Source organism: Primulina eburnea, unplaced genomic scaffold (assembly GCF_022965805.1).
Source record: "Primulina eburnea isolate SZY01 unplaced genomic scaffold, ASM2296580v1 ctg739_ERROPOS11973397, whole genome shotgun sequence".
In the NCBI taxonomy this organism is placed as follows: Eukaryota; Viridiplantae; Streptophyta; class Magnoliopsida; order Lamiales; family Gesneriaceae; genus Primulina; species Primulina eburnea.
This window is the reverse complement of record NW_027331510.1, coordinates 1,118,253-1,182,664: the sequence shown is the minus strand read 5'-3', so window position 1 is coordinate 1,182,664 and position 64,412 is coordinate 1,118,253. Positions and strand designations below refer to the sequence as shown.

General features: G+C 38.2%; 4 protein-coding genes, 1 long non-coding RNA gene and 1 pseudogene across 7 annotated transcripts; 2 read left to right on the top strand and 4 right to left on the bottom strand.

Moving 5' to 3' along the window:
- The first annotated feature begins 15,531 nt into the window (after nucleotides 1-15,531).
- On the top strand, nucleotides 15,532-17,844 carry LOC140822194 (dof zinc finger protein DOF5.7-like; annotated as a pseudogene).
- A 17,774-nt stretch (nucleotides 17,845-35,618) lies between these two features.
- On the bottom strand, nucleotides 35,619-38,290 carry LOC140821924 (uncharacterized). Its single transcript, XR_012115862.1, has 2 exons — nucleotides 38,030-38,290; nucleotides 35,619-35,814 (listed from the first exon to the last, which is right to left on the bottom strand). It is a non-coding gene; the product is annotated as an uncharacterized lncRNA (long non-coding RNA).
- Nucleotides 38,291-39,250: 960 nt separating this feature from the next.
- Nucleotides 39,251-44,019, top strand: LOC140822242 (uncharacterized). Of its 2 annotated transcripts, XM_073182982.1 has the most exons (9): nucleotides 39,251-39,355; nucleotides 40,679-40,809; nucleotides 41,025-41,750; nucleotides 41,827-41,997; nucleotides 42,085-42,145; nucleotides 42,227-42,646; nucleotides 42,722-43,158; nucleotides 43,246-43,703; nucleotides 43,779-44,019. In XM_073182982.1, exons 2-9 carry the CDS (start codon nucleotides 40,789-40,791, stop codon nucleotides 43,918-43,920), a joined length of 2,436 nt encoding a protein of 811 aa, XP_073039083.1. In that variant the 5' UTR covers nucleotides 39,251-39,355; nucleotides 40,679-40,788; the 3' UTR covers nucleotides 43,921-44,019. The 2 variants fall into 2 exon arrangements, with proteins under 2 accessions (XP_073039083.1, XP_073039082.1); XM_073182981.1 differs by having other exon boundaries at nucleotides 42,085-42,646.
- Nucleotides 44,020-50,014: 5,995 nt separating this feature from the next.
- On the bottom strand, nucleotides 50,015-54,498 carry LOC140822259 (AP2-like ethylene-responsive transcription factor AIL7). 2 transcript variants are annotated; one of them, XM_073183005.1, is made up of 11 exons: nucleotides 54,364-54,498; nucleotides 54,112-54,173; nucleotides 53,744-53,964; nucleotides 52,886-53,375; nucleotides 52,685-52,767; nucleotides 51,620-51,628; nucleotides 51,432-51,520; nucleotides 51,271-51,344; nucleotides 51,118-51,168; nucleotides 50,952-51,028; nucleotides 50,015-50,708 (listed from the first exon to the last, which is right to left on the bottom strand). In XM_073183005.1, exons 3-11 carry the CDS (start codon nucleotides 53,868-53,870, stop codon nucleotides 50,272-50,274), a joined length of 1,437 nt encoding a protein of 478 aa, XP_073039106.1. In that variant the 5' UTR covers nucleotides 53,871-53,964; nucleotides 54,112-54,173; nucleotides 54,364-54,498; the 3' UTR covers nucleotides 50,015-50,271. The 2 variants fall into 2 exon arrangements, with proteins under 2 accessions (XP_073039106.1, XP_073039107.1); XM_073183006.1 differs by having other exon boundaries at nucleotides 50,961-51,028.
- A 2,271-nt stretch (nucleotides 54,499-56,769) lies between these two features.
- On the bottom strand, nucleotides 56,770-60,466 carry LOC140822200 (kinase-interacting protein 1-like). The gene is made up of 2 exons (XM_073182937.1): nucleotides 60,064-60,466; nucleotides 56,770-59,500 (listed from the first exon to the last, which is right to left on the bottom strand). The coding sequence occupies exons 1-2, from the start codon at nucleotides 60,155-60,157 to the stop codon at nucleotides 56,865-56,867; spliced, it is 2,730 nt and encodes a 909-aa protein (XP_073039038.1). The 5' UTR covers nucleotides 60,158-60,466; the 3' UTR covers nucleotides 56,770-56,864.
- A 1,003-nt stretch (nucleotides 60,467-61,469) lies between these two features.
- On the bottom strand, nucleotides 61,470-64,362 carry LOC140821783 (uncharacterized). The gene is made up of 2 exons (XM_073182386.1): nucleotides 63,012-64,362; nucleotides 61,470-62,080 (listed from the first exon to the last, which is right to left on the bottom strand). The coding sequence occupies exons 1-2, from the start codon at nucleotides 63,514-63,516 to the stop codon at nucleotides 62,025-62,027; spliced, it is 561 nt and encodes a 186-aa protein (XP_073038487.1). The 5' UTR covers nucleotides 63,517-64,362; the 3' UTR covers nucleotides 61,470-62,024.
- Between the last annotated feature and the right edge of the window lie 50 nt (nucleotides 64,363-64,412).

Below are 64,412 nucleotides of genomic sequence, written 5' to 3'. Positions count from 1 at the left end.
AGATACGGCTCAACATGATATGCAATATGCATCATAACTCGTGACATAATAGCATGCATCATATGACATATAACAATGCAGCAAATACTCATGCAACACATATATGAATGTATACTCAACCAGGATATCTCGGATAGTACTTTCGTACCTCTATCACAGCAAGCCTAGCCTTACGCAACACCGCTAATCAGGTCTAGCACAAGCCTACGCATCAAAAGCATACTCAATCAATACTACCATGCTCGACTAGCAAAACCAGTACTCCCTAGTACTACCAAAGGTTTAGGGTTTACCTTCGTCCGTCGACAGCCCTTTGATGTCGATTGCCTTGAAACTCAGGCGCCGCTACGCTACTACTCCTGGCAGCTCTTGGCTATCGCTCGACCAACAACTAACCCTAGAAACCTTCCAAATCCTCTCAACTATGAGGCAAAATCATGAATTGGCAAGTCACAAATGAGAAATCCGAGCACTATTTATAGACCATGTTCGGATCCTCCGAACAACACTTCGGAACGTCCGAACGCTACGTGTCCAATGGCTCTTGACAGCTCATGATCGGATCCTCCGATCATACACTTCGGACCGTCCGAACATGCATGGAAAATGACGTGTCGATCAACACTTGACACCTATGATCGGATTCACCGAACTACACTTCGGATCGTCCGAACTCTTCGGTGCTTCCGAACCCTCTTCGGTCCGTCCGATCATGACCATAGCCAAAATTACACCTTAAACCTTCTTAATCACCATTACTCCGTTAATTACTCAATTTGGAATTCGGGCTACTACATTCTCCCCCCCTTAAAAGATTTCGTCCTCGAAATCAGGCTTAGAGAATGAACAAAACGAAATAACAACATCATTAATACATCTCAATTGTTGTTGAATACAACTGATACTATGATTACAACTGAAAACACAAACTTATACAAAGCACAACTCAAAAGAGCTCTGGATGCTCCGAACGCATACGACTCTCTAACTCCCAAGTGGCTTCTTCAGTGCCTCGACGCTGCCACTGCACTAAGACAAGAGGAATGATCTTATTCCGCAACATCTTATCTTTGCGATCTAGAATCTGAACTGGTCGCTCCACGTAAGACAAATCCGTATCAAGTTGAACTTCAGATGGATGTAAGATGTGCGACTCATCTGCTACATAACGTCTCAACAAGGATACGTGGAACACATCATGAATACTTGATAGGTACGGCGGCAACGCAAGTCTATAAGCTAAATCTCCCACACATTCCAGTATCTCGAATGGACCAATAAATCTCGGAGACAGCTTACCCTTGAGACCAAATCTCAAAATCCTGCGAAAAGGCGAAACTCGGAGAAACACCTTCTCACCTGGCTGAAAATGAAGAGGTCGACGCTTTGTGTTCGCATAACTAGCCTGTCGATCCTGAGCAGTCTTAATCCGCTTCTTGATTACTGCAACCTTATCTATAGCCTGCTGGACTAACTCCGGTCCCTCTACCTGTCGTTCCCCGACTTCATCCCAGAATAATGGAGTACGACAACGTCGCCCGTACAACGCCTCAAATGGTGCCATACCAATACTACGATGATAGCAGTTGTTGTACGCGAACTCAAACAAAGGCAAATGATCCTGCCAAGCGGGTCCGAAATCCATAACACAGGCTCGCAACATATCCTCAAGCGTACGGATAGTCCTCTCTGATTGACCGTCAGTCTCCGGATGATAAGCAGTACTCAGACTCAGTGTAGTACCCAAAGCTGACTGGAAACTACCCCAAAACCGTGAGGTAAAACGAGGATCTCTGTCACTAACAATACTGACAGGCACTCCATGCAAACGTACAATCTCATGAATGTACAATCGAGCCATACGATCGAAAGTGAAATCACGATTATACGGCAGAAAATGAGCAGACTTGGTGAGTCGATCCACCACTACCCAGATAGCATCGCTGTTCCTCGAAGATAATGGCAAGTGAGTAATGAAATCCATCGTAATATGCTCCCACTTCCATTCTGGAATAGGTAAGTTCAACAACAATCCTCCCGGTCGACGGTGCTCTGCCTTAACCTGCTGGCAAACTAGACACTTGGAGACAAACTGATACACGCTGCGCTTCATCCCTTTCCACCAAAACCGCATCCTCAAGTCTCTATACATCTTGTTGCTTCCTGGATGAACACTTAACTTGCTTCGATGCGCCTGAGACAATATCTCGTCCCTCAAAGTGTCATCCTCTGGTACTACAACCCGATTAGATAAGCACAGAAGACCATTGGACTGATAATGGAAATTGCTATCACCACCAACTAACCGAGCTAATCTCTGAGTCTTGAGATCAGACATCTGAGCTTCTCGAATCCGAGTGAACAAATTGGGCTCAGATAAAATGGTAGCAACACGAATGCTCTCCATACCTTTCCGATGCTTGAAGTTAAACCCCAACGAGCAACTATCCTGGATGGCACTAGTCATAGCACAAGTCTGAAGTGCAGAGGCTCTCACCTTGCGACTAAGCGCATCAGCTGTGAGATTCACAGAACCTGGATGGTACTTGATCTCGCAATCATAATCCTTCAGCAAATCCATCCAACGACGTTGCCTCATGTTCAACTCAGCCTGAGTGAACAGATATTTCAGACTCTTATGATCAGTAAAGATTTCAAAATGAACACCGTACAAATAATGACGCCAAATCTTCAGCGCAAACACAATAGCTGCCAATTCCAGATCATGAGTGGGATACTTCTCCTCGTGAGATTTCAGCTGTCTGGAAGCATAAGCAATCACATGACCGTTTTGCGTCAACACACACCCTAAGCCTTGAGTGGAGGCATCGGTGTAAACACTGAAACCATCAGATCCTGACGGTAACGCCAAAACAGGTGCAGAAGTCAGAAGTCGACGAAGCTCTCTGAAACTATCTTCGCACTCGGATGACCACTCAAATGGAACATCCCTCCGAGTAAGTTGCGTCAATGGTCTGGCTATCTGAGAGAAATTCACGATGAAGCGACGATAATACCCTGCCAGACCTAGAAAACTACGGATCTCAGCCACCGTCGTCGGACGTGACCAATTCAGCACTGCTTCAATCTTGCTGGGATCCACAGAAACTCCTTCCTTGGAAATCACATGACCAAGGAATACCACACGATCAATCCAGAACTCGCACTTACTCAGCTTAGCATACAATTGCTTCTCGCGAAGAATCTGCAACACAATCCTCAAGTGTTGGGCATGCTCTTCCACACTGTGGGAATAGATCAAGATATCGTCAATGAAAACCACCACAAACTGATCCAGAAAATCTCGGAAGACTCGGTTCATCAGATCCATGAACACCGCTGGCGCATTCGTCAATCCGAATGGCATAACTAGAAACTCGTAATGCCCATAACGAGTACGAAATGCAGTCTTGGAAATATCATCATCTCTGACTCTCATCTGATGATAACCCGATCGCAAGTCGATCTTGGAGTAAACAGAAGTACCCTGAAGCTGATCGAACAAGTCATCAATACGGGGTAAAGGGTACTTGTTTTTGATCGTCACCCGATTCAGCTGGCGATAATCAATGCACAACCGCATCGATCCATCCTTCTTCTTGACAAACAAGACTGGAGCTCCCCAAGGCGAAACACTCGGGCGAATATAACCCTTATCAAGAAGATCCTGCAATTGCTGCTTCAGCTCTCTCAACTCTGACGGAGCAAGACGATAGGGGGCACGAGAAATCGGTGCAGTCCCTGGCATTAAATCTATGCCAAATTCCACCTCTCTAACCGGAGGAAAACCAGGAATCTCATCTGGGAAAACATCAGGAAATTCACAAACCACTGGAATATCCTCTAGACCAACACTACCTTTGGATGAATCAATCGCATAGATGAGGTAGCCTTCCCCGCCCGACTCTAAAGCACGACAGGCTTTCAGAGCAGATACCACTGGCATCGGAGGTCGCGCTCCCTCACCATAGAAAAACCAACTAGAGCTTTCAGTCGTACGAAACTGAACAAGCTTCTGGTAACAATCCACAGTAGCTCGGTAGGTAGTCAATAAGTCTATACCCAAGATACAATCAAAATCTTCCATCTCTAGGATCATAAGATTCGCAGTCAACTCGTTACCCTCAAAATCTAAGGGACAACCCATCACTAGACGCTTCGCTAACACCGAATGACCCATCGGGGTAGAAACAGAAATAATGACGTCTAGAGAAACATAGGGTAACCTATGACGCTTAACAAATCGTGCAGAAATGAAGGAATGAGAGGCTCCTGTATCAATAAGAACAAAAGCAGGAATACCGCATAAATGAAAAGTACCTGCTATGACTCTCTCCGTCTCATCTGCAGCCTGATCCTGGTTCAGCGCAAAAACCTGACCTTGGGCACGAGGTCGAAGATTCGAACTACCCACTGCCTGACCCTGCCTCCTCTGCTGAACAGTCGTCTGAGATCCAGAACTGGATCCTGCTCCACCTCGCAACTGAGGACAATTCTTCTTAATATGCCCCATCTCTCCGCACTGATAACAAGCTCCTGCGGCTACTCGGCATTGCTCCGATGGATGGTTCTTCCCACAATGCGCACAAGACTCCTTCTTCTTACCAAAGCGGAAAACACCACTAGATCGAGATCCAGATCCAGAAGAAGATGAACCAGATTTCTTGAATGACTGAGATCGAGGCCTCAAAGTACTCGGAGGTCTAGAAGAAGAAAGAATAGCCCTACCACGCTGGAGACTGATCTCTGCTTGGCGACACCGGTTCACTAACCCATCATAAGAAGTAGGATTATCACAGACAGTGACTCGATCAAAGATCTCCTGATTAAGGCCCTGGAGGAAATGATCATACTTGGCCTCAGAACTGCCACTGATATGAGGAGCGAAGGGTAACAACTCAAAGAATTTCTGCTGATACTCATCAACAGACATACTCCCCTGCTTAAGGTTCAGGAGCTCAATCGTCTTGGCCTGGCGAAGGGCTGGAGGAAAGTACAGCTGCATGAACGCTGCACGGAAATCGACCCAAGTCGCTCTACCCTGCGACTGAACTATCGGCGCAGAAGTCGATCGCCACCACCTGCGAGCACGGCCCTCGAGAAGAAAACTAAGGGTCTCCATCTTCTGCTCGTCGGTGCACTGGAATGCGCGGAAACAACTCTCCATGCGCTCTAACCAATCCTCCGCATCATCGGGAGTCTCACCGCCAACTAAAGGCTTAGGCCCCATCTGCATGAAACGATGCATATCGAAACGCCTAGGACCATCCCGACGATGACGATGCTCACGATGACGTCTATGATCGTCCTGGTCACCCCATCGACCTACACTCCCCTGACTACTCCCGTCATCAAAATGGTCAGCCATCGCTACAAGATAGAATAGGGAAAATGGTAAAATGGTCAACGGAAATCCCAAAACAGAATCTATATCCCAAAATCATACGCATGCTCTGATACCATAAATGTAGTGACCCGTTCCAGAATCACCTACTAATCAAAAACTAAGCATGCAATTAACCTAATTAATTATAATCAGAGATAACAGCGGAAAGCGGAAATATGGCCAACAACAATAGTTATACAACCCAATCGAAATCGAAGTCTAGACTAACTCAAAATGAAATATCCAGTACAACCATATCGAATCAAATGGAAAACACTGAAAACTAAACCAACCAGCTACTCAACGTCCTCCTCCTGCTCCTCCTGAGCCATCCAACCTGAGGCCTGCCCCGTGGGAATGGGGTGTCCAAGAATAAACAAAACCGAGGACGTGAGCGATAAGAACGCCCAGTACAAAAGTATGAGTATACAAACCTATATGAAATGCACATGCTATGATATGATACCAGGGTAGTCAAGAAACAGGAATCACAAAGGATCTCAAAATGCTCAGTCTAGAGGCGCCAAGTGGATAGTGCCGCGCGGTCCAACCTCTGGGTCACTGCATCCACTACAAGACAGACGTGGACCTAAAATGTCCCGGACTACCGAAGCCCTCCCGACCCGTCGGCCACTGTGTACTCTCGGTGTCCATGCGTCCACAAGACAGGGCTGAGCGGCCCCAAGATATAGCTTATCTCGAAAGAGATACAGCTCAACAGTAAAGGCTATCTCGAAGGAGATACGGCTCAACATGATATGCAATATGCATCATAACTCGTGACATAATAGCATGCATCATATGACATATAACAATGCAGCAAATACTCATGCAACACATATATGAATGTATACTCAACCAGGATATCTCGGATAGTACTTTCGTACCTCTATCACAGCAAGCCTAGCCTTACGCAACACCGCTAATCAGGTCTAGCACAAGCCTACGCATCAAAAGCATACTCAATCAATACTACCATGCTCGACTAGCAAAACCAGTACTCCCTAGTACTACCAAAGGTTTAGGGTTTACCTTCGTCCGTCGACAGCCCTTTGATGTCGATTGCCTTGAAACTCAGGCGCCGCTACGCTACTACTCCTGGCAGCTCTTGGCTATCGCTCGACCAACAACTAACCCTAGAAACCTTCCAAATCCTCTCAACTATGAGGCAAAATCATGAATTGGCAAGTCACAAATGAGAAATCCGAGCACTATTTATAGACCATGTTCGGATCCTCCGAACAACACTTCGGAACGTCCGAACGCTACGTGTCCAATGGCTCTTGACAGCTCATGATCGGATCCTCCGATCATACACTTCGGACCGTCCGAACATGCATGGAAAATGACGTGTCGATCAACACTTGACACCTATGATCGGATTCACCGAACTACACTTCGGATCGTCCGAACTCTTCGGTGCTTCCGAACCCTCTTCGGTCCGTCCGATCATGACCATAGCCAAAATTACACCTTAAACCTTCTTAATCACCATTACTCCGTTAATTACTCAATTTGGAATTCGGGCTACTACAAACAATGACTTTAAGTTAATTTTAAGAGATGTTTTGTTTGTACCTGTTTGGTGTAAAACATTGTTTCCATTTCTATTGTGATAAAAATGGATATTCTTGTTTATTTAGCAAAGGTGTTTGCAACATTTACAAGAATGAATGTTTAATTGGTACTTGAGAACTTGAAAACGATCTCTATAACTTAAAAGTAAAAGATATTCTACTAAATGTCCATTCAAAGGCAGATACCATATGAGATATGGATGGGTAAGCCTCCCAAATATTATTATCTTAGAATATGGGGAGCCCTGCTTATGTGAAGCAGGTAAGTGGGAGATAAATTGGATTGTTGATCCATTTTATGTTACTTTGTGGGATATCCAAGGAATTAAGTTGGATATCATTTCTATCATCCCCAAGAAACAAAAGTGTTTGTTTCTAGGAATGCAACCTTTTTGGAAAGGGATTTTCTATTGGATAGAAAAAGGCAGATGATAGAACTCGAAGAGGTTCGAGAGAAACCCACAATTATAGAACCCACACCCGATGAGCCAAGAGAGGAGATACAAGCTCCTAGCAGATACGAGAAAGTCTCGAGACCACCTATGAGGTATGGTCAGCTTCTTGAAGAAGGCCATGATGAGCCTAACCATGGATGTGATCCATGGACCTTCAAGGAAGCGTTATCTGATGCCAATTCATCCAAGTGACTTGAAGAAATGGAATCTGAGTTGAATTCCATGCATACGAACCAAGTGTAGGATCTTGTGGATCCACCTGTGGGAACTGTTCCTACAGGGACTTGGGGAGGATGGGAAGGTGTTGACCTTCAAGGCGCGATTGGTGGCAAAAGGATGTACTCAAAGACAAGGAGTTGACTTTGAGGAAACCTTTTCCCAATCGCAATGTTCAAGTCCATAAGGATTTTATTAGCCATAGCTGCATAGTATGACTATGAGATATGGCAGATGGATGTCAAGACAAACTTTCTTAAATGAGGATTTTAAGAAAGTTATTTACATGTCTAAACCTGAAGGGTTTACATCTATCGGAAGTGAGCATATGGTATGTAAACTTCAGAGATCTATTTATGATCTAAAGCAGGCATCAAGGAGTTGGAACCTCAGATTCGACAGTACAATCAAATAGTTTGATTTACTAAGAATCCTGAGGAACCCTATGTATAAGAAGGTCAGTGGGAGTGTTGTGACATTCCTGGTGCTTTATGTTGATGACATTCTACTCATTGGGAATGATGTAGGAATGTTGCAATCAACTAAGATAAGGTTAGCGAGTAAGTTCTCGATGCAGGACTTGGGTGAAGCATCTTTTGTATTGGGATACAGATCTATTGAGATAGATCGAGAAGATTGCTTGGTCTCACCCAGTCCACATACATTGATACCATCGTGAAGCCGTTCTCGATGGATGAGTCCAAGGGAGGACACCTACCAATGTGTCATGGCGTGTCCCTATCCAAGTCTGTCTCCCAAGACTGATGCAGAGATAGTGGCGATGACACGCATTCCGTATGCTTCGGCAATTGGTAGCATCATGTATGGGATGATATCTACACGTCTTGACGTGGCTTTCGCACTAAGTATAGTGAGTAGATATCAATAGAACCCTGGTCTTCCACACCTGAAAGTTGTGAAAGACATCCTCAAGGAGTTGAGAAGGACCAATAAATTGTTCTTGGTCTATGGGGTGGAGAACTAAAATTGGAAGGCTATACCGACTCTAGCTTCCAAAGCGATATCGATGACTCGGAGTCAACCTCTAGGTTTGTATTCATGCTCTATGGTGCTGCTGTCTCTTGGAAGAGTTCCAAGCAAGACAATATTACGGATTCCAGCACAGAGGCCGAATACATTGCTGCATCAGATGCAGCAAGGGAGGCTGTTTGGATAAGGAATTTCGTCTAAGAGTTGGACGTCATTCCTAATGGAGTTGCTCCTATCCCGGTGTTGTGTGACAACACGGGAGCTATAGCTCAAGCAAAGGAGCCAAGGTCTCATCAGAAATCCAAACTCGTATTGAGAAAGTACCACATCCTCGGAGAGATTGTGGAAAGAAGAGTAGTGTCTATTGATAAAGTCGGCTCCGCAGATTATGTTGTTGATCCACTAATTAGGCCTTTACCTGGACCATTATTCGACAAGCATCGCGAATCAATGGGTTTTTAGCATATGGGTAGTTGGCTCTAGTGCAAGTGGGAGATTGTTAGAGTAGGTGCCCGTCGAGCCAAGTGTTGGCCGAGTGTTCACAATGAAACTCTATGTATAAGCAATCTTTATTTTAATAATATTTGAAATTATTATTTTGGCGAATCTTTATCTGTATACCCATGCTAGCTGCATAGATAAAGCCCTTGAATATACAAATAGTAGAAAGAATATGAGATGCTCATATGATGAGTATCATGAAACTCATATTTGTAATACTGTATATTCTAAACGGTTCCTAGTCGATTCAGCCGCCACTAAAAAGGATATAGGCCGCTCGAGTTAGAGACTAGTATCTGCGATGTGAGTACCATGTTTCATTGGTAGGGGACATTGTGATGTCCGAACATGCAGATAGGTGCTCCTGGTAGAGTGCACTGAACAACCCTCCATAAAAGGACTTTCCAAGTGGTTCTCACTTATCGAGTGGAAAAATCCTGGTTTATGGTTGTACAGAATTAGTCCTTATGACCCGGGACAACATTGAGACTCTATGTGCTAGAATTACACTTTGACTTGTTTACCGACTCTCATGGGGTCATCAGGTGGCAAGGTTGGGTGTTCTGTCGAAACACATAGGAGTCGATGCATTGTAGTCGGGGATTCACCGCTTACCTTCGGGTATGGATATCCTATGTGTTATCATGTGTATGTAGATCGAAATCTCTGGCCAGAGTATGGTTATAATTATGAAAGGTGTTTCATAGATTGCACCATCGATGCAACTACGACATGACACATAGTATCGATTCATTGACAACTCTCGATAAACCAATGGTTGTCGAATCGATCGGGATATATGAGTTGAAGGGACCGTACTGTACGCTAACCATAATTGAATGGTTCTTGCAGGCACTATCATGTGATACCTAGGAAATCACGTAAGCGATGCTGCTAGGCATTTAACGTGATTGGTTGGGTACTATCAGACTTGAGTTCTGACGTTCTTACTATCAAGGAGTTGATAAGTAAGAATGGAGCAATTGGGGTATGCTCGAATAAGGACATGTTTAGTCCGAATCACATGGAGATGTGAACCCACGGCTAGTTGTATCAATGAACCATTGAGGGCCACACAAGTACTAGCTTTGTAAATCCCGATGAGAAGTAAAAATAGTTCAATGTGTTGAACGGCTTATAAAGGAGTTTATAAGCGTAGGGAAAATTAGAAGTATGACTTCTATAAAGGAGAAAATAGTTCAATGTGTTGAACGACTTATAAATGAGTTTATAAGTGCAAAGAAAAATAGAAGTATGACTTCTATGAGAGAAATGTAAATTTTGATTTATGGAAGTGTTCCTAAATTAAAATTTGGCCAAGAGAATAATGTATTTGAAAATTGTGATTTTCATAAACATTATAATGGACTAAATTAAATTAATTCAAGTGTTGAATTAATCAAACACTAGTGGGCCTTGTAGAGCCCAAATGATTAAATTAATTCAAGTGTTGGATTAATTAAATAATATTGAGTCTTGTAGAGCTCAATTAAAATAATTATTTAACTAGTGGGACTTGGGTAAATTCAAGTAATGTTTAATTAGTCTCAAATATGTTTGAGATAATTAAATTTAGTCCAAATTTTTTAATTTGATTAAAAACTATATTGTATGCATGCATGGGAGGTGAAGGGTTGGAGATTACTTTTGAATAAAAAATTGCATGGCATGCAACTTTTTCACTTTTGCTTTTTGCAACACCAAGACATGCAATTAACTCATTCTCCTCCCTCCTCCAAGCTAGATGGCCGAAACTAGCATCCAAAATTCTCTCCATTTTTCTCTTCTTTTGTGTTCTTCAATTTGTTGGAGAAAACACAACACTTCTCTTTGAAAAATCCTCAAATATTTCTAGTGCAATATTTGAGGGGATCTACCTAGTTGGTGGTGGGCCTAATTTGAAGGAAAGATTCAAGGATTTGGAGGAGGAGCTTGTAGATTCATCTTCCATTCAAGAGCTTTGTTGTTCAACAACAAAGTTGGAGCCACAATCAACTTTTTAAAGTTGATAGGTATACTTTCTTACACCCTATGAATGTCATTTTGTGTTTTTATTGTATTTGTTGCACAATGTATGGGGTGGCCGAAAGCTAAAAATTTTAGATTTCAAACTTCCGTTGCGCTTTCGGCCACCGTAACCGGTCCGCTTTCAGTCTTATTTTCATGTTCCGATTAATCCTTTCATAATCATATCAAATTATATATCAATAATTATAGATTACTAGGATTAAATTTCCGGGCATTACAATTATTGTAATCTAAAGTGCTAAGGAACCTAAAGTTCAAGGACCTACAGCTCTGATACCACCTGTTGTGGGGACCCGGACGCTAATCCAGTTCTTAATCGTGCTTAGGACTAATTAATCAATTAGTATAAACAGGGTCTAAATTTTTTTTTTTAAATGCAAAGCGGAAACGTAATGTAATTAAATTCAAGTTACATATTAAACATAACATACAATTATTGTATGATCTACAATAATCCAACTAGGTTCAACTACAAGTCAGTGCTGAATCCTAAGTTGCTTCAAAGCCCGGATCTCCACGCTATCTAGTCCAGCCTCGTTCTCTTCTTGACCCTGATCCTAGCCCACCTGTTGCCATGCACACATACAAACAAGACAACAGCCGGATAACTCCGGTGAGATATAAATATCCCAGTATAAATCATGTATACATACTATCATATAAACAATATAAAAGCATATATCAAAATTCATATCATATATCAAAATCATGATATAAATAATAACAAGAATAAATCATATTCTAAACATGTACCCTATTCAGGAACATAATCAATATCAAGAATAATTCCTATTCTAAACCTGTACCAATATCAGGAACAGCAAGGAATATGAACCATATTCAGGAACATAACCAACATCAATAAATATAAATCAATATAATTGTCACTCAGACTTGTGACTCCACGTTTTAGACTAGACTCAGTCCTAGCCTAGGGATCCCGGTTCCCAGACATTGGCATTCCATATCGACCAACAATAATAGAAAAGACTCCAGTTCTATCCACGTCGATATAGCATCGATAACCAGTAATAGAACAATCTCTGTTTCTATCCACATCAGTATAGTATCGATCACCAGTAATAGAAGGAACTCCAATTCTATCCACATCGATATAACATCGATCAACAGTAATAGAAGAAGTTATGATTCTATCCACATCGATACAGTACTGATCACCAGTAATAGAAGGAGCTATAATTTTATCCACATCGATAGCCAATTATCCAGTGACAGACTATGGCACTTCCGCCAATACAATATCTCATGACATCGTGCAATGTGTCTGTGGTGATCCCACCACTATCAGACACTTCTGTCATAAGACTATTCGTCTAATACCTGTTATCTATAATTCAAGAGAACAAGTATATCAATCAACTCAATGCAAATATCAATGCAATAAGTAAAGTATGTGATTTAGGGAAACTCGAGTCAAACCTCACTCGAGTTGTGCAATCCCAACTCAACATTAATTTATACCTTTATCTTCTCGCTCAGAAGAAGAAGAAGAATTCCCGACTCTATCTCGGTCCATTCTCAATCTGGTAATAACAATACCGAACAGATATAATATCAATAAACAACTCAATTCAATACATGTTCTGATCAATGCTGAAATCAACACATAATCTGATCAATCTCAAGTCAAGACACAATCTAATCCATATCGACGATATCACGATATAATCGAAATCACTACTGAATCTGATCAATATCAATCAACTGATGTTTCGACGGTATAACAATACAGTCTCGATAACCCCGTCAATTCAAACATCACAGATATAATACCAGAATTCGTAATCAGTATCGATACCAGTCGTAATCTCAATAACAATACATATCTGATATAAAATCTCAGTCAAATCGACTCCAAAAATCATAACAATTACATAATCAATCTGTTCTTCAATCTGACTTCGATTCTATGATGTCTAACATGACAAGAGCATCATATATGAATCCTATTCAATTCTGACAACATCATAATTTCAAAGCATATCAAAACGTAGCAAAACTTACGTCCAGTTGTAGCCTACGTTGATAGGAACTCGGTACTGTACTCAGATTCAAAATCTGACGGACGGATTTCTCACAAAAGGCGTAAGGATTTTCTGGAGAATTTCTCGTGCTTCCTTTCTCGTTTCTCTTCTTTCTTACAATTCATGATTCACATTTGTATGTATATATGTATATATATATACATCTCACGCCTGTATACAAACGTGGCTTCTTTACGTTTTGCATGACTCGCGCTCGGGCGGTAAGAAACTACCGCTCGAGCGCGGCAGTTTCTGTCCAAGATTTTCAACTTGCACCCTTGGCGCTCGGGCGGTAATATTCTACCGCTCGGGCGCCACATCTTCTGCTCGAGACACATTTCTGTTGAACATTGGCGCTCGGGCGCCACACTCTCTGCCCAACTTCCTCGAATTTCACATGTAGTCTTATTTTCATGTTCCGATTAATCCTTTCATAATCATATCAAATTATATATCAATAATTATAGATTACTAGGATTAAATTTCCGGGCATTACAATTATTGTACTATATATATGTCTTTTTTCTATTTATATTCAGGTGGGGTTTGTACCCTCTACACATTTCTCGATCAATGCATGCAATGCGTTTTCCATGGATAAAATAGATACCTGAATTGTAATAAAAAAAAATAGATACCTGAATAGTTAACTTGTACAGTATTCAATTAATAAATACTAATATACAGACAATTCCATCTGTCACACACATGCCATGATTTATATATATATATAAACTTTGAAATTATTATAATAGAAAAAAATAAATTTTGAATTTAAAAAAAGGAAATATTTATTTATACATAAATATTAGTTGGGTACATGGAAAAGAAGAGACAAAGGTGCAGTATCCTGTCGACTCGAGGCTATCACTGAGCTCGGTAGCAGTTCCCCAACTAATCCGTTTTCCTATCTGTTTATTTATTACCTTTACTTTTCCCTCAACTTTTTATTTACCTTGCATGAATTATCAGTACTACTGTTAGTCCCAGGTTCCGATTTACACATCACATACATCAAATTATTTGGTCCAATTTGTATTAACAACGTACGTAACCCCGGCCTGCAGATCTTGTAAAATTTCAGTGGTACGATGATCTTGTGATATAATATTTTTGTGTTGCGTGAAACGTCTAGATATTATATTCAAATCATCATTTCTTCTATTTTGAATGATATTATCATTTAAAATTTCAATATTATAGATATATAATTTAATTATAGCTTTAACTAAGAAATGAGGAAAAAAAACTATATATAATGTTAGTCTTATATATTTGTTTATCTTGGTCACATATATTAGATGTCAAATTTTATAGTATTCGTCTGTCATATTCGTCTTTTTACAATTTAAATACTTTGAACCGTTGATATGATATGTGCATATAGTTATACATCAACCCTATCGATAAAAAAAATACAAAAAAATTGAAAGATATATGACTAAGATTGATTTTTTTTTTTAAAAAAAGTGAAAACCACAAAAAGATTATATGATCCAAAATTGCAGCTTTACCCTATAAATGTTGGCATGCACTAAGAATTATAAGACGATAGAGGGTTATATAGTTGATTTTTTTTTTTTTAAAAAAAAGGATATTACACATAATATAATTGTGGCATCCGGAACAAAGTGTAGAAAACTATTGGGCCACAATCACATGCACATTAAATTCTACCCAATCTTTCCATGGTTCTCATACATGTGTACATGCATGCATGATCGAAAGAAAGCCTCCAACGAATTATTTACATGGCATCGTGGTCCTAATTTTTTTCGGTCGCCCTCTTTTATTCTCCTAAAACAAAAATTTCTTCGTTTTATTATTTTTTATTCATTTTTCAAGTACACGTGTGGATCGATCTCTATTCTACCTGACCCCCATTAGATATTAATCTGATGTACGTCTTTCTTTTTTATAAGAACCCTCCTTTCCATACCCTCATATTTCTCTGTGTATGGCTTGTATGTATATATCACTTTCTGGTAAGAATGTTCGCACACTTGAAATCAACTTATTCATTCCAAGAACAGAGATCTAACCTGCATAAACACATCTCATATAGTTTTCTGTTGATTCTTGAACCTTGATGAAGACCACAAGAAACCGTGATTTATTTATGTTCCTTATCTTTCAACTCCATGCATGAAATCAATTATATATGAATTCATCACTATCTTTTCCTCCGAACTAGGAAACCGTTCAAAACCAAGCATTTGGATCATGAATTCACAACTCATTTTCTATGTTTCTTCACATGTTTGTTTAGTATAAGTTCAGATTATTATATTCACCTTCCTTTGTGTAGGGTTTTAGTTCACAAGTCTTACATCATGTCAGCTGATAACAAATCACTACCTGCCGGAAAGGATGAGTGCCAGGGCTCCAGCTGCCGGAGAAACAGTACTGTCGCATGCAGGGGGGAGTCAGGATTCAAAATTACATGGGGCTGGTTCCGTCCATGTTGTATTTAATAAAATAAATAATTAACTAAAAATTTAAAATATGAAAACATAGAACAAGAGTATTTAATATTTAATACATTCAAAAATAAAGAGCTAAAACACTAGTAAAGTTGTGCTTTGCGATTCTTCTTAGAATGAAATTCGTAAATTATTAAAACATTATCAATTTTTTCAATCAAATCTCGTTTGATATAGAATATCATAGAATCTCCGAAAAACTCTTGTTAGGAAAAGTTATTTTAACAAGTTTCATTGCTAAAAAATCCCTACAAATTCAATAAATTCGGATTTATATTTTCTATAGCATCTAAACATTCAAATAATAAATAATCAACACTAAAAATCGAAAATCCCCAATATAAAATCTGGAAATTCGAAATAATGCTCAAATAAATTCCAAAAAATTATCAATACCATCAATCGGCTCAAATATAGTATCTACAATCAACAATTTAATATATATCTATTAGAAGAATTCAAAAAAACCAAATACCAATATTTTGTAACACTAAAATATGAAATTAATTTTAAATACGAAATCTAACTAAGAAAAAAATGAACGAGCTGTAGAAAGTCTAACAATAAGATTTCTTCATGGTTTTCGGTGAAACGGCAACCGATGGACGACGGTCGATTTGAAGACGACAAAAAAACTTCGAAAATTTGGTATTAAAAGAAAGTTTATGTCGTGGGCTTTCCGAATCTACAATCGATTTTAAAACCGACGACCGATGATGAAGTTATGACCATTTAAAGTAATGAAAATTGTGATAGTTTGAGATAAAAGAATATATATGACGACGCAGCAAATAAGTGAAAGAGTGGGTCTCATGTGAGATCGTCTCACGGATCTAAATCTGTGAGACGGGTCAACCCTATCCATATTCACAATATAAAGTAATACACTTAGCATAAAAAGTAATACTTTTTCATTGATGACCCAAATAAGAGATCTGTCTCACAAATATGACCCGTGAGACCGTCTCACACAAATTTTTGTGTAAATGAAAAGAGAGATAAAAAAACATATAAGGCTTTGGGACCAATCAAATTTTTTTAAAAAATAAAACATATTTATTCTTTAAAAAAAAAAAACTAAGTGGGGCTAGAGCCCAACCCAGCCCCTTACATAGCTCCGCCCCTGGTCGCATGGTCTCAAGAACCGGCTCTCAAGTGGCCGAGATGCGATTCAGCCAACACTAAATTTTGCTACTACAACAACTACAACCTTACACAGCCTAGGCATTTCTGCAAGACATGTAGAAGGTACTGGACTAAAGGAGGGGCCCTTCGCAGAGTCCCGATCGCAGGTGGCAGCCGGAAAAGCAAGAAAATGAAGTATTCTCCAAGGGTTCCGGGGGATTCAAATGGACCATCCGTTATTGTTGGGCTGAAGTTATATCAGAACATTTCACCGGCGCCCATGGGTTTCAGCTCGGAAGGTTGAATTTACCTAGGCTCCACTCGACAGATGCCAGTCTTTTCAACCAGTTCTCATCTTTTGAACACATATCAAGCACTTCTGATGCAATTTCTTCAAGCCATTTTCTTAATCTCAACCCTTCAGCAAGTTCAAATTATCCTGTACTTAGATTCAACAGCGCTACTGATCCAAGGTTTCAAGAAATGGGATCTTTGAACATTAGCAGCAGCAATCTTCTGTCTTCAATTGAATCAATGAGTTGTATAAACCAAGACCTTCACTGGAAGTTGCAGCAGCAGAGATTGAACATGCCGTTCACCGAAGACAATCAGAAAAAGAACAGCACAGCACTCCAATTGGCTTCGAATTTGGAAGTGCCTATGAGTGTTCAGAGACCACAGCCCATTTTGTTCCAAAATATATATGGATAGTTCAAAGCAAGAATCTTATGGAATTGGACGTTCAAGAAAAGAAGGCGACTTATCAACTGAATGGTTATTTGATAATTATTATGCAAGGGTGGCTCCAACTCTAGCAGAAGGTAGAAGCAATGGAAATAATCAGGAGAGTACAAGTCATTCTTGGAGTGGAATTCAAGCATTGAGATCTGATTTGACTCGGTACAGTACATTGCCCTAATTAATCGAGATCATGAATCAAAAGGGATGAATAGATCTTGTTGAGGCCAGTGTACTACTTGTCGAATAATTAGCTTTCATCTAGCTCTGTAGGGAATTGGTAGGTTTGATTGATGTTCCGTGTCTTTTAAATTAATCTAATCCATTTTTATTTATTTGCATTTCGATTTGTAACTCTATATATAGCTAGAATCTCAGGTGGGTTTAATTTGTTGGATGCTACGGGCACGAGAGTTGTGTTCTTAAATATTGGGGATTGATAGATCATGAGGACAAGATCGAGTTATATTTATGTAATAAGACAAACGAGTTGATATAAAATAATTAGTAGCTCGTAAACCAATAATCTTCGGAGTAGTCCAACTTTAGAACCCGATGTATAAATACTAGAGTACTCCGTTTCAAAATATTATAAATACTAGAGTACTCCGTTTCAAAATATAAATTCGCCCTTTTTTCCATTGCATTGCTCACCGTTGATCTTGCTTCTTGCTTCCATAATTTTGGACCGTCATTATTTAAGGATATCTTAGATGAGCTTCCTGAACTATGTGTCAGAGGTGAGGTAACCAATATGTCAGAATTTAAGGAAGGCTGTGACACAGTATAGACCACTCTATGTAGGCCTGATTCTCAACCCACTTTAATTAATGGGCAACTTGGGATTCAGTACCCAATTTTTAACAACTTTGGTTTTGATACCTCATTCCCCAAAATACCCCTCAAGCCTTTATTTAAATAATTGATTTTCTTTTCAATTAATGGCCCATCATGCTTCCGTAAAATAAATTAAATTTTATACCTTTTTGACCGGAGTGTCACCGGGTTATATCCACCGTATTTTACGAACTGCTCCACACAGTCCAACCACACGATCGCAACCGATGGTTACTGACGTAGATTCCTTCAGCAGCACTTGGCACAACCTTAATTCATTTCCTACCTTAAGGTGTACAGTATAAGATAAAATTTTGAAAATAATACATGAGAGGGGCTAAGAGCAAAGATTTCTTTTATTCAAACACAAACATTTGTTTATTACATAGTAATCTCCTGTAGAGGAGGAGAAACTTGTTTAGCTACTAATAGTAGCTAAACTTACAACACTCATAAACTTGAAAGAAAATATTACAAATGGTTTGGAAGAAAAATGAAGAGGTTGATCGATGCCTTCATCTTCCTTCTGCCTCTTTATTTATAGAAGGCTTCTTCGGATTTGAAACTCGGACTTCAAATCTTTGATAAGCCTTTACAGCTTGCATATGGACCCTGCGGTGGTTGAGTGGTCCTTTTAAGATGGTCCCTCCATCTTTCTTGATTTGTCTTCTTCTAGATTATTAATCTAGAAACAGTCATTTCTTGCAATTTTATCTGTCTGCATAAATAGTTTATATGCACTTGGATCAGATCAGCTTGTATTTCTTTTCCTGTTTCTTCGAGCTTCTTATGATATTCTTTGAAATTTTTCAGCTCTTTTCTTGTTCCCTTAATCCTTTTCCTGGAAACTCTGAGATATGCAAAATACATTTTGTTTCCAAGTTTGGTTTAAGTCTGGTGTGAGTTACTGGTTCCCATTTGGTCTTATTTATAGATTTATTTGGTTCCAGTTTCTCGTCTTTTTATTAGATTTTCCTTATCTTTAAAGATAAGGCATCCAATGTCCTTTGTCCTTTTCCACCGATTATTGGTGGTCCTTTTCTTTTTCCACCGATTATTGGTGGTCCTTTGAATTCCACTCACATGGTTTTTCACATGGTGGTCCTTCTTTTCTTGGTGGGATGCTCACATGTTCCTTTTAACTTTGTCGAGGAATCTTTGGCTTTCGGTTTCCTCGAGGAAAACGTGAATGTGGTCCATCCCCACTTGTACTAGTATCGGTAAAGTGTTTCCGATCAGATCTCGGCTTGAATCCTTTACCGAATTCCGGTTCCTTCTGGTTTTGGCATTATGGACTGATGTTTTCAGACCATCTTCCTACATGTGCCATATTACAGAATTTCCGACGAGTTTCTTTACTAGCCGGAAGCTTGCTGTTCCACAAAAGATTTCTCTTTTTCTCGAATAAATCTTCTGCAAAACTTGTTGTTTTTCCTGTCATGGTATTTAACAGGAATGATCCGTTCACTGAATGATTATAAAATTTGAACGGAAACTTGACTTTGTCCATCTCAGTGAGACAGACCCATAGACCCCAGGCTCTTCTGGTAGACATATCATCTTCAGAAATTGAAGCAACCAGGGGTGTTTCTTCTGTTGGAGGATCCTTGATAAATTTTTGAACATTAGTATCCGGCCTCCTTAGCTTGATGAAATGAAAGGCTTCATGAGAACCCTTTCCTGCTGGTTCTGGTGCTGCACTAAAGAAGTATAGCTCCAAAACATCTCCTCTGGACAAATAATCATTGTTTGCCCAAGTGTCGTGAACAGCTTCCTGTATCCATTTTGGTAGACCTGATATTTCCGGAAAGCTGGGTGATGTCGTATAAACTGAGGCAAGAGCCCCGAATTCATACCATGCCTTGACCTCCTTTGGATATGAATTTTGTTTCATCCATACCCTTGGATATTTTCCTGAAACATCAACCCTATTGGTAGCTGGGTTAATGCCAATTCTTGTTTTTAATTTCTCCCAATTCTGCTGATAGACCTGAAATGGAGAAATTGTTGATTCGTTAATACCAACCTTAGATTTGCCTTTGTCAATACGAGGCCTAAGGTTGATCTCTCCCTCTTCAATCCCCGAGGTGAATGGTTGACTTGATGACTCAAGATAAGGATCAGGTGTAGTGACCCGTTCCAGAATCACCTACTAATCAGAACTTAAGCATGCAAAATTAACATTTAAAACTGAATCAGGTAAACAGCGGAAAAACAGTAATACAACCCAATCGAATCTGTAAGTACAAAATACTTAAACAACCAGATCGAACTAAATTCCAAGAACAAATACCAACAACTACAGATCAACCTCTGCCAGCTCCCTGTCCGCTCCCTCCTGGACCGTCCAACCTGAGACCTGCCCCATCGAATAGGGTGTCCAAAACAGAGATAAACCGAGGACATGAGCATAAAACGCTCAGCACCGAAAGCATGAGTATACAAGACTATGACATGCATGTATGCAAAATGTACTGGATACCAGGATCTGGGTATAACGAAATACTGCTCAGGTAAATGACGTCAAGGTATGTAGCACTCTGCGCCGTCGCACCAGGAGGTGGCTCCCATACCGAAATAAACCTGTGGATATACCGGTGACCTGACCACCGTCGGCCAACGGGGTCCAACCATCCACAATAAACGAGGGCTGAGCACCCTCTCAACAGGCTATCTCAAAGATAATCAGGCTCAACATGATTATGCAAATGCCGCATAATAAACCATGCATCATATGACAGATAATAATGCAACATATAAACATGCAACACATAGTAAAGCATACTCAATCCTGCTATCTCGGATAGTACTTTCGTACCTCAAACCAGTAGATCCTAGAAATCAGCCCTAGAATCAAGCCTGCGTCCATAGTCAGCCCACTGATGCCGCTAGCTCCAAACTAGAGCACAGCTCCACTACAAAACCAGTAGCTCCCCGCTAGTGCCTAAACCTCGGGAAAAGACTAGAAACCCATCAGAAACGACTAAAACGCTCTGGAACACTCGGAATTGGCGAGTAAAAAGTGAAGCCTCGCGCCTCTATTTATAGACAACGATCGGTAGATCCGATCCACTTCGGAAGATCCGATCCGGCACACTTCGGATGATCCGAACTCTGTTCGGACGATCCGAACCCTGCATGTCTTCCACGTGTCCAGCCACCTGTCTTCGGACGATCCGAACCCTGATCGGACGATCCGAACCTTGCATGTCTTCCACGTGTCCAGCCACCTGTCTTCGGACGATCCGAACCCTGATCGGACGATCCGAACCCTCTTCAGACGATCCGAACCCGGTTCGGTCCTTCCGATCCCACCGAAATATAATTAATCCAATAATTAACTCAAATTAGGCATCGAGATACTACATTCTCCCCCTCTAAAAAGGATTTCGTCCGCGAAATAGAGTCTGAAGAATGACAATTCTGAACAACAATACATTCAACTTAAGAATGAATTACAACTGAAAGCACAACTGAAATTACAATCATAACTGAAAATACTACAACTAGAACAACTCTGGATGCTCTGACCGCATGCGACTCTCTAGTTCCCAAGTAGCTTCTTCAGTACCTCGGCGCTGCCACTGCACTAAGACAAGAGGAATAGTCTTATTCCGCAGTACCTTATCCTTCCGGTCTAAGATCGAAACCGGTCTTTCTACAAAAGACAAATCCGGATTCAGCTGAACTTCTGTCGGATGCAAAACATGAGACTCATCCGCTACGTATCGTCTTAACAAGGACACATGAAACACATCGTGAACACTAGACAGATACGGTGGCAAAGCTAATCTGTAGGCCAAATCTCCCACACATTCTAAGATCTCAAAAGGACTAATGAATCTCGGAGATAGCTTACCCTTGAGTCCAAATCTCAGAATCCTCCGAAAAGGCGATACCTTGAGAAACACTTTCTCGCCTGCATCAAAATGAAGAGGTCTGCGCTTGGTGCTCGCATAACTCGCTTGTCGATCCTGAGCAGTCTTAATCCGCTGTTTGATCACAAGAACTTTGTCCATGGCCTGCTGAATCAATTCTGGACCCTCGACCTGTCGTTCTCCGACTTCCTCCCAGAACAGAGGAGTACGACAACGTCGACCATACAATGCTTCAAACGGAGACATACCAATACTCCTATGAAAACTGTTGTTGTATGCAAACTCTATCAGTGGCAGATGATCCTGCCAAGCTGGCCCGAAATCCATCACACAAGATCTCAACATATCCTCAAGAGTACGAATAGTCCTCTCTGACTGACCGTCAGTCTCTGGGTGATATGCAGTACTCAAACTCAAGGTAGTGCCCAAAGCTTGCTGAAAGCTGCCCCAAAATCTAGATGTAAATCGAGGATCTCTGTCACTAATGATACTCACGGGCACACCATGAAACCGTACAATCTCCTGAATGTACAACCGTGCCATCCGATCGAAAGTGAAATCTCTGTTATACGGAAGAAAATGGGCAGACTTAGTAAGCCGATCCACTACCACCCAGATAGCATCTCTATTCCCCACAGACATAGGCAAGTGAGTCACGAAGTCCATCGTGATATGCTCTCACTTCCACTCCGGAATAGGAAGATTCTGCAACAAACCTCCAGGTCGTCGATACTCAGCCTTCACCTGCTGACAGACTAGGCACTTGGAGACATACTGATAAACATTACGTTTCATACCTTTCCACCAAAATCGAGTCCTCAAATCCTTATACATCTTGTTGCTCCCCGGATGAACACTCAACTTGCTACGATGAGCCTGGGACAAAATCTCCTCCCTCAAAGTGTCATCTTCCGGTACAACAACACGACCAGATAAGCACAAAAGACCCTCGGACTGATAGTGGAATCCAGAAGTATTATCTCCATCAGCCAACCGAGCTAATTTCTGAACCTTAGAATCAGACATCTGAGCATCTCTAATCCGAGAATACAAAACTGGCTCGGACAAAATAGTAGCTATACGGATACTCTCTGTTCCCTTCCGATGCTTACAATTGAATCCCATCGAACAGAAATCCTGAATAATCCCAGATACAGCACAAGTCTGAAGAGCAGACAATCTCACCTTGCGACTAAGAGCATCGGCCGTGAGATTCGCAGATCCTGGATGATACTTGATCTCACAATCGTAATCCTTGAGTAGATCCATCCAACGACGCTGACGCATGTTCAACTCAGCCTGAGTGAACAGATACTTCAAACTCTTATGATCAGTGAAAATCTCAAATCGCTCACCATACAGATAATGGCGTCAGATTTTCAAAGCAAAAATGATCGCTGCTAATTCCAGATCATGAACAGGATAGTTTTCCTCATGAGACTTCAACTGTCTCGACGCATAAGCAATCACATGCTCATTCTGCATCAAAACACACCCTAGTCCCTGTAAAGAGGCATCGGTGTAAACACTGAAACCACCAGATCCAGACGGTAAAGCCAGAACAGGCGCAGATGTCAAACGTCTGCAAAGTTCCAAGAAACTCTCTTCGCACTCTGATGTCCACTCAAATGAAACATCTTTCCGAGTGAGCTGAGTGAGTGGCTTAGCAATCTGAGAGAAGTTGACAATGAAACGACGATAATACCCAGCCAATCCCAGAAAACTGCGGATCTCGGCTACTGTCGTCGGACGCGACCAGTTCAATACCGCTTCCACCTTGCTCGGGTCAACTGAAACTCCCTTGCTAGAAATGACATGACCAAGGAATACAACCCAGTCAATCCAAAACTCACATTTACTCAACTTCGCATAAAGCTGATTCTCGCGAAGTGTCTGTAAAATAATCCTTAAGTGTTGTGCGTGTTCTTGCTGATCATGCGAATAGATTAAGATATCATCTATAAACACCACAACAAACTTATCCAAGAATTCCCGAAAAACCCGATTCATCAGATCCATAAAAACTGCTGGTGCATTCGTCACCCCAAAAGGCATAACCAGAAACTCATAATGCCCATACCGGGTCCTGAATGCAGTCTTCGATATATCTCCCTGATGAACTTGAAGCTGATGATAACCAGACCTTAAATCAATCTTGGAATACACAGAGGTACCTTGCAGTTGATCAAATAAATCATCAATCCGTGGCAACGGATACTTATTCTTTATCGTAGCACGATTCAACTGCCGATAATCTATGCAGAGCCGCATAGAACCATCCTTCTTTTTGACAAAAAGAACTGGTGCTCCCCACGGGGACACACTGGGTCGAATATACCCCTTGTCAAGAAGATCCTGCAACTGCTGTTTCAATTCTTGCATCTCCGATGGAGCTAAACGATAAGGAGCTCTAGAGATTGGTGCCGTGCCTGGCACTAAATCAATGCCGAAATCCACTTCCCGAACGGGAGGAAAACCAGGAATCTCCTCGGGAAAAACATCCGGAAAATCGCAAACCACTGGAATGTCACTGATACCGACACTATCTGCGGACGAATCAATAGCATAGATAAGGTAGCCTTCCCCGCCCGACTCTAAAGCACGACAGGCTTTCAGAGCAGAAACCACGGGCATCGGGGGTCGCGCTCCCTCTCCATAGAAAAACCAATTGTCGCCCTCAACTGGACGAAACTGCACAAACTTCTGATAACAGTCCACAGTAGCTCTAAACACAGTCAGCACATCTATTCCCAGAATGCAATCAAAATCCTCCATCGCAAGAATCATCAAATTAGCAGTTAAAACATTACCCTCAAACTCTAGAGGACAACCCAAAACTAGACGTTTAGCTAACACCGAATGACCCATCGGTGTGGAAACAGATACCACAACGCCCAAAGAAGTGAAGGGTAATGCATGACGCTTAGCAAATCTCGCAGATATGAATGAATGTGATGCACCAGTATCAATGAGAACGTAAGCAGGTAATCCACATAATAAAAAAGCACCTGCGATAACTCTCTCGTTCTCCTCAGCAGCCTGATCCTGGTTAAGAGCAAAGACCCGCCCTTGAGTACGCGGTCGGAGGTTAGAATCCTGAGTAGACTGTCCTTGCTGTGGCATCTGATGAACTGAAGCCTGAGAACCAGATCCTGATCCTCCGCCCGTCTGTGGACAATCTCTCTTCATGTGGCCCAACTCACCGCACTTGTAACAAGCACCCGCAACCTTGCGACAACGTTCCGTCGGATGATCCTTCCCGCAATGCTGACACGGGCCCTTCTTCTTCCCAAAATGGTGAACTCCTCTAGATCCAGAGGAAGAAGAAGTAGATCCAGCTTTCTTGAATGCTTGGGCGCGGGGACCCAAAGAACTAGTAGGACGAGCAGACTGCATGGCTCGACCTCTCAGCAAACTGCCCTCAGCCTGGCGACAACGATTCACAAGGCCCTCATACGATGTCGGATCATCGCAGACAACAACCCGATCATAAATCTCCTGATTGAGGCCCTGAATAAAATGGTTATACTTGGCACTAGCATTGTCACTGACATGTGGAACATACGGAAGCAACTCAAAGAACTTCTGCTGATACTCATCAACAGACAAACTTCCCTGCTTCAGATTGATCAACTCAATCGCCTTGGTCTGCAAAAGAGCTGGCGGAAAGTAAAGCAGCATGAAAGCGGCTCGGAAATCGGCCCAAAGAACTCGACCCTGTCGCTGAACTATCGGTGCAGAGGTAGACCTCCACCACTTACGCGCACCACCCTCCAGCAAGAAATCAAGAGTATCAATCTGCTGCTCCGCCGAGCACTGAAAAGTCTTGAAGCAGCTCTCCATCCTCTCGAGCCAGTTCTCTGCAACATCCGGAGTCTCACCGCCCGAAAGAGGTTTAGGCCCCATCTGCAAGAACCGATGCATACTAAAACTCCGAGGCTCATCACGACGGTGTTGACGACGTTCTCGATGCTCTCGACGACGATCCCGATCGTCGCGGTCTCCCCAGCGTCCAATGCTGCCATGACTACTAGCATCGTCGTCAAAACCAGACATCTCTTAGCTACAAAAGTTACCAGAGATCAAACCCAAAAGAACAGTTCTAAATCCCAAAATCTTAATGCATGCTCTGATACCATAAATGTAGTGACCCGTTCCAGAATCACCTACTAATCAGAACTTAAGCATGCAAAATTAACATTTAAAACTGAATCAGGTAAACAGCGGAAAAACAGTAATACAACCCAATCGAATCTGTAAGTACAAAATACTTAAACAACCAGATCGAACTAAATTCCAAGAACAAATACCAACAACTACAGATCAACCTCTGCCAGCTCCCTGTCCGCTCCCTCCTGGAGCGTCCAACCTGAGACCTGCCCCATCGAATAGGGTGTCCAAAACAGAGATAAACCGAGGACGTGAGCATAAAACGCTCAGCACCGAAAGCATGAGTATACAAGACTATGACATGCATGTATGCAAAATGTACTGGATACCAGGATCTGGGTATAACGAAATACTGCTCAGGTAAATGACGTCAAGGTATGTAGCACTCTGCGCCGTCGCACCAGGAGGTGGCTCTCATACCGAAATAAACCTGTGGATATACCGGTGACCTGACCACCGTCGGCCAACGGGGTCCAACCATCCACAATAAACGAGGGCTGAGCACCCTCTCAACAGGCTATCTCAAAGATAATCAGGCTCAACATGATTATGCAAATGCCGCATAATAAACCATGCATCATATGACAGATAATAATGCAACATATAAACATGCAACACATAGTAAAGCATACTCAATCCTGCTATCTCGGATAGTACTTTCGTACCTCAAACCAGTAGATCCTAGAAATCAGCCCTAGAATCAAGCCTGCGTCCGTAGTCAGCCCACTGATGCTGCTAGCTCCAAACTAGAGCACAGCTCCGCTACAAAACCAGTAGCTCCCCGCTAGTGCCTAAACCTCGGGAAAAGACTAGAAACCCATCAGAAACGACTAAAACGCTCTGGAACACTCGGAATTGGCGAGTAAAAAGTGAAGCCTCGCGCCTCTATTTATAGACAACGATCGGTAGATCCGATCCACTTCGGAAGATCCGATCCGACACACTTCGGATGATCCGAACTCTGTTCGGACGATCCGAACCCTGCATGTCTTCCACGTGTCCAGCCACCTGTCTTCGGACGATCCGAACCCTGATCGGACGATCCGAACCTTGCATGTCTTCCACGTGTCCAGCCACCTGTCTTCGGACGATCCGAACCCTGATCGGACGATCCGAACCCTCTTCAGACGATCCGAACCCGGTTCGGTCCTTCCGATCCCACCGAAATATAATTAATCCAATAATTAACTCAAATTAGGCATCGGGATACTACATCAGGAGTCTCAATTTTTGTTTCAGCCGACTCATCTGGTGATGATCCCGACTTAACACTTGTGCAAGGGGTATTTGAATCCCCCGCTACATGTATAGAGTCCTGTACTCGAAAACTCTCCATTTGGGAAACCAATGGCTTCTCAATGCCTTGGAGGATAGGCCTTTGCATTACAGACCATAACTGAGTATATGCCTGTAAACAACCTGTAATTCGATCAGAGACAATTCTCTTATAAGCTTGTTGTAGCCTTCCCGCAACTTCTGCGTTAATGGCCAACTTGTTAAACTCGGTTTGAAGCATTTCAAGGTGTTCCCTCAAATGCCTCTGCATCTTGATAATAGCATCAATGTCAATGCTGTCCATCTCTTGTTAAAAATCTGCAAGAATATTTTCATGAGATTTAATTATCACAATATCAAAAATATAATTCTGACATAGTACTTGCCACCGTAATAATCTAGCCTTCTCAGGTTTAGACTCAATTCTATTCCTTAAAAAAGCTTTAACTTGTGTGTTATCAACTTTCAAAGTGAATTTCTTCGCAAGTAGAAATAATGGCCATTTTTCAAAAGCCCTCTTTACTGCATAAAATTCCTTTTCGTTGATATGCCATCTTATGGCTTCTGCATCTGAGAATAACCCACTACAATATCTGCATGGTTGTTCTCCTTCTGAGGTGAGCTTCGTAAGAACTGCTGCCCACCAATGATCACTAGCATCAGTATATAATACCAGATCATCTTCATCTTGCGGAATAGCCATTTTCGGAAGATTCTTGCAAACCTCCTTTAAATGGATAAGTCCTTTTGTGTGTTCGTCTGTCCATATAAATCTAGCATCTTTTTTCAATAATGGACTAAACACCTTCCTGTGTTTTGCTAGGTTTTTAATAAACATCCCAGCAAAATTAACAACTCCTAAAAAACTTTGAAGTTGTTTCTTGTCTTTGAGACTTTCTGGAAAATTCGGCACCTTTTCAACTATGTGATCTTGCAGAATTATTCCTGACTCATCGATTTCTATTCCGAGGAATTCAATCTTTCTTGTAGCAATGACTGCTTTCTTTTCAGATAAAACCAGTCCTTCTTTCTTGCAAACATTAGAGAAAATCTCCAAATGTTTAACATGTTCATTCATATCTTTAGATGCTATTAAAACATCATCAATATAAACAAACATAAACTTAAAATAATCTTTAAAAAGATTATCCATTTTCATTTGAAATATCTGGGGTGAATTAGCCAATCCCATTGGTAACACTTCCCAAATATAATGTCCTTGAGGTTTGGAGAAAGCTGTGAATTTCTTGCTTCCTTCCTCCATCCGAATCTGATAAAATCCGGACTTACAATCAAATTTAGAGAATATCTTTGCATTGCTTATGCAACTGATTAGATGTTCTCTGCTTGGTATAAAATACCCATCAAACTCCAGAATTTTATTAATTTCTTGATAATTAATAACTAATCTGGGTTTACCTCGTTTAATCTCACCATGATTTCTTACCAGAAAACCTGGACTGCTATATGGTGACATACCTGCTTTGATCAAACCAAGTTCCAAATGTTCCTTGATTATAATCTGCATATCCCTTTGATCAATGATGTTCATTGGGATGGGTTTACAACGGACAAATTCATACTCTTTGCCTTCCTTGATCTTAAGGCAAGCCCTGAGTTGATTTCTGTCCCACAATGCCAAGGGATCTTCGTTATAATTTTCTTTGATCCTCTTCTTGACATCTTCCAGTGATACCTTGGATTCAAACTCTACTTCATTTGTCTGTAGAGTTATCTTAAGGAATTCTATATCTTCTGGTTGGAGTTCCTTATCTGCTCTTAACTGGAGCATTGTTTCCCCAAACCTTCTGGAATCCTTCATTTTTGGGTTCAGAAGTTTTCCTGAATCACCACGCTTGCTGCGAAACTGAATTGGCAATTTTCTGTAAAATGCCTCTCTAAGTCTCTGGACAATGATTTTGTGAGCACATGGTGTTGTGAACACTAATCTTCTAGTCTCATTTTCTTGTGTATAGGACTTAAACATTTGTAGGAAATTATTTCCTAACAATATGTCAGCTCTTGTATCATGAAAATAAATTGGTGGTGTCTTTACCTTATACCAAGGTGTTTGTCCAGCACCGCCAATCATAATTTCAGTCATCTTAATCCCTTTACATAAGATTAAGATTCTTCTGGAAAAATCTCTTCCAACAATCTTTGGTAATTCTTCTTCCAAATTATCTGGAAAAACTCCTCGTTTTGTTGTACATATTCCATCACCTGAATCAATATAAGCTGCAAAATATTCTGCTTTATATTGTTCATATAACATTCCTACTGGAATGTATATGGAGAATGGACTTGTGGTCATTGGATTTTCCACATTTTATCTTCTGCCATAAACTTCATTCCATACTCTAGACGTTTCCAAGGTTTGTGTTCCTCGAGAAACTCTAGTCCAAGAATCAGTCGATCTGATTCTTTCCCTGGAATTCCTTGAATGTGAACCTCCAATTCTCCAATATTAATCAGTCCTTGGTAAGTTCCTATCATCGGTTGTTCCAAATAGTATATTGAATTACAAGGAAATTGATTCCTTTGCTTTGTAATGTCAAATACTATTTCTACTTCCTTCCAACCTTCTGGGCATCTGAGCTTTCCTATTGTAGAAAAGCTTTTCAGCTCCTGTTGGGTTTCTATGACAGGCTTTTTATCCCATCTATAACTTGTAATTCTATCTCCTTGAAAAGATAGTCTTCTTGATTCCAGTTTAAGACTTTGATTCCTCTGTAGAATCGGTTTGTCTTGGATCTGGATATCTGTTTCCTGTATTAAAGGAAACTCGACTCTCTCTGGATAAATTACCTGAGCAACTTTTCCAAATATCTCAGGGATTTCAATAAACTCATTTCTAATAAACAGTTCCGAATGATGTGTATTAGATAGAGCATATAAAATTTGATAGGTAATAGAATATGGCCTATTACCTTCTTTCATCAACCTTTTTTCCTTGAAGTTCTGATGTAATGTCAAGGCTCGGCTGAAATCCCGATCTGCCAGGTTGTAGGCTATCCTTGGATAGATTACTCCTACAATTTTTCCTGCACAGAGGTTTCCTGAGATTGTTCCCAGTACTGAATCTTGTAGATTCCCCATTCTTTTATCGCATATAGCAATATCAATTGGTGAATCTATCCCTTCTTTGAAAGTAGCCTTTATCATAATCTGGATTGCTCCGATATGAATCCAGGACATAGTCCTTGCTACTTCTATCTTTAGTTTTTGTAATTCCTCCTTAATTTATTCAGAAGGAATTAACTGCATCTCCATTCTATTCTCTGTAAGTTCCATCGGGATTGCCATTTCCCTTCTAGAAACTTTATAGATTAGATGATGCTTTCTGTTTCTTAGGCCAAGACTTCCTAAGAACTTTTCTACCTGTCCTGCAGAGAAACCTTGATATCTCTGTAGACTCGGATTTTCTCTCATGATTCTTTGAACCATGTTATGAGATATTCTGGCTGAAAAACCCAGACAGATCTTCATGTGTTTCGTGTCGAAACACCTCGTCTTCAGTCAGATTCCGATTCTGTTCCATCAGAGTCATCCTGACTTAAAACTTCTTCTTCTTCATATATACTTTCATCTGAGGCGATGTCCTCAAATCGGTATACTTGAATAAGATCTTGGTAATAAACAGCTTCTTCAATGTCTGGGGTTGAATCGAAGCGTTTAATACCTCTTTTTTCATTTTCTGGACAGTTGATCGAGATATGACCTCTTACTCCACATGTCCAGCAATTATAGTCCTTGAAACTTTCATTAGCCCGAGTATGAGCTCTTCTGAAAGTTTTCTTGATAGGTGTTCTTCATGTGCTTCGAGAGGTACTCGATGCTTGGGATGATATCCTACTTCTGGATGGTCCGCTTCTTTGTCCAGATTTATAAGATCTGGCTTTCTGTCTAGACCATACGGTTCTTGGTTTCCAAGAACTTCTTCCACTTCGTGCATAAGGATGAGTCCTAAAACTTTTCCTTTTATGCTTCTGTGGTTTACTCCCAATAATTGTTGGAAGATCATTTTCCTTACAACACAAAGGAGTTCTTTTGTAGATACCTCTTAAGCGTTTGTAATTCTTTTGTAATGCTGCCATATGACACCATTCTGCCAATTTTCCTTTGAGGAAAGAGGCTCTTCGTGCCAGTGTATCTGGATTTCCAGGTACACATTCCCTTATAAGCATTTCTCTCCAAGGGCTTGGCATTTTTGCGAAGAAAAGCTGCATAGCTATATCTTCTTCGACTCCTGAATTCCATCTATATTTAGTGAATAACATAATGTATTCATCCACCAAACATATGTCATGTAATTCAAGACTATACAGAGCTTGAGTGTATTTTTCCTTTTTCTCTGTATCTTGACTATTGAAATAGTCTACCCCTATAAAATATGCTTTGAATAGGGTAGCGATTTTTCCAGCGATCTCACTAAGAGATTCACCAGCTAGGACTGACTCCTTCATGTCTAATGAAGTCATGTCCCAAGCAATTTTTACTGATCCATAAGACTCATTTCCAAAAGTTTAATGAATCCTTCTTTGTTGAGATCGAGGGTTCCTGCTGCAATTCTCATAGCAGATGTCCAATCATCTATGAGATCTTCCCTGTTTTTAAAGTCTAATACATCAAGGTTAAGCATAACTCCGTAAGGATATATAGGATCTAAAACAGTTTTCCCATAGGGTGTTTGGTGCAAAGGAATTTGAGTTCTCCTTGCCATTGTCCCTGCTGGGTGTGATCCTCCACCAGTATGGAAATCAGATTGTGCTTCTCTCATGTTTACATTCTGAGATCCCACACTTTCCCTGGGTGGTTCTTGAGAAGATGATCAGGTTATAGCAGGTGGTGTTTCACCTACTGCAGTGTTCATCTTTAGATCTACAACTTTGAGATTTGCGAAAGATTCCGCAAGTTCTTGTAGATCCTCTAAACCAATCATTTCTAAAGTTGTCATCAGATAAATTTCTTTTCTGAGACAGACTTGATTAGATTGATCATCTTTTCTTCTTCAGTCAAAGGTTTTGATACCACTCTGGCCTTCCCTTGTTGATGTAACAAAGGTTAAGTACCAAAAGATGGTGGTAACCAACCTCCTGAAGTTCTCCTACTAGAACTTGGTTGTTGTTCCAGTTTCTGAATTCTTATTTGAATATCCTTTAATAATCCCAGAATTTCTTCTTGGGTTTCAAGGATTTTCTCAACTCGTTGCGGTACAAAATATAGCATATTGCCATAATTTTGGACTGTCTTTTGAATTTCTCTAAGATCTAAAGAGAGCTTAGAGGAGTCCTGGAACTATCTCCAGAAACTTATTATTTTGAATCATAAGTTTACCTGAGATTTTACCTGAGGGTGCAGTAGCTTCCCTTTCTGTTTCTGATATCTAATAATAGTTAGATGATCTTGTTTATATTCCAAAATATTGGAATATTCCTTGTGCATTATTTTCCTTGAACCGAAGTTCAGATTCATAATTTCTTCAAAATTCTCCTTCTCATACAATTAGTTACTAGTAATAATAAATTTGTGTTTGAAATAAATCAACCTTTAGCTCTGATACCATTTCGGGAGCGCGGGATCAATTAAAATCAAATAGAGAAGGAGGGTATTTTTGGCATTTTAAAATTATTTTTCTATCTCCAGGTACTAAAACCCAACTTTATTTTGAAAGAGTACTGATACACAATTTACCCTTAATTAATTACTACCAATCAAATCTAATATAACGTACATATAAATATATCACTTCAATTTTGAATTTTTTTATATATTTTTATTTATTTAAGTTGGTCAAGTAAATTATTAGGTTATCTTAAGAACTTTTTTTTTTTGAAATTCAGTGTCCATCTTAAATAAATTTGGACATTAATACACATTCCTCTTTACTTCTTAAATTTTATGTCAAAAAAATTATTTTTTTACGTTTCCTTGTTCATTTAAGTTAGCAAATTAAATTAATATGTCTTTTTAAGGGCTTTTTTATGATTCATTGTCCATCTTAGATAGATTTAGACATTAATTCACATTCTTCTTTATTTTGTAAATTTTATGTAAAAAAATTATTTATTTACATTTCTTAGTCAATTTTTGTGATTCATTGTCCATCTTAAATATATTTGAATATTAATACATATTCTTCTTTCTTTTTTCCTAAATTTTAAACTAAATTTATGATATAATCTTTTAAAAAAAATTAATCAATATAATCTTTATAATAAATATGAATTATATTGATAGTTTATTATCCTTTGTTGTATATTACAATTTTACATATAAAATATTTTAACTGAGCATTACATATTTATTTATATATGTTTTTTACTATATATATTTATTTGAGTGGTATTATGTTAAAATATTATTTCTCTAAAATTATTAATCATCAATATTAATTTATAAATGATTGATTCTAATATAAAATTAATTATCTATAATATGTATTCTAAAAAAAACATAAAAATTAAATAAAAATTCCACAATGTGTTAAAAGTTAGTAAAAGCAAAGTGATATTTACCTTAATAATTACAAGTTTAATGGTTTTATTTTAACATTATTATGATAATTTAGTAAATTAAAAGAATTTTATTTGACGTTTGTCTATGTGTACTCTATTTAAGTAAATTTTAGTTTTGATTTTGGTAAAATTCATTATTCTGTTAATTTTATTTTTATTGTTTTTTTCATTTTGAATGATATTTGAATGAAAAATATTTTTGTTGATTTATCATTTAAGAGAGTTGTATTATGTCGCAGATTGAAAAATGCCATATAAATAAGTGAATATATATGATTTATTGTCATGATGTATTTTTATGTATTGTGTTTTGATATATTTAGATTGATAAATACTTATAAAAATGATGTTATTCAAACGAATCTAAACATTATCTAATTCTTGTGATTATATTTTTCATTATTAGTCACCTACGTGCATCACACGTGTACATTCCTAGTAAAATAAAAAATTGGAGTGGCATATGTGGGGAGAAGGAGAGATACATGCATGTGTGACATGATTAAACTGTTTGATAGATATTATCTTGGATATGTTAGATGTCTTGAAACACGAGCAAAGCGCAGCAACTTGAATCACGAACAAAAAACAACAACATAAGAGCAAGTCGAGACAAGGAAGATCCTTTCTCTGCAAGACAAATTGTCCGTATAAAGTGCTATACGTTGCAGGCAATCGTCCCCAAGATACAACGACTTCGAGTCAGAACTTTGCAGCACACCAAAGTCTTGATAGCAGCGAACAAAATATATACAGAAGCTTTCAAACGTAGAACGAAAATTGTGCAGCAAGATGATATGATTATCAGCAGGAAATTGCAAGAAGAAATGCAGTGAATTTTTCAGCCACTTCGAAAATGGCTCATGGGAATCATTAATAAATGATCATCGGTTGTCTAGAAAAGACATGATTTTCTAGACGGATGCGAAGAAGAGCCACAACTCTAGACAAGGAACACATTGTTTGGTGCAAAAGTGACCAAGAACAGATGCCAAGATAACCAAGGGACGCGCATGTTTTCAGAAACATCGCATCGCGCGACAACACGCGCGGCCGTGCACAAGGTACTGTCTCAGCGCGCACAGTAGGACGCACGCCCTGTTCTGGCCTATGGCCGAGTTACAGCAACAGGCGCGCATCCACGCGGGATGTGGCGCACCCGCACTCGTACCTCTGTCCAAGTGCAATGCAGCTCCAGTGACTGAAAAATAAAAAAGATTAATTTGTCAAAGACAGCACCTAACCAGCCAGGCCGCTCATAGCGCGCGCGCGTTTCACCAAGACACAGACTAGTTGAAACGTTTCGCTCATTTATAAAAGTGCGGATTTTTTTTTTATAAAGCTCCCATTTAAATAATCGTAATTATCTTACCGTAAAAAAATAGTTCAGTTTAAGTTAACCAAACTCATCCAAAATCATACGTAAACATAAAAGAGCAAAAATCTTAAATTCATCAACGGATGAAAATATTCATCTCCTCTCAATCTCATAAATCGTAATGCGGAAAACATGTGGTCCTCGGGTCGTGTCACCCCACCAAGTCTGCCTACTCAAAGTTCAGTACCTCCAGTCTCCTCAGCATTTAGCTCACCTGCATCACACACGCCTAGTGAGTCTAAAGACTCAACACGCCTGTACCAGGAATAACAAGTACATATACAGACACATAACAGTGAAAAATATCATACTCAACATATCTTTCATGAACTTAAAAGCTTAATGCCAACATACCTTTCATGAACTTTAAAACATGAACATAAACGTGTCGTATAAAATCATGTCGTTTCGAATCATGTCATCTCATATCGTCATATACGTGTCAAAACAGCTCATCATGTCGAAGCATGTCATCTCATGTCATCATATACGTAAACGTCTCGTGTAAAATCATAGCGTATTAAAGCATGTCATCTCATGTCATCATAAACGTATACATTTTCTTTTTAATTGAATTCATTTCATTAGTTGTGACTTTCGTATCAGCTCTATCGATGGATCCATCTACATGTAACCGTGGGACCCGGCGGCGAGGGACATCAGCGACAGCATTACCCGTCCACTGAGCCCGGGCCTCAGCTCATCATATCTCATATCATCGTATACATATACATCGTCAGTCACAACCAAATCTCATCCTTCAAAATAGCATCATAATCATCACTTAATAAAAACATTTATATACGTAACTTTTCCTTTAAACCAAGCATGCAATTTATTTATCGTAATTCCATAAAATTCATGAACGTGATGCATAAACATTTAAAAACATGATAAAATGTGCTCAGGGCGCTGTATTGACCAAAATCTCACCACGTGTGCAAAATGACCATATTTCCCCTGAAAATCCAAAAATTGTCGTTTCACCTCTAGACGTAAAATTTCACGTTTGTGACCTTTTCTTAATTCCAATGACTCTAACGTGTCCCAAATAATTATTTAAGCCTACAAGAATTTTCCCATATTTTTTTTTGGCTTAAATCGATGACCTTTAAATTAATCCTTAATTATAACATAATAATGCGCTTTAATCCCGAATTAAATCAAACCTTAACATAAAATTCCCAAATTAAAAACTTAGACTTCTAATAATTATTTAAGCTTAAATATAATTTCTCATAATTTTATTAAGCTTAAAACTAGGCGTTTCAATTTATCCTTTAAATTACGTTTCGTGCGACGACTAAATCCCGTATAAATCCAAAACTCATTATTTTGATCCGAATCTTACCAAACTCCTAAAAATATCTCAAAACATATTTATAAACATTCCTAGACGTAAACTCGAGCTTATTTTACAACTTCACCAATTCGTTTTAAAACTTGGACCGGGGTCCCGGTTTTAATCCGAATCGACTCGAAACTTAACCGAATTTTTCCCAAATTTTTGTCATATCTTAAAAACATCTAAAAGGTCCTCAAAACATCAAAACCAGACCTTTAGACACTCGAATAATAGGCCAGCAAGCTGCTGGAATTTCCAGCATGTGCTAACCCGAAAGCCTTAGCCACCATCTTTACTTAATTCCACTCTCATGCTTAAACCGACTCGAACCGGACCCGAACCAGGCCCTAGACCCAACCCTTAGGCATAACTTAAGACCATGATATACCCCTTTCAAACTCAGAACTAATGCTTGAGCCCCAAAGCAAACAAGAGCCGTGACTAGCCTAACCCGTCTCCCATTGGTGCAGCTGGTTGCTTGCTGGTCCAGCCACCGTCCCTGGCCAACCCAGCCCTGAACCAACACCACCAGGCCCTCCCTAGGACCATAAAGAACGACCCAAGACACTACCCCATGCCCTGGCCCCGTCCAGCAGCCACCCCAAACCCCACAGCCGTGACTTGCTCTACTCGAACCCAAATTGCACAGCCGCAGCTTTCTTTGTTCAGCCTCTTGGCTGCCGCTCCAGGCCATGAACCACCATAAAGAGACTCGTCCTAGGACCCTTAGACACGCACCAGACCATAGCCCCAGGCCCTCAGCCGATCCATACACCAGACTGAGTCCCACAACCAACACAGCGCCTCAAACCTCAACTCTCGGCCTACAACCAGCTCTCAATGTCTCGACTCCAGCTTATAGCCATCTCGATCCTCAACATGCTCAGCACCTTAGGACCTTAATTCGACAGGCCCTTGCACCATAGTAACAAAAACGTGAGATGTATGCAACAAAATACGGTTTTCGTGCCAAACCAAGAGCATAAAAGCTTTATCGTGCCAATACCGAAAAATGCATAAACATAACACACATGACAACACATATATGACGTGAATGATGCAGAAATAATGATACAATGCGTGCCTTGATGCTTCCTACGCAAGAACGTCGAAGAAATGAGCAACGGGGAAACGCCGGAGAAATTTTCTTCTTTGCAAAAGTGATCACCGAAGCTTGTCTGAAGAAGGAGTTGAAAACCGAGAGAATGGAATGGAAAACAAGGAGAATTATGATGAATGAAGAGGCTGTCGGTTGGTGTGGTGGGGAATGATAGGTGTAGAGTTAATTAAGTTATATTTAATTAGTTTAACAATTGACTACCGAAGCATCTCCATGGTTGGCTGCTGTAAAATCGAGGAAGAAATGTCTGAATGAGGAGGTGGGTGTCGGCTGGTTCTATTATTGGTGTAGGGTAGCAAGTATAATATTTAATTAATTATTAATCAAATAGCTAATGGCCCTAAATGGTTTAATTAAAAGATTAAAAGAGTTTTAAGTCCAAAGAGCTTAAAAGTTGGCTCATTAAATCCAAAGACACTCTCGAAAAAATTTCATGTTGGAAAGATTTTGAAATTATTAACCGAACCCTCAAAAATTCCCCCGATTCGATAAAATTTATGTATCGTTAAAATTAAAATCATACGGATAAAAATATCCAATAAATTCTAATTCATGAAAAATATCTTTAAAACATCTTATATTAATTAATAAAAATTAATCGTGTAATAAAAATAATTTTCTTGAAAATTCTCCGACCTCCGCTTCTCGTTCGTGCGCGAAATGAAACTTAAAATCATAGTGCATGAACTTTTAACATTTCATGAATTAAATGCTATCATGCAATAATAATGCATAAAAATAATTAAACACAATTTAATAAAATAAAAATACATTTTAATGCTTTAAAACAATTTAATAAAATACCAAAAAAATTTAATAATTTGCATGTGTGGTTCACGTGGAATTTCCGATTTTCGGAAAGTTACATTAGTAGTGTCTTTCCCGTCTAAAAACTTCTAGTACCCCTTGTGGCCCTAACCATTGTCTCAACTTGGAGCTTATTAGGAAAACTTCATTTAGTTAATTTCTCAATGTGGGACAAATCACATTAAGACATCCCACTTCTCTTTACAACGGGAAATTTAGGCAATTAACACTCTGCAAAACCATATTTAAAAAACTAGCCCACACTTTTAAAATGACTATACTACCCTCATTTAAAAAATTAAAAAATCCTTATTTTTTTTCTTTTAACCCTAACGTTTTGTTTTTTGAAATCCCATTCCCTATCATCTTCTGCATTGGTTGCCATCAGACACGGGATTGGCTTGCAACAAGGAATTCCTCGACGATTCTGAGCAGAAGCTTCACTACCAATCTGAGTGGCACCGTTACAATCTTAAACAGAAGGTGAGCCGCCGTCGATTCCTTTTCATAATTTTATTGTATGCGTTTGATTTTTTTTCAAAGGACTTAGCTGTGTTGATTGTTGCAAGTCCAAAGGTATGAAATCGACGATTGAATCTGTATAATAATATGTGTTTTGAAGAGAAGGGATTGAGAGAGTCACTTTTGTAATTAATTTATTGTCCATGTGATTAATTGTTGAAAGAATGATATAACTTTTGCTTACTAGTTTTGAGGTATATCTGTGTGAGCCTCTTTAGCGTAGGATTTTAGCTTGCAATAATGTAATAACTTGTGTCATCTATTTTATGCATCTTTGACATGTCCTGGATTTTGTATGATTCAATCTTGTATTTTGTTATGAACCAAACGGGCATGCGTTGAAAAGAAATATCATTCACAGGTAAGTTATCATTCACCATTTCATGCTTGGATCATATTGTTTGTTAGTCTATATTTTCTATTTATTTTTGTACAAGAAACAAAATTCATTGACAAATTTAAAATATGTGAACGAATGATTAGGCGTAGTTCTGAGCTCTAACCTGTCTCACGGAAAGGGAAAATTAACACCCAATTGGATTCCTAATCTCCACATGAATAGAGATATATAAAGAAATCAAGTTCTTTGAACATCATTATGTACGAGGCTTAGATGTTGCTCCACAAGTTGCTGTACATCTATTTCATACTGTGTCATGACTTCAATTTTTCCTGGATTGGCCATACCATCCCTGTCATCACCGAATGTCCCAAATAATAAATGGTGCTTTGAAAAAATAGACATTTGCTTTTCTTCGCAAAGAATTTCTGATTAAGAATACACTCGAGAATCTTTTGTGGCTGTACGAGATGTTCATCCTCTGATTGACTGTAGATAAGGATAGCATCGAAGAATATGATAACAAAATGGTGCAAATAAGAGCTAAAAGCCCGATTCATAGCAGATTGGAATGTAGAGGGTGCATTTGATAAACCGAATGGCACAACAGTGAATTCATAATGATCCCCATGAGTCCGAAAAACTGTCTTGTGAATGTCCTTGGAATCCATCCGGATTTGGTGATACCCAGACCGCAAGTCCAGCTTAGAAAAATTTTCCATTGAATCAATCAATGGTCTAAAATTGATACCCATCCCGCAAGTTCAAGTAAACGATTTATTATTAATAAACTATTTGTGTTTGATGTTAATTTATTTCTTTTTAGTAAATCATTTATAAAATTGTTTTTGCATGAGTTCAATTCTTAGTTTTGAATATTCTCTTTGATATAAGTATTTTATGAGTGATGTTAAACTAACAATATCATTCCTTCTTCTCCTTAGGTGACTGACCGTTCTTCTCTTAGCTCAATTGAAATTTTCCATCAATCAATGGTCTAATTCACTAATCAAGGACCATTTAAACAACCATACATTTAGCATTTGTAATTAAAATGGCAGAAGAAGAAGTTTGGGTAAGTTTATCGTTTTATATGATTTTTATTGAGTTTTTACTTTTAGTTATATTTGTGGAATTGAGTTTTTGCCTAAACTTTCTTACATATCTGTAACTGATAAATGAATAAAGTATTTGTGTTTTTGTTGAGAAATTGTGTTCAACATTGTATTTGTTGTTTATGTTTGAAAAATATTTATATTTTTTATATCATTTATGTTTTTTCGAGTGTAGGTAAAATTGAAACCTCAGTTATTGAGAAAGAATCACTTTGAATGCAAGTTAAGTTTAAACTCTCATTTCAAAAGTGTATCAGAGACTATCAAGGAATGCCTCAATGATGCAGAGATGCAGAATATGATTGATGGAACTCAATTTGGTAATTTAATTAAGTATGTAGGAGATTACAATTTATCTAGTCAGATTATATGGTTCTTGATGGCTAGACAGTCATGTAAGACTACTAGTGATGAGTTGTGGATGATTGTGAATCAAAGACCGTTGAGATTTTCGAAAATGGAGTATGCACTTATAACTGGGCTTGATTGTTCAGAAGATTTTCCTGAAGTTGGAGAGACGATGCAATTTCGGGATAGACATTTTTGTGGAAATGAAAATGTATATATTGAGGAGGTGGCGACAAAGCTAATGGAAATGAGAAAAACACCTGAACGCACTATAAATTTGGAAAAATTGAAGTTAGCATGTTTGTACTTTGGTGCTGCTGTTCTGTGGCCAGTTCGACAAAAGACGGTTCCTCAAGTTGACAACATGCTTTTAAGTTTAGTGGAGGATTTGGATTTGTTTAACAAATATCCTTGGGGTACGATAGCTTATAACGAAGTTCTTAAAAGTATAAAGCGAGATTTAACTTCAATCAAATTGAAGAAAAAGAAGAAGAACGAAAAGATTGTCGAATATGGAGCGTTTACTTTGAACGGATTTGTTCATCCATTGCAAGTAAGATATTTATTTGTTTTGTATTTATTTAGTTAATTTATTTAATATTAAGTTGGCTATAATTTTTTTAATGCAGATTCTTGCATATGAATGTATTCCTGGCATTGCAAAGAAGTTTGCTAAGCGAAGAGATAGATATAACATGATACTTCCGCGTATGTGTGGATGGATTTCAAATGATTGGCATGTGAAATCATCTCCAAAGTACAATGAAGTTGTTCAAGCATCACATGAGTGTTTAAATAGGGTGAGTATTTTGCCAATAATTTATTTATTATTTCAAAGATATTTAATTGTAATTGAGTGTTGGAATTTTATAATTTGAAATATACAGATGGTTATTGGCGTGTTGACACCTACAGAGTTGGAACTACATGCCTCATACATCGCAAATGGTCACTTTTCTAATTCAGATCCTAATTTATCGCATGTTCTGCCATTGTTGTCGGAGAGACAAAATGTATACTGCTATGCAGATAGCAGTCCCGAAAACGTTGATCAACCCTTAGAAGAGCAAAAATCTTTTGAAGATATGCAAAGCGAGAGAGTAGATGCACATGACAAACAATCACCTCCACTTCGTCAAGAAGAAGATCGACCACACACCTCCACACATATTGATCCGACTGCTTTTGTTGGAGAGGTTCCCAGTGTTCCAAATTATTTTGTCCAACTTCGAGATTATATAGATGAGAAGTTTACAAAATTGCAAGCATACGTGGATGAAAGATTTACTAAGATTGAGGAGAAGCTTGAAGAGGTATCTGTCCAGGTAAAAAAACAGGAAAAAAATCCAGCAGAGACATCACGTCAACCAACTAGTACACTTCCGGAAGCAAAGAGACAAAAGATGTTTGATATCAAATGTGTTAATGAAGAAGTCTTGCCATCAGAAGGTAAGTCACATGCTTTAGTGGATAAGTCATGTCACCTGATTAAATATTTTAAGATCTATATATTTTTACATACAGGTTCTACATCTCCTCAAAATGGACACTCCATGATCCAACCAAGCAAACATATATTGCACACTCCCCAACGATTCGTAGTTGATGAAGGAGCTTCCAATGCCCAGCCAGTTGGAGATGCAAACAATAATGATGATAAGAAAACTTACAATAACATGTTATTAACCTACGTCAGGGTTAAGAGGCAAATCAAGAAGTCATCGTACTTATCGTCGCCCTTCATGGAATTGTCAGAGACGCCCCCTGTATTAGTTATCCATCAACTTGGATCATGTAATGGCACATTTCAACCACTTCAAATAGCAAAGTCACCGAAGCTAACTAAAGCTTTGAAGGAGCAAATTAAAACAATGAAAGACACTCGTCAATGCCTAATGGCCGCCTACGATAAGAAATGGTTTAATGATTTGCTCTTGCCTAGGTCATGGCTTGGATCTTCTGTGAGTATATATGATTTCATCTATTTAATTAATATATATGTTCTTCATGTGTTTTGTGCTAATCATTAATCTTTTTCTTATTTATAGCACATTAACGAATGCATGAATGGGTTTTTGGTTCTTCAAAAAAGGTATCCTCATTTAGTGGCACAAGACATTGCTATAATGGGTGGTTATTTTAGTGGACTTTTGGGTGTTGTCCATTCCAAAGCTGAAAAGGGTATGTCTCATTGTCATTGGGATGATTTGATTCAAATGGCTGAAGGATCAAGTAGAAAATGGAAATCATTGCCATGGAAAGAAACATCATTTATCCTTGTGCCTTACCATGTCCCCAACCATTGGGTTGCTGTAAAAATCGATATAAAGGCCACATCTATCATAATTTATGATTGTGGAATCTGTTTAACTAAAGAGATTAACATGGAGTCGTATGTTCGTCCGCTACAAGTTCTAATACCTCGATTATTGAATACTGTGGGTGTAGTAACAACCGATACATGGAAGATTACACGACCGTCGTCATTCCCTCAGAATATTGCTGGGTTTGTTTTACCAAATTCAATTTTATTTTATTTTACATTTATTCCATGATTAATTTTAATATATTAATTTTGCAGAGGTGATTGTGGTGCATGGGTGATCAAGACCATCGAGGTGGAATTAGCTCGTCTCAATCCCTATGAAATAAATGACAAGATAGTCGACTCATGTAGACCCTATTTAACAGCATGTACTTGGAATAAAGATTGGATTTTGTAGCGATACCATGGTGGTTGTTGAGATGCTTTATAGTTTTTTTGATCATGTACCACTGCAAACAAAAACTGATGATTTGTAGTGTTTCTACTAGATATTATGCAATTGTGTGTTTTTTTTTCTGGATTCCATAGTTTAGTTTTTTTTTTTAAAATTTTTATAACAAAGTGATATGGTAAAAACAAAGTGAGAAAATTCGTGTTTTATATCCATTATTTACTATATTATGGCGTGTTTTCATGTATAAGAAATTACGAAATTAAACATAGTGTGAAATAAGGCAAAAATGACTTAAGGGGACCGAATGGCGACTGAGAGCGACCGATGGCGACTGAGTGATATGGTAAAAACAAAGTGAGAAAATTCGTGTTTTATATCCTATTTACTATATTATGGTGTGTTTTCATGTATAAGAAATTACGAAATTAAACAGTGTGATAAGGCAAAAATGACTTAGGGCGACCGAATGGCGACTGGGAGCGACCGAATGGCGACCGAGTGATATGGTAAAAACAAAGTGAGAAAATTCGTGTTTTATATCCATTATTTACTATATTATGGTGTGTTTTCATGTATAAGAAATTACGAAATTAAACATAGTGTGAAATAAGGCAAAAATGACTGAGGGCGACCGAATGGCGACTGAGAGCGACCGATGGCGACTGAGTGATATGGTAAAAACAAAGTGAGAAAATTCGTGTTTTATATCCTATTTACTATATTATGGTGTGTTTTCATGTATAAGAAATTATGAAATTAAACAGTGTGATAAGGCAAAAATGACTTAGGGCGACCGAATGGCGACTGGGAGCGACCGAATGGCGACCGAGTGATATGGTAAAAACAAAGTGAGAAAATTCGTGTTTTATATCCATTATTTACTATATTATGGTGTGTTTTCATGTATAAGAAATTACGAAATTAAACATAGTGTGAAATAAGGCAAAAATGACTGAGGGCGACCGAATGGCGACTGAGAGCGACCGATGGCGACTGAGTGATATGGTAAAAACAAAGTGAGAAAATTCGTGTTTTATATCCTATTTACTATATTATGGTGTGTTTTCATGTATAAGAAATTATGAAATTAAACAGTGTGATAAGGCAAAAATGACTTAGGGCGACCGAATGGCGACTGGGAGCGACCGAATGGCGACCGAGTGATATGGTAAAAACAAAGTGAGAAAATTCGTGTTTTATATCCATTATTTACTATATTATGGTGTGTTTTCATGTATAAGAAATTATGAAATTAAACATAGTGTGAAATAAGGCAAAAATGACTGAGGGCGACCGAATGGCGACTGAGTGATATGGTAAAAACAAAGTGAGAAAATTCGTGTTTTATATCCTATTTACTATATTATGGTGTGTTTTCATGTATAAGAAATTATGAAATTAAACAGTGTGATAAGGCAAAAATGACTAAGGGCGACCGAATGGCGACTGGGAGCGACCGAATGGCGACTGAGTGATATGGTAAAAATAAAGTGAGTCGTGTTTTATATTCTATTTACTATATTATGGTGTGTTTTCATGTATAAGAAATTATGAAATTAAACAGTGTGATAAGGCAAAAATGACTAAGGGCGACTGGGAGCGACCGAATGGCGACTGAGTGATATAGTAAAAAATAGTGACCAAGTTCATGTTTTATATAGACCACGAACGTGAAGTTGCTCAAATCATTTTCTATTATAAGAATCATATATCACTCAGTCGCTCTCAGTCGCTCTCAGAATTATTTTACGCCACTTTTATTTTTTATACTCACACGATTATAATATACTATAATATAGTAAATAGTCTACAAAACATTAATTTGATAACCTTTTACACATTGAATAGTACAAAATATCTTTGATTCATTCATACTAAATCGTTAATGTTCAATTACATTTAAAAAAAACATACAAACTTGCACTTCCAAAAAACTATATTTTATAGAACTTCAAGTGGTTCTATTAGGATCACTCATATATCATTCAGTCGCTCTCAGTCGCTATTTGTATTCTGACATTATTTTTATATTTTACATTATAACTCCGTTATACTATATACTAAAATAGAGTAAATAGACCACAAACATGAAGTTGCTCCTATTTTGTATTATAAGAATCATATATCACTCAGTCGCTCTCAGTCGCTCTCAGTCGCTTTTTGAATTATTTTACGCCACTTTTATATTTTATACTCACACAATTATAATATACTATAATACAGTAAATAGTCCACAAAACATTAATTTGATCACCTTGTATACAGTGATTAGTACAAAATATCTTCGATTCATCCATACTAAATCATTAATGTTCAATTACATTTAAAAAAAACATACAACCATCCACTTTCAAAAAACAATATTTTCTAATACATCAAGTAGTTTTACGAGTACATTTCGTCTTATAATGTCCAACATCATTGCATAAGCTGCATTTCTTTTTTCGTTGTCGTCCAAACTCTCCAATAGATGGTCTTCTTCGTTTATTTGGTCGCCCCCGTTTTGGCTTGAAGTTAGGAGGTAGCATTTCCAAATTAGAAATATAATCGGGAATCTTCCAATCTCTTGAATGAGGCACGGGGTAAATGGTACCCGAGTAGGCTTGACGCCACATATGCACAAGGTAATAAGGTGAACACAACTCATAGATACCCAAATTTGCTAGATTACAAGCTGCTAATGCGTGTTTACATGGAATTTTATCACATTGAAACACACAACAACTGCAGGAGTAGGTGGAGAAATCAACTATTTCATCTGTATCATCACCTACTACATGATATTCAGAATAATTCAACTGAGTTACCTTTAGACACTGTGATTGAGTAAACCTAGTTCGCAAAATCAACTCTATAGATGGAGTCAACTTCGTTCTGCATGAAGCTAACTCTGCTGCAGTGCGGTGTTTGTTGAACCAAACTGAAACCATATTTTGAATTGCATTCAACAGTGCTATGATTGGTAACTCTCTTTCCTCAGACAATCTAGAATTTATCGACTCAGCCCCATTAGTTGTCATAATATCATATCGGTTACCTCGGCAGAAAGCTCTAGACCATTTATTTGGTGAACTGCTTTTCTCAAGATATGTAGCCACACTTGGGTATTGATTTTTCAACTTCTCATACAACATGTTAAAGTCGGATATTTTGCAAGCATATGCAGTTTGCATGAACAACTCAACCCCACCACCCTTTTTACCACAATGGGTACCGATATTTTGCGAAAGGTGCCATGTGCAATGTAGATGATGTGAGTGCTTGTAAACAACGGCCACTGAGCTGATAATGGCAGCATGTCTGTCAGAGATAATTACCAAATCAGGATCATCTGGAATCAGTTCATGCAATTTCTGCAAAAACCAAGTCCATGACATTTCATTCTCTGAGTCAACAACAGCCCATGCAATGGGGTATTGGTGTAAATCTCCATCTTGGGCTGTTGCAAGAAGCAAAACACCTCTATATTTTCCCTTCAAAAAAGTCCCATCAATTGCTATAACTTTTCGCATCCTACGAAACCCAGATATGCATACCCCATAAGCTAGGAACATGTATTTAAATCTTCCACTAGAGTCACTCTCCAAATGAGTTATAGTATCTTTGTTCACTTGCTTAACAACAAATAAATAAGCTGGCAAAGTTCTGTAACTCTCTTCTGGATCTCCCCTCAAATGATTAAGAGCAAGTTGCTTGCCCTTCCAAGCTTTGTAGTAGCTAACACCAAGCCCTTTATTTTGCATCATCGTCATTATTGTTTTCGGCGCGGGGGTAATTTGTTGCCCTCTAAAATTTTCTAGCAATACATCTGCAACTACAATTGAACTTGCTTGTCGGTGCCTTCGTCTTCTGTCAGAAAGGTCACATGTGTGTATGTTACAATAAATTCGAATTTCAAACTGAGTTGAATTAGCCCTTCGTGTTGCTCGCACTCTCCAACTGCATTTCTCTGTAATGCATCCCACCACATAAAGTGTCTTTGTCGACCTTTCAACATTCATTTCAAATGAAGCATTCAAAGAAATGATAGTCAATTCTTTCTTAAGTTCATTTTTACTGTTGAACTTTTGACCAACTGATAAATTCGATCCATCGGTAAAAGAAAATGCACCATCACCATCGTTAATCGCCAACAAATTTTGTGTATTCGCTTCCACTAAATCAGAATGATAGAAATCAACATGTGGACTTTGTGTTCTTGGTAGATCGAAGACATCAATTTGGTTCAAGTTTTTATTGGCATTATCTTCTTCAACGACGACTTCTTTTGTTGCTGCAGTCAATTCAAAACCATCTTGGATAAAAGTACAACCAAAATATTCATCATGAAGACCCTGATCAAAAGCATCCATATCCAAATCAATTTCCTTTCTTCCACATTCTACATTTACATCAAAATCACATTTCCTTTTTCTATCTTCTACATTAATATTATAATTCACAGCACTACCCTCCGCATCTCCAAAATGCACATCACTGTCATTAACTTTTTCTCTATCAACTCCAATATCACAAATCTCAATTACTTCCACATGCAAAACAGGTCTAGTACGCGAATTACCAAATGATAGATATGTTCCCAAGGATCGTGAATTTCGTATATAGATTGGGCATGGTTTGCAAGAATCTACTTCTGGTAAATAACTCAATGTCAATTCAACATCTGATTTAGCCAGACCAAGTGTCTCATATATTTCATTCATGACACATTCTATGGTCAAATTACTACCATCAATGGAAATAGCTGTCCATTCTTTAGATTCGGATAACCATGTATAAGTTCCTTGTTCATCGTTCTTCCACTCTCCATTAGAATTAATCAAAATCTGGATGATCGTCATTCCTATGCAAAATAAGCAATAAAGATGTCATGAAAATTAAATGATTTAACATATAATCGGATGGCATAACATATCAAAGTGGGCGACTGAAAAAAGAATTGAGCGACTGAAAACAGAATTGAGCGACTGAACCCATAATGTTTGGGCGACCGAACAATTAAGAATGAAATATATGAAAAATTATATTTACAATATATACATTGTAAATATAATTATATATACATTGTAATAAAAACCAGTAAATTGATAAAAAAAAATTTGAGATAGCATTAGAAACTTACACCTGATTTATAAACTTTGATAATGCTGAGAGAGATTGAAACTTTTTTTAGGAATACAAATGACTACAATATCCTCTTGTTTAATGTAGAGGAAGAAAAAAATTGAAGAGAAGACCAATGAGTGAATGATAAAGAAAAGAAATCGTTGTGAGAAAGATGAGAAATGGAGAGAACAAGAAGAAGAACCGATCCTTTCTCCCTGTTTTTTACGTTTTTTAAAGTACGCTTTTTTCCCTGTTTTTTACGTTTTTTTTAAATTAATTAATTAATTTTTTAAGTGAGTGCTATTTATCAAATTTTGAGTTGTAAAAGGCTAATTTTTAAATTTAAAATTTATTTAAGGTTAGTTTTCAAAGTGGCCCCTTTACAACTCCTCACTCTTCCTCTTCTTTTCTCTTCATTTATCCAACATAAACTAAGTGGGAGTGTGATATGCCAGAATTTCACGACTCTTGACATCGCTTTTTTTGTTTGTTTGGTTTGCCTCATCTCACGCATTAGTTGGTCACATGCGTTGTTGAGCAGTCGTCGTTACATGTGGTGAATGCAAAAAATACAAATTGTAGACGACGATGAACCCCCATGACTTGGTTGGCTTATGTTTTACAACTTCACGAAAATTATGATAATATATAAAATTTCCATGGTATTGAGATATTTCTTACATTTGCGGAAACGAGAAAAATGCATGGATGAATCACTTCAATGTAGCGTTACATGCCCGAAAAGAAAATGCTCATTGTGGTAAAGATGGTAATGTAAGAGGAATCATTACTGAAAGGGACTCGGCAGCTCAGTGAATGATTAACAGTAGAAGATCAAAGGCAGAAATTTAGAGACTGAATAATTCCTCTAGCTAGTATCTCGTGTGTAAATTATTAAAAGATTTTGTTCGCTATTAGCCTTTGAAACTATGCCATAAACGTTGCTGTGATAAAAGTAATGAATTGATTTTCGCATAATGAGCCATGAAAAAGGCAAGAGCTGATTCAGTAACGGAAAACAGGTTGAAAATTAATCCATAACCAGAGACCCCCTGCTCATCTTTCAGCTTTCATGTTATAGGCAAAGCTTAATGAAAATAAGCTTACTTTACAGCGTTCCAGCTTCTCCCTAAAGATCTAAAGCCTTTTATAAGAGAGAAAACTTATACTAGCTCTTGCCGGGTTAGATACCACAAATCCCACAAATTAAAACTACAGTTATTAAACATCAGTAGAAAATCAGTATTGTTAATAGGACTGGTGAGGCCAAATGAAAAACTCCGGTTGGGACGGCATCAGAGTAACCATGGATGAGACTGTGCTAGATGAGTCGGTCCCAACTGAATTGCTTGTTTGGAGGTGTTGAAAGAAGCGGTGGTGATAGAAGGGTACTGAAGTGTCGAATGGGATGCCACAAGGGATGCTGGAAACAGTTGGGGTTGAACCAAAACTGATGCTGCTGCCGTCGTTGCTGCATGATGGAGTTTGAAGGATGTTGCTTATAGGTTGTGTTACTTCGGATTCAAGAGAGAGTTTCAGCCTTTTTGCAGCTCCTCCAATGGGGAGAGAGCTCTTGGAGATGGCCTCCACATCGTATCGGTTCATCTCAAAATTAGTCACTGCATTTACTCCTCTGAACTTTATTGCAGCTATGTCATATGCCTCAGCTGCTTCCTCCTCAGTTGCTGCCATCATGATAACGAAAATTAGTAAATTATAAATATTTGGAGCACAATTCCAATCTTCTCTGCAATGTAGTAGAGAATGATGCATGAAATGTAGGTTGAATCTAATATTCATAATGGTTCAAGAATGCTCCTATTCTTTAATTCATATTGAAGCAAATATATGTGGTTTTTTCATGGACTCGATCAAAAGTGATCATTTGATTAGGAAGTACAGATAAAAATTTTAATGTCTATGCATACCGAATGTACCGAGGTATAGATCTTTATTCCCTGCAACTCGACCAATCCTTGCTTGCCATCGGCCTTGTTGATGATGCCTACACAAATTCAACACACTGTAATGATGAAGACGACTAAAAGAGAACAGGATTAACACAGGCCTATACTGTACAATAAGACATCAAACCTTGTAACACCCCTATAGATGGATGCTCCTCTCGAGAACCCGCTGCTTTTCCTGGCGACATTCAATAAGTTTTTCATGAGAAATTTTGACATATCTGATTTAACTTTCATCATTGATCAAAAAATTCAAGAACATTTATAAGAATATGCAAACCTTCGAAGCGAGGCAACGAATTCTTGTTTCGTCTCGTTCTTCATATCCTCTATTTCTTTACTATAATCGGAGATCTAAAATGCGGATATTTCCATTACATTTAGTTTATGACTCAAGTCCAAATGACTAATCATTAAAGTTAGAAGAGTACGTAAAGTTACAGGGAAGTTTGTAGTAGCAGTAGAACCCCAATATTTCAAAGCTGCCAAATCATACGCCCGTGCCGCTTTCTCTTCTTTGTCATAACCACCTGCATTCCCAGAGAGTCCATCGTAAATAATGGTGACACGTACAATTATATTGCATAACATATATAGAGCATAAAAAGCTTGCAAACAAGGTATCTTACCCAAGTAAACTGCAGAATATAGTCCAGGATATAGCAGCGTCCAGTTTAAAATTCGATCCCCGTCCATACAAAGAGTAAAGCTCGTTAAAACATCGCTCATGTAATTGCTTAAATTAACCAAAAATCACACTTCCTACGGTAAATCATACGCAAACTACATTGCCATGTAAAATGAATCTGCACATGCTGAACTTCCGGCTCACACGTAAGTCCAAGCTAATGTATTAAACAAAATGTCAATGGAGAAGTATTTGTTTAGGCCATATAAACCCTACTTTTCCATATCAATAATAAACCAAACACTAATATCTAACAAACATAGCCAAAAGTATTCGTAAGACGAGGTTGTCATATTCGAGGTCAGTTCATTTATATTTTCGTATTGGGGATGGAAACTTTGGTCAAAAGCATCAAGGGTCTTTGACAGAAGACAGAAAAAAGAAAAGGTGGGAAAGTAATCTAAAATTATTCAGAATTTCATTCATTTTTGTTCAGAAAAATAAGTCTAGCTGTGATGTAGAGTATAACAGTGTGGGCACCAAAAGAAAGGTGTGGGGACCACGAAACTGTTCCGTCTCGACTCAATTTCTTGGTGCTATTTTTCCAGGAACTTGGATTTCAAAGATAAATTATTAGTTTTAATACTGGCCTTTTTCATTCAAATAGTTTGACTAGACTAGATCTATCAAGACCACGTTCCAAAATTTGGGAGCTAATTTGAGTTAATTCTTGATTCTATATATATATATAAACACACACACACACACACACGCACGTGTTAACTCATGGACAAATTGAATCTCCACCTATAAACCTAAGGATGAAACAGAATAACCAGAATGTAGAATATATTTGTAAAAAGGACAGCCCAGAACATGAATAAAAATGAGGGCACATCTGATCAAATCAGTGAAAGATTGAAGTACACTTTGTGCATGCATATTCCAGTCAATAAATCATCGCATAAAAAGTTTGATCGAAAGAACAAATTTTGCGGCGGGCACCCTAATTTTCTCCTCACTATTTCATTTGACACCCAAATTATTTTGTAGAATATATATATACCTTGACGCCCTTTTCTTGCTTGGCCTTCCCTTCTACAGCTGTTATCCCATAGATGCGCTTCATATCTTCCCGTCCATCTATGTCTGCAAGAACCACCACCATCAAATTAAATTAATTAACTTTTTCTGTTCAGAAAATGAAAAAAGAAGGGTTCTTAACATTAATATCAAGAAATGAAAAACAAATTAATTAAATCAGTACCTGGTAACGCCTCTGTAGATCGAAGTTCTTTGACCAAAAGTATCAGAAATTTTCTTGGAATTATCAGAGTCAACAGAAACAATGGTTTTGCAACTATTATTCTCGGTGCCCAAAGCATTCTTACTAGTAACTCCAAAAGATAAAGCATTAGTTGTAGCAGTAAAAGGGAACTGAGAGTAGGCCGCTATTTCGTTTCCCGATTCGGCCGAAGATTGGATTTGCCCTCCGAACGACGTGTCATCCCCTTCGGAGCCCGAGTTTGCGGAAAATGCCTGAAACCCAGTGATGTTATTGAGTTCTTGCTGCTCTCCATGGCTGAAAAAGTAGACTGCGTCGGGTGCGCCGTGTCCAGTGTTGTGGCTGTGGTCGTATAAGTGAGTCAAACTTGAATCTTGCGTTTCCGTTGAGTCGCCGCCGAAGAAATCTTCCAGCTTCGGCGGTGATTGCACTTGCGATGAATCCATGTAGCTTACAAGTTGATGATTTTCAACTTCAGGTGGGAAGGGAGGACGAAAACAGAAGAAAAAAACGGAAAAATTAGAGTGATATGAGCTGCGAAGATCAACTCAAAAAAATAAAAACAATTTGCAATAAATATGGAGTCTAAAAATGACATATAACCGAACGAAAGCTCAAGATCGTAAAAAGAGTGACGATTGGAATGGGAAAAAAATGAACGGAAAATGAGATACACGGGTGCATTTTTGTTGTCCTTTCTGCTTTATTCAAACTTGGTCTGCTCAGCAAACAAACCGAAGCACGGAGGGTATATGCAAAATTTCCATAATTTACTCAAACATACGTACATGCACATTAATGCATGTATATAATATAAAATAACATATGATGTTCATTTACCATTGGCATAGAAATTATCAAAAAAGGAGTAGAAACGGTGAGAGTCTGCAGACTGCGAAGAAGGGTTGAGCATTTGACCCACTGAAGATTGCAGAGAGAACGACAGCCAATTGTTTTCTGGTGCCATTTTCTTGCTTCTACCAAAACCACCTTCAAATTTCTTAACTTCGCCTCAAAAATTGCAATCCGACTTGGGAACAGCACAAATTACTCCCAAAGGACTGCATAAAGCATAAGTACAAACAAAGTTAAAAATAAAGAAACAGTAATAATTTTGTGTACACACCCTTGTATATGTATATATCATATATATAAAGTAAAGTTTAAGAGGAAGTGACCGTGAAAGGAGACATGGTTAATTATCATACATCGCTAATCAAGGATCAACAATCTGCCATAAAGAATGGAACTTTGAAGCCTTCATGAACATCTGAGAAAATGGACACCGTTTTACACTCTTTTAAGTAAAATAAACAAGAAGCATTCGTATTTAAACTGAAAGAGAAGGGGTATAGATTAGATTCACTCAGCAAATTAAACTCTTAAGCAAAAAATAAAGAGATTAAATTGAAGGGATCTAAACCAAGCACATGCAAAAGTTAAAAGGTGCTAGAAATTACTCAAGATACAGCTAGCTAGCTAGTATCCCAGCAGGAGGCATACGCGAGTGAGAAAATGGTTTCCCGTGGCTTCACCCCCACTCATCACCAAGGGACATATACAGACGATGTGTGTGCGCGTAGTAACGAGACAAACGCGAGCCGATCGAGCAGTAAAAGTAAACGAGTGAAGATAGACAGAGGGGACAGGTGGAGGAATATAATGGGGGAGAAGAGGCGGTACGATCTGCCATTTTCGGCGCAAAACCAGAGGGAGAATTCATATTTTATTATATATATATAACTTATTTTTTACTAGTCTCTGTATTTATATTATAATTATGTGGAGGAGTGATTTTGGAGGTGTTTGTCTACTTAGCAAAGGTAGCGAAAGATCCGGGCGACTGCTCGTTTTCTTGGAGCATGATTTGAAATTTGAGTGAGTCTCATGTGAGACCGTCTCACGGGTCATAATCCGTGAGACGGGTCAACCCTACCCATATTCACAATAAAAAGTAATACTCTTAGCATAAAAAGTAATACTTTTTCATGGGTGACCCAAATAAGAGATCCGTCTCACAAATACGACCCGTGAGACCGTCTCACACAAGTTTTTGCCTTGAAATTTTGTTTGCTAATGTGTTTGTGGTGTTTAATTGTTTTTGCCAACTTGGCTGGGGAGGCTTTTGGACTTCGAAATTAATATATATTGTATTGGATTTTTTAAAAATATATATATTGAAATAAGGCTCGTTTCTAATTTCAAAAAAAAAAATTATTTTAAACAGACTGAAACTGTGAGTTGGAGTCGAAGATAAATTGTAATTCCTGTGTTAGTACGTATAATTTGATTGATTTGGAATTACTAATGACATTGTCGTGTCGCTCGTATCCATTTATATTGTATATATTGGTGAATGATATAAAAGAATGAGTCTCATTCACATTGCATATGATTCTACCACAAAATAAGAATAATAGAAATGAAAATCTCAAACCTCAAACGTAAAAGTATTACTATCAAAAAAAATTTCAAGTAATTTTTAAATATAAAATATTAAGTTTTAAATTTTGAGAATAATAATAATAATATAATGATATAACACATGTTATATACATTAAACGAAATTAGTTTAATGATTAGTCATTTTTTGTTAAAGTAGTGTGAAATGTAATAATAATAATAATAATAAAAAAAAAGATACACATAAGAAAAAAAAGTAAAGGAGTATCTCACCCGGTGTAAAATGCAATAAAAAGCATAAAATTTGAAATTTTCCCGAATGGTGATGATCTTATTAAATAATATCACGATTCTTTTCTTTTTTTAGAAAAAGAAAAAAATGGATTTGACGTGTCGTGAATAATAACGTCTATAAGCTGGATTTAATTCAATAATTTGTGTGATGTGAAACATGGGGGTGACTCCTATGACTTCGCCATAAAGCTTGGTACCGAATAATATATAATCTGAATTAATAATGATAATGTAAAACTGTATGTTGCATACTTGCATGCGTCCAAAAGTTGCAGTCTATATATTTTTCACCCCTAGTTATAAGAATTAATTAAACACATCAAAACACGATGGTTAATTAATGTAACAAATTAAATTTATGAAAAACTTTTATTTTAGTATAATTTAATATGAAGATAATTGCGAGCGACACACGTACTAAAAAATTCAAGATTTGGATTTGGATGCATGCGTAAACATTGTTGATTTATTATCATCATTTATTTTTTATATCTATAAACAGAAATTTAAATATATATATATATATATATATAATATATATTATATTATTAGATACTTTTATATAGAAAGATAATAATAATAATAATAATAATAATAATATATAAGGCTTCCAATATAATATTTCCAACCCAAAAAAAGGCTCATATTTTTTTTTTGTTATATGAATGAAATCTTAAAAGAGTTGAGTGAAAATTAGAGAGAGATGTAATTTTGATATCAATCAATCAATCAGATGTAACTCAAATTCCTTTTTTAAATGATTATCGTACGTTATACTTCACATGCATGCCACGATTCATATTTGGTCAATATTATCAACTATAATCATCCTTCTTATCCCATTATTTTATGTTTTGACCTTTGACTGGGATTTCACGTGCGTGGCATCTTTTGACTCGATAATTACGCACGTGCGCTTTCTGTCTCAATCTGAGCATAATAATATTCTTTATGCTAGCTAGCTAGGATTCTCTTATGAATAAAATAAAATGAAAAACCCACCCAAAAATTCTGTCTCTTCTATATCATCAGGCATGCCTGCCTGATGATATGATTGCTTAATAATTCCTCTAACAGTTTAAACAGAAACAGGCTCGAGATTCCGTCCGTGATCTGGCCTACTTTGAAATTTAGGAACGTAAAAATGTAACAACAAATCAACATCATCTGAATTGTACAAGTATTTATAACTTCTTAAAAGAATATATCGAACAACAATCGAACTCGCAAAAGGAAAGATCCAAGTGTACGTTTCAAAGATCTTTTATGTATGTGTACTACCTCTCATGAGAGGGAATCTTCTATTTGGATGCATACAAGCTAAAATAGAATGCTTCTGCTTCTTCGGTGGTTTCGTTCCAAAAATAAATGATCGTAAAGGGATTCGTGACCTGCTCATGGCCTGCTTCAGTTGCTGTTGATCACTGCAGATCCCAAACTCTTCATTCAACTTTCTTAGCCATTTTTCAATATCAAGTTGCAGCGTGCTAACATGATCAAGACCAGCTTGTACTTCATCCCTAACCTTATTATTCTCTTGTTTCATGTTCAAGATTTCTCCTTGGAATTTTGCAGCTTGATGGCTGCTAAACCTGATTTCTTCTCCTTCAACACCTTCTTTCAGAGCTTTCGTAATCTCCTCTTGAATACTGCATAATGATGCAAATCTTCGTTTCTGTTCATCTTTTAAAGACGCGCTTTGTTCCAACCAAACAGTTAGCTCGGTTTGAATTTCCCTTAGGTGCTTGTAGATTGGCCGGACTTCTGATTTTTGCTCCGTTGTAACACTTCCCACTTGCATTTTCTTCTCTTGAAGTTTCAGTATTTCATCCTGCAGATCTTGAACTTCAGTTTTGAATTTCTGAATCTGATGAAAAGCAGTGCTGAATCTTAACCAGAAATCCAAATTCTCGTCCAGTATTGCATCGATGTCCGTACGAAGCTTTTCTTCAACTGCTGATATGGGTGAAGTTCTATCGATAAAAACTAATTTGATGTCGCTTTCCTTGTTTATTAACGGACTTTCTTCAAGGTCATCACCTCCAGCCTCAGGTTTAACGCCACGTTCGTCTGGAACAGAATCTACCTTGATGTCCTTGTTTTCTGGAAGAAGGTTTAGTTTTTGGCGTAGACGCTGAATTTCTTCGTCTCTTTTTGCTATAGCATCCTTCAGCTCTCTCATTTTCACTATGATATCAAATTGGCTATCCCTCTCTTGCTTCTCCATGTCACCGAGCTTCTTCTTGACATCCTTATAATTTCTCAAAATCGTGGTATACTCTTTCAGCAGAATTTTCTCTCTATCCTCCATACCTGTCAAGAGCATCTGCTGCCAGTTTAGCTCTTCGTCTTTCTCCGTATTTTCTTTTGCTTGAGCATTTATAAGATCATCTGAATGATCCACCGGGATTTGTTTCTTCTGTTTCTGATCCAAGAATGTGACGGTTTTTTTGGTTGAACATTTACCTGAGGACTTTGTGCCTTCAACCGTCGTATCTATTTCTTTCACGTCCACCGAGTCTCCTGTTTTCGAATTACTCGAGAATTTTTCACCGCCACCTGGAGTACTTGGCAAAGCTGGCTCATCTTGAACTGAACTTGTCTCCTCTTGCTCTTCGTCTGGCTTGATACTACTTAATTTCTCAGACAGGTTATCAAGACTATTACGGGCTTCGGCGAAATTTGTTTGTAGATTTCTGTTTTGGTTTTCCAAATTCTTGTTCAGATCCTGAACCTTCCGCAACTTTTCCTCCATTTCTTTCCACCTGGTGGTCAAAATGTGCGTGCTATTAATCAGGGTCACCTTCTCATCTTCCAATCTCTGAATCTGTGAATGGAGATCGTCCGCTTCTGTTCTTAAGGTGCTGATAAGGACCGTTTGAGATGACACCACAGTTTCCAGGCTGATCACCTTGTTCACAAGTTTGTCGACCTTCTCTGCCATTTCTGTCACCGTAAGAGATTCCAATTCTTCTTGAACTTTTACAAATGATGCCTCGACAATACCCTCCATCTCTTGAATCACTTCAACCACATCTATAGTCGAGCTTTGTGATTCATCCTCAAAGTTTGATATTTTATCATTGTCGTTCATCTTTTCCTCATTAGTTCCGTCATTCAGAAACTCTTTCTTAAGGGACTCGAGTCTCTCGTGAGCAGCTTCGATCTTTAGCGACTCTTCTCTCGCCTCAATGGCAGACCTTTCTTGTTTATCCTGCAACTGAATCAATGTTTCTTGACACGATTTAAGGGCTGCCTCAGCCATCAACGTCCTAGCTTCATCATCCTCAATAACCGTATCCACATTAAATTCATCCTGCAACCTGCAAATGTTTTGTTGCATTTCCATTATCTGCTTTTCAGTCCCCCAATACTTCGAAAGCCCACTTTCGTATGAACTCCTAGCAAACTCTTTAACAGTTTGTAATGCTAGAATATCTTTCTGAAGCTTATCAATCTCTTCAACAGCTTCTTCCTTAGTTAAACCAGATTTTTGAACAACTTTATTAGTTTTTGATAATTTCTTGGCTTTCAATTGCTTTGAAGCTGTGGTTATCAGGCCTTTTAGATCTTTAATGGGCGCCTTTGGAGCGTTTGGAGCATTTCCTATATCTGGTATTTGGGAATTCTTGGTCATTTTTGCCAAGACTGATTCATCGTCTTCGTCCATTGCAAACTGAACCTGTTCTGGGAAAACAGTGGCAATTGTATGGTTGGCATTTTGAAGTTCTTTGGATAAGAGGTCGTAACGATCAGCCAATGCTCGGAAAGCCTTGTAAGCTTCTTCTACGGATGTTATAAGCTCTGGCCTCCTCTTGTAGTACATCTCAGCTCTCTTGGCAAAGGAATCTCCATCTTCTTCTATGAGCTTTAGCATATTATGCACCTTTTCTTCCATATCTACAATGTGATAGAACATTTGAAAGCATGCAAAAAATATCTAAAGCATGTAACTGAGGCGGAACCAGCAGAAACCACAACCTCGAATGAAAGAAGTCAAAATTTTGTACATTTTACCGCTTCCTTGAGAAAAATTTGTGAAGCTTGCATTTGAATAATCAATTTAGAAATACTATTTTGATAGAAGACTAGTCTGGAAGGGGGGATAGATTTCTCAGAATTCATGATCATAGCTTGAAAATGGAGGATTTCAAAAGCATCGCAAAATCCTTCAAGAAAATCATAATCTAAGTCGAGAGGGGAAAGAAGATGTCCTATAAATTCAAGAAATGAGACGCATCCGATCAAGACGATTCAATCGCACATTTTCTATGATCATATTATTGATACATAATCATATCACATTAAAATTGATAATAGAAACGAGAAGAGAATAATACGTCACGATGGATCAAATTTCATGCTTAAATTTTTTTTTTTTTTTAGAAAATATAATCTTAATGGCTAGATCATAAAAGAAAAAGCAAACATCGTGGATGGATAATGAGGGAAGAGAATTTTACCCTGAAGGCTTTGATCCAGCCATTTCGATTGCTTGGTCCGAATGTGACTAGCCCACCACCATGAATACGCGTTGTTCGCGGCTCTCTGCAACATCTTTCGATATTCTGATCCTTAATTATTCCTTGTAAATCTTAAATTATCATCTTTCGCTCCTTCACACGAGGGAAGAGGAGGAGTGTTTGAGGAAAGCGGAGAAATTAAATTAAAGAACAAAATCCCAGATATTTTGGGACAAGAATGATGACAATAGATCATGGAAATGTCATGGGATGCATGACTGGTGGAGAGATGGTTTCGCTGCATTAGCACTGATCGGCAGTCACAGCATGAACGTGGCGTCCACTGCCCTTGAACAGCTTGGCTGGCATTCTGAGCTACAAAGGAAAACTGTCACCTTTTTATCCTTCCTTCCACACCAAATTTTTATGATTAATTATGTTCTATCCGGTTTGGTTTTTAAATTAATATTTTCCCAAGAAAGAACAATCCTATATGAACTTTACATGACAAAGTGATCATATAATTTTGTATTTATAGAACAATAATAAACACAAGACCTAAATCAAGCTGTAATTTTAATCAATCCGACCCGGACTCATTTTTAGCATTTTTCTGTCAGATCCTACCCATTAGTAAATCAAACTTTTTAAAAAATGTAGCCTCGTTGTGTTGATTGGGCTTGAAATCTTGCTCGTCTGGTCCATACCCATAATCAATAGTAAGAATTGTACGGGGTTCAATATCTTTTACATCATATCGAGAACATATGAGATGGTTTGAAGCTCACACACCATTGGCAGTCAAATGCTTGTTTGATCAACTGTGGCCGTCTACTACACTGTATTACATGATCAGAAATGTGAAAGAAAACCTGCTTTCGGTGATTAAAATGTTTTTACAGCAATAAAAAAAAAAACTCATATGTACCTTTATAATGTTGGGGTGGCTTCATTTCTCAGCAGCAGGAGGCTTCCCAAATGAAAGTCTTCGGCTTTATTCCAATACGAGGTAAACTTATTATCACGGTCCACTCGGAATGGCCAATAGTCGATTTGTAATGTTGAAAGTGGCAACAAACTTTAAACCACAATGTGAAATCACAAATTTCGATCCATCTCTGCGAGTGATATCAGTTTCTTCTGTATCAGATGGCCGAATGTGACTTGTACTTGAATTTTCTTTGTCGAGATTGGGTATCGTGGAAGCAAGATGAGATGCCATATTCATAAAATGCACAATTTTCTATATCCATAAATAAATAAAACTTTTGATACAGTAGTTTATTCTTAATGTGTGAATGAATAAATAAAACTCAATTCTAGTACAAGTTCAGGGATTGAGATTAATTAATTTGGGGAACAAAACTTATAATTTCATAAACTAATACATTAAATTCAATGTCACATAAAATTCAACAATAGTTGCTTCATTCTCAGACAAGTTGGATATGAAATTTAGAACTTTCGACTCTAAAAGAAAGACTTCACCAAAATATTTACACCATAAAGATATCAGATATGAAATTTAGAACTTTACAAGCCTCTATTGGATCAAATCCCAGTTATCCATCCTGACTTGCGCAAACAGAAACCAGAAATGAAACAGGTATTGATAGCTTTGTTCCATCATTCGGCATCTTCACAAATATATTTACACCATAAAGTTTAAGGTGTTAGCACTTGGTACAAATTCACAATGGTTGTTTAATTACGATAACCAATCAGCAAGACATGGCAAAGTTTCAACCAGCCACAGTTGACATGAGAACCTATTGCCAAGATCCCGAAGAACATATTGAACCACCCAATCGTCTGAAAGTTGGAGTGACGAATCAAGTTTACCCCACGATGCATCTCTCCGCAAGTTCAGCCTTAAAACCGTGTCCTGGTTAATTTCAACAAGAATAGAATGAATGACAAATGTGGTCGACGATCAAGTATGGTCAAAAGCTATGGCGGCTTCAAAAATTCTGAAGAGATGACAGCCACTGCTCCATGTACTTCTTGCCTTCTGAAACTGAAAATAAAAAATCGGTTTCAGTTTATCAAAATGCAGGAAAAAAGTTAATAATATACGAGAAACAAATATGTCTTTTCCCCCAACACTATGGTGACAAAGTACCAAACACGATACGCTATAAAAATAGATTAGATGCGTATGGCTTCAAAACAAATAACATATAAGGCATAAACCGATGCATATAAATTAAATGGTTCCAAAAGAGTAAGAATAACAACATTTGAAACATTAAACAAGGAGCCAGTTTAAACTAGTGTCAGACAAATTACAAGCTAGTTGTTCTTTTTAAGGGTTCTCCCATTTGTTGGCTATGAAAATGATGGCCAAAATCAGTCTTCAGTAGAGATTCAGAAGAACATGAGTTGAATCTCACTGGGAAGCCAGGCATACAAGGTTTGAAGGGAATAAAGCATGCAATCACGCAACCCATTCAACATTGTAATCCTAAAAACCAATTTAAAAAAGAGCACGCAACAGACCATAATACCAATTCTTCTGCTCTATGGCTGGCTAATTGTATTCTAACAAGTTTTTTGCTTGGGGCTAACACGGTCAGTAATCTGCACAAAACCATGGTTTTCTTTAAAAATCCAAAAATGCAAATCCTAGTTAGATGGCAGGGAAAAAACTAAATCACTTAACCTTTGATTCTGTACTTTCTCAAAGTAATTATAGAGTATTCGATAAATCCAAAGGTACCCAACAACGATCAAAACATTGTACGGAAGATGAAATAAGCAGGGGTATTTAGTTACTTCGGCACGGCAAGCATACAAATGTCTTATTTCCCAAATCCAAACCAAACCCAAATTGTAAATAGCAAAGGAAAGACAAATCAGAAGATGCAAAACAGGAAAAAGAATCGAATAAGAGATACATGAAAGCAGCCAAAGATATCCAATTTCTTCATACAATCCCAAGCTCTTACCAGCAGAATAACCATTTGGAACGTTCTTAATGGCACTCAAGAATGGAACACTAGGCTCCTCACTATTCTCCTCTAAAGTCTTGCAATCATGCCTATAGCAAGGAACTAACACAGCAAAGCTATCATCAGCCTCTTCATCACTCTGGAAACCAGGAGCGTGTGGCTCTAGCCACCCAATCGACCAATCCGAATCATCCGTCTCCGATCCCGATAAACCAACCCCATCAGACGGCACCAACACCACATCATATTCTTTATCAATGCTCCTGCTCCTCTCCTCCCTACTCTTCCATTTCTTCTTCACTTTCCTACAGGAACTTGAAGACGGCATTCTTTTATCAACCCCCCTCACAGAGTTAAACTTCAAGCTTTCTGGTTCTCCTCTCAATCCTAAACCCCAGTCACTTAACGAATTTAATGAACTAGCAAGTGACCCATTCGATACTTGCTCTTTTTCTTTACCACCCAACCATAGCCACGACAATCTAGTGAAAGAAACAGCCATATCTTGTCCTCTTTTGCTCAAAGAACACAAGAAAAATGATATTACGTGTATATACAAGTAGAATCAATGAAATAGCAAGCTCAAAGGAATCGGAAACTTTGAAGCTTCATACAAAAGAACAGAAGATAGAACTTTCAACCAATCAGATCTAAGCTCCAATATATGCATCGAACAACAATAAAATATCCAGAGCAAGAAATAGCCACAAGTCTTTGGTATGAATACCAGTTTCAAATGATCGGGAACTAGTCCTTTTCAAATGCCCGAGTTACAAAATTTTGAAGAGTTGAAAAATAATTTTCAGCAGTGATTAAATGTAATAATCATGTCGACAGGCATAACATCATTACCATATTTACATATAAAGATCAAACTCAAATGAGGTAACATATCCGAAGATAGCCTCGATTGAATACAGCGGACTTCGTCAACAGTTCAAAGAGTCATCCAACACCAAATACTCAAGGAAATCAAAATTCCAGAGGAAAAAGCAAGGAAATTATTGAAGATGATGGTACTGAAAGACCCTTTTGTCCACCCATAAAGGCCTCAGCTTTATAAAATTTTGAATTAAAATCAAACGCTGTGATCACCGGGGAAGCGGAAATAATATCCAAGATTGAACAAAATCAAACAGTAATATCACCGGAAACCCAACTTCCAGAGGAAAATTGGGATGCAAGTTAAAAGAGAGATGCAGAAATTAAATTTGATGCTATCTTTCAAAGAAATCCATTTTTTGACGACCCCTTCTCCGATTTTCTCTCCGTTATCCTTCCCCAAAGTTATCAGAAACAAGAAAATAGAAGAAAAGTCGTGTGGGGTGCGGCCATCATACACAAGCGATTGTTTTTGTCTTATTTAAATTTAAATAATAAATGTGAATATGTCCATAT

Bases quoted from the DNA above. Each gene is read 5' to 3' on its own strand.
- LOC140822259 (XM_073183005.1), bottom strand. From the start codon at position 53,870: ATGGCACCAGAAAACAATTGGCTGTCGTTCTCTCTGCAATCTTCAGTG. The intron at 52,768-52,885 runs GTACTGATTTAA...TGGTTCTTGCAG, and splicing joins ATCTACAGAGGCGTTACCAG to ACATAGATGGACGGGAAGAT. The intron at 50,709-50,951 runs GTATGCATAGAC...TCATGATGGCAG, and splicing joins TCTATACCTCGGTACATTCG to CAACTGAGGAGGAAGCAGCT.
- LOC140822200 (XM_073182937.1), bottom strand. From the start codon at position 60,157: ATGTTGCAGAGAGCCGCGAACAACGCGTATTCATGGTGGTGGGCTAGT. The intron at 59,501-60,063 runs GTAAAATTCTCT...ATCACATTGTAG, and splicing joins GCTGGATCAAAGCCTTCAGG to ATATGGAAGAAAAGGTGCAT.
- LOC140822242 (XM_073182981.1), top strand. From the start codon at position 40,789: ATGGCAGAAGAAGAAGTTTGG. The intron at 40,810-41,024 runs GTAAGTTTATCG...TTTCGAGTGTAG, and splicing joins TGGCAGAAGAAGAAGTTTGG to GTAAAATTGAAACCTCAGTT. The intron at 41,751-41,826 runs GTAAGATATTTA...TTTTTAATGCAG, and splicing joins GATTTGTTCATCCATTGCAA to ATTCTTGCATATGAATGTAT.
- LOC140821783 (XM_073182386.1), bottom strand. From the start codon at position 63,516: ATGGCTGTTTCTTTCACTAGATTGTCGTGGCTATGGTTGGGTGGTAAA. The intron at 62,081-63,011 runs GTAAGAGCTTGG...TTTTATTTTCAG, and splicing joins TCCAAATGGTTATTCTGCTG to TTTCAGAAGGCAAGAAGTAC.